Here is a 72,089-nt window from a genome sequence, read left to right as displayed (position 1 = left end):
TTACTCTTGCTTTAAGTTGGTAAAATACATCGTTTTTTTTTTAAATTGTTTTCTTTTTTTTTCAAATTCCCAAAGCTAAAAACTTTCAAATCGATTTTTCTAGAAAATGGTGTGTCCTACCGACTTAAAGTAAGAGTGCCTTTTAGTACTAGAATACCTCACAATTTAATAATCTAGTATCAAAAATGCTTAAAAGTTGAAGACAAAAAAGTTATGCGATAAAATAACCGTTGCCCTACCCAAAACGGACGCCTATTACCGGTATTAGAAATTCGCAATAGATGGAATCGGTTCATTTATGGAAAGTAAATATGTATACAAATTTTCGTTTTTCTAAATAGAAGCGTTCTGGAGGCATTTAAGAAAAACTAATTACAGGGCGCCATCTTCAAAGAGCTCTAGCTCCCTTAGGACGATTTTCGGACTAGGTGAATTGGGTTAAATTGTCTTAAAATTATCTGAGGAATCTCCTGTCTTCGTTTGTCGGTAGAGTTTCTGGACACCCTGTATAGTAGAATAACAAGGAAAATTGCCCAAAATTGCTGTGAGTGGCAAACTTTGAAAAATCATATTTCGAAAACTGTAAATCCTAATGACCTCTACCAAACATCATTTTAAAGACAAAATATGTAAGTTTTTTTGCTGTGAAGCAATATCTATACCTATATCCCCGTGGACAAAAGTTATAGGACAAAAAACAAAATTTCTTCCTTTTGGGTTTCTTTGTGCTTTTTCTTTTGAATATATTTTTGTAAAAAAAAGTATCTTTGCCTTTAAAAAGTTATATTTAGATAGTAAATTTAACCAGGAACAATTTTTATGTAGACGTGTTTGTACCAAAAGTGCATACTCAGTCTAATGTAACCTGTGCCCAGGGACTAATTCACCCATTTCTCAAAAACGCACCCCTTTAAATGGTAGCACTCCGCGGTTTTTTCATATATAGAGATTCATTGACCATATGAAATAATAAAACCCCGTTAACGTTGTAGTTCCTTTCTATAGTACATAATCAATAGCCTATAAATATATATGTAAATTAAAACTGAATAAACATATTCGATTTCGTTGCAACCCGAAACTGCAGTTGTATTATATTTCTAGTTCAATCAGAGGGTACAGCAAGAATCTCTAGCGGTTTCGGGCCTTCTTAGCCCCTCATCAGGAGATACATTTGCTCTTCTCTCTGAATGAACCGGGATAATACTCCGCGTGCCGTCATGGATCGCAACGAACGAAATGACAGGGAAACTGTTTTCTAGTATATGTCGCTAGGACTTCCCTGCCATTTCGTTAGTTGCAATCCGTGACGGCCCGCGGAGTATTATCCCGGTTCATTCAGAGAGAAGAACATATGCTCCTGATGAGGGGCTAAAAAGCCCCGAAACCGGTAGAGATTGTTGCTGTACTCTCTGATTGAACTAGAAATATAACGCGACTGCAGTTTAAGGTTGTAACGAAATTGAAAAGGTAAAAATTCATTTTTAGTAAATAAAAAATTTCATAGACAAGTGAGGTTATGTAATATTTATTTATAATTTCTTGTGTGCTAGTAAGTAACCATTCAAAAGAAAGAAGACCTATTCCAGGGCCTACAGTGTATAATTATTATTTTTTTAATAGCTATATATCATCCAACACAACCAGTGCGACTAAAAAATTTACACGATAAAATTTTATAAAGAAATGAATTGATAAATTTATAAAATAATGTATATTAAAAATAGTTGGTAAAATAATTTCCAGTGGTTATCTCAATTTGTCAGCAAGAGCTATTTTCGAAATTGAATTATACAAGTTTAACACTTCACAAAAGTGTTTTAAACTCCATAAACACGCCATTCAAATGTAAATGTAAAATGGAGTTCATCCGTGACAGATGCATAATTAATTCACCATTTTTATTATTAATGTTTTGCATGGCGATGAGGTGTTTAAAAATGCATATGCAGGACCGGCGCAGCCGGACCAACTCCTATTGGATCGAACATGGGTAGGTTACAACAGTTAATTTATTAAACAAGTTAAATCTAATGTTGTCACTTCCCTTCGAAGTTTTCCTGTTAATAGTATACTATTTTTTTTATTGGAAAAAAAGTCGCATCCACCAAAAGTTTATTAGCGACGGAACAAAATACATATAAATCACAAAAGTAAATAACGACAGATTATACAAAATGTTTATGGAATCCATGGATCTTAGATAATAAGTAACTACACTGCGCTCCAAAATTAACGCATAATTTTAAAATCATAATTTAAGTTGTAAAAATTTTTGTTTGTTCTTTTCTGCTTCCATCATCATTATTTTTGCCTTATCGGGCTATAGGTCGGCTTCCCTAATTGCATTTCTCCACACAATTCTATCTTGGGTCATATCAATGTCAATCCCCTTTACCAACATGTCCTGCCTTATTGTCTCCCTCCAGGTCTTCTTTGGTCTTCCTCTCCTACTCCTTCCAGGAATCTGCACTTCAGCTATTCTTCGTATTGGGTAATTAACGTCTCGACGTTGAACATGACCAAACCATCTTAACCTATGTTCTCTCATTTTGGCATCAATTGGTTGGTGCCACACCTAGACTTCCCCTAATATACTCATTTCTAATTTTATCCTTCTTTGTCACTCCACTCATCCAACTAAACACTCTCATTTCCACTAAATGCATTCGTTGTTCCATTTTCTTCTTCACTGCCCAACATTCAGTTCCGTACATCATAGCCGGTCTTATGGATGTTTTATAGAATTTTCCCTTCAGCTTCATTGGAATTTTTCTGTCACACAACACACCACTCGTTTCTTTCCATTTCATCCATCCAGCCCTAATTCTACTGCATGCATCTCCATCTATTTCTCCATTACTCTGTAATACCGACCCCAGGTACTTAAAACTATTGCTTTTTACAATCAGTTCACCATCCAAAGATACCATTTTATTTGTAGTAACTCTATCTTTAAATGAACATTCCAAATACTCTGTTTTTGTCCTACTAAATTTTAAATCTTTTTCCTCCAGAGCTTGCCTCCACTGTTCCAGTTTTTGTTCTAAGTCTCTTTCACTATTTCCTACTAACACGACATCATCAGCATACATTAAGCACCATGGAATGTTACCCTGTAGTTTCGCTGTTATCTGGTCCAAAACTAATGAGAATAAATACGGACTAAGCACAGAGCCTTGGTTCAATCCTACTTTCACATGAAATTTACCAGTCTCTCCCACACCTGTCCTAACACTAGTCGTTACTCCCTCATACATATCCCTTACAATCTTTACATATTCACCAGGGACGACTCCTTTCTTATTGAGTGCCCACCACAGAATCTCTCGAGGAACTCTATCATATGCTTTCTCAAGATCAATGAATACCATATGAGCGTTTGTTTCTTTCTTTACTCCTGTATTTTTACATTAACTGCTTTATAATAAAAATTGCATCTGTTGTTGATCTGCCCAGCATAAAGCCAAATTGATTTTCGGATATTTCGGTCTCTTCACGTATCCGTCTATCAATTACTCTTTCCCATATTTTCATGGTGTGGCAAAGCAGTTTTATAGCCCTGTAGTTTGTACATTGTTGTATATATCCCTTGTTTTTGTAAGCAGGTACCAGTATACTGTTTCTCCATTCGTCTGACATTTGTCCAACTTCCATAATTCTATTAAATAGACCTGCTAGCCACCTTGTTCCTCTCTCTCCCAATGCTCTCCATACTTCCCCAGGAATATCATCTGGTCCTACCGCTTTTCCTTTCTTTATTTTTTGAAACGCTTGAGCCACTTCCTCGTTTGTTATTTTGATGACCATTGCTGCTACTGTCTTCGTTGACTTTACAGGCTGTCTGTCAAATTCTTCATTTAATACGCTGTCAAAGTACTTTCTCCATCTCTTTTTGACATCCCTTTCGTGAACTAGTATTTTATTATTTTCATCTTGGATACATCTAATCTGATTAAAATCTTTTGTTTTCTTTGCTCTCTGTTTGGCTATTTTATATATCTTCGTTTCGCCTTCCCTGGTATCAAGTTGATCGTATAGGTTAGAATACGCTTCTGCTTTGGATTTGGCTACTGCTACTTTCGCTTCCTTTTTCGCCACCATATAGTTTTGAAGATCTGTGTCGGATCTTGTTTCTTGCCACTTTTTATATAATTTTCCCTTCTCTTTTATTTTTCCTTGTACTTCGATTGACCACCACCAAGTCTCTTTATCCTCAAACTTTTTTCCTGACGTTTTCCCAAGTATTTCAATAGCAGTCTCTCTAATACGACTGGCCATTTTTCTCCAAATTGCATTAGGGCTTCCTTTCATGTTCCAACATAATGGAGTCATTATTCCAAACAACATGTTCACGAGCAAAATGCAATATATGCCTTCTATGGTCTCTGGTCAATTATAATGGGCCAGTGGGTGCCCTTCCAGGGCGTAGGTCGTTTTAGGCAAGTCTTTTTCTAATCGTATTTTGGCTGATTCTAAAGTTATAACGATCCAAAAATTCATTTTGTAGAGAAGTACTGGTAACAAACCTTTGTCTCAGTGTACGAAGTGTCAAAAACCGGTCTTGATTAAGAGTTGTAACCCTTCTACAGCCTTGACTGGGTCTTCTCGAGTTACTTCCAGTAACAGAAAAACGTGCTACTCTTGAAATGGTTGACTGAGTGACGTTAAAACGTTCAGCGAGTTCTACTTGAGTGTATCCTTCTTCGCGAAGAGTAACGATTCTAATACAGTCACTTTCTAACAAATTTCGATTTTCTTGCTGCTGGTGATTCATTTCAAATGAAAAACACTTAATAAACTTGAAAAACCTCTTTAAACCTTCAACGTTCAGCACAACGTATTCCAACCCAACTAAATTCAAATTACAATGAAGCACACTTATTTAGCATGTTTTAATATTTTGCAAAAAATGATAAAAACATCGGCGTTCTAATATATAATATATTTTTACCGTTCTTTCGATAAATTTTACAATATACCGGAGGTAACAATAATATATTATCACAAAAATCGAAACATTAAAATTATTTGATTTACCAGGGTTCGCCACAATTTCGCCAGGGTACCAAAATTCGCGCACATATTCGCCCACAAATGTTTATCATATGGCGAGGCAAGCATAAAACCAAATAAATTGTTAAACGCATCCGTGAAGTTACTTAAACAGACATTTTGCGTATGAAAAGTGATTTGTTTGGTAAAATCTATTTCGCCAAGACCTTTTGTCACATCTGTGGATTCTTAAAAAAGTAAGTGTAATTTTAAATTTAGATTTTAGGACCACACTGTAACTAAAATATACAAAGCTGATCATATTCCACAGTCAAAACATTTTCTAATCTCAAAAATGTGATGTGTAGATTGTTAGTAACGTATTTTTCGTCACGTACGTGGACGTCACGTCTGTGGATTCTTGTTTTCCATGGACGTAACAGAATATCCACGGACGTAATTTATTTTACAAGTAACATTATATTTGATTAAATCAAAATAAAAAAGAAAAGGTTTAACTTAGTTTATTGCTAACTTATTATAAAATTAAATAAAGGACATTGTTTTTTATGTACCCTACGTACATAGACATCAGAAATAAAAATACTTTGTCAAGTCCGTGGTCACATCATGTCCATGCACGCTACAAGTTATTTTTTTGAATTTACGGGAAAAATGTGGCTATATCTCAATCCAGTTACGAAAAAAAAAAACATTTAATGAATCTTAATTATTTTAAAACTTAGTGGTAAAATCTGCCAATTTATTAAGAATGACCCTTGTATGTAAAGCTTTTTATAACCAATAAAAAATAACGGATAAATAATTAAATAGCGGTTTTGTGTATCATTTTACTCCTATAATTACGTGACAATCGGTTATGAGAACAATAGATAGATAGGCTATTTCAATATCCATTTTGCACAATGTTAGATTTCTGATGAGAATAATAGCATATAAATAATAAAAAACCGGTATGGTAATTATACATTCTAATTGTTATTTTCTAATTGATAGGCAACAGCTATTATTATAAGAAAATTGTTCTTTCATTAAACTTCTTGGTATTTCATAAAATATTAAAAACATAATTCTAAGAAAAATCCATCAGTTTTAGCAGTTTTATTTTTATTCAAGGAACTTCTTCTTCTTGTTCTTGTGCCTCTCCTATCGGAGATTGGAACTCATCAAGGCTACCCTGACCTTGTTTACAGTCTAAAGAGTTAATCAGTTGTGCAGCCAAACCACTCTCTCAAATTCCGCAACCATGACATTCTTCTACGGCCTGGATTCCGTTTTCCTTCTATTATTAATTTCATTACATTTTGAAGTAATGCGCAATTATGTTCTCTATCAGGTGACCCAAATATTCGAGTTTTCTTCATTTTATCGTTAACAAAATTTCTGGGTCTTTTCCTATCCTTCGTATTACTTCAAGGTTTGTGATTCTTTCAACCCAACTTATCTTCAGCATTCGACGGTAGCACCACATCTCGAAATTTTCAATATTTTTTACGTTCTTTTGTTTGAGAGTCCAGGCTTCTACACCGTATAATAGCGTGTTAAATACGTAGCCTCTTAGCATTCTTAATCGTACAGGGATGCTTATATCTCTGTTGCAGAAAAAATTTCTCATCTTTATGAAGGTGGCCCTGGCAATTTCGATACGTCTTTTTATTTCATTGTTTTGGTCTCCAGTTTCGTTTATTAAAATCCCAAAGTATTTATAATTTGATACTTTTTCAATTTTAATGCCTTTTATACTAATATGTGCTGGTTGTATTGTTTTTACTGAAGACCATAATATACTTGGTTTTTTTTTATATTGATGTTTATGCCATAAATGTTGCAAGCAATATTTATGTTTGTAAGTAATCGTTTTAATTCTTCTACTTTTCTTGCAACTAGTACAGTGTCGTCCGCGTATCGAATATTATTTACAACCTCTCCATTGATTACGATTCCTTCGCGTGCTTGCAAAAGGACTTACTGGCAGATGCTTTCACTGTATACATTAAATAGCAGTGGTTACAAAATGCATCCCTATCGTACTCCTTTACGTATTTCTATTGCTTGTGATGTCTCATTTTCTATTTTGATGTTAGCTTTCTGATTCCAATATAAATTGAGAATTATTCGGAGATCTTTATTATCTATGTCTTTTCTTTCAAAAATGTCTCTTAGCTTATCGTGGCGTACTCTGTCAAACGTTTTTCAAAATCGATTAAACATGTATGTACTTCTTGATTAACGTATAGGCATCGTTGTGTAAGAACTTTCAAACCGAAAATATACTGTCTTAACTCGATAAACGACGCTTTATATTAGATGGACAAATGCTTTGCACAAGTCGATATGTGACACTGTTGGTGTTCGGTGGGTCGTTGATTTTGGATAATCGTATAAGGACACTAGTGTCATTTAACGATAAATACTTGACCCATAGATGTGACACTTTGTGAGATAGGAGTTTATAGTTTTATAAAACTGTTGGTGCAATAAAACAGATTTTAAATTTTTTTGAGTTATGACACTCTTTGAGCGGAGGTCCGATATGGATATATAAAAAATGCCGATGATAATGTCGATTTTATTGTCATAAACCAAACCTAGGGTAAAGCAGTTATGTGATTTGTACATGCTATACTTCAATAATCTATCCATCAGTCAATTACAACGACACATTATTACATTAACGTTAATAATCGCGGGGTTCAAAAATAGCAACTTATCAAGTTTTCACGATAATTTGATTACACATCTGAACACACAAATCGCAATTCCCGTTGTGTAAAGTCGGAATATGTTAATGGCAAAATCACACAATTACACACAAACCAAACAACACTTAATACCAGAAATTTACACTAGAAACACTGGGTAATTGCCGTAATATCTAGGCTGTCCTAACGCCGAATGCGACAAATGCAGATCGAGAGAACTCATCGGCGTCTAATGATATAGATATAACGGGCTAACCTTCCCTCATTATTTTACTGAATACACACAACCAAATTCATATGGAATCACCATCTATTTCAAAGCAATATTTATTTCTTTTGAAAAAACTTGTTATTGTTGCGAAGAATAAAAGGTTTTTATTGAAAATAAACAAATCGATAAGACAATCAGATGCTATAGCTCGGTAGAGTATAGGATATTTGCTTGAGTTGCAAATTAAACGAAAATAAATAAACTAACTTTTGCGTCCAAAAACGAAAATATATACCTCATGTGGGGTTATAGAACTTACAACGGGGAAAGATATTAGTCTTGTGATGAAGGTAATGTTCTCAGAGGGACATAGCTGTAGAGCTATGCGTAACACAGGGCGTTCTGTCCAAAACCTATGCTAGGTAATAGGAACTAGGAAAGCTTAAAAATAAAGCAAGGGAAAGTCGTCAAGAAGTAATAACGGCTGGCCACGATCGTTTAATTTTCCAATCAGCTGGAAAACTCCCAACCATTTCTCACCTGCAGCTCCGGAGGCAGCTTTTGGAAGTTACAGGTGTAACTTTTTCAGTTGAAACGATAAGAAGAAGAGTTCATGCCAAGAAGTATACAGCAGGAGACAGTTATGAGTTCCTGAGTTATCCAGACAGCACAAAATTGATCGCCTAAATTGGTGTCTTCACCACCAAAACTGGAAGATTGGGAATTGACAAAATGTGCTATTTTCAGAAAAAGTCAGGATTGGTGTAAAATCAGATGACCCACGTAATCGTGTACTTAGAGGTCAAAGAAGACAAGCAAGAACGAAAACTGTCAGATCTGTTCACAAATATACAAGGAAAAGTATAATGGTCTGGAGAAAAATAATTGTGATCCGTAAAAAAACTCCTTTAATTTTCATCCAATCAGCTTTAACTGCTCACAGGTATTTTGATAACCTGTAGTTACACTCTGGAGATATGCAACAGAAGAAAATTTAATTTTCATGTATGATAATGGACCTCCACATACCATTAGAGTGACTAGAGACATCATTGAAGCAGAAGGTATCCTTTGTTTGGAGTGGACTGCTTGCTCACCCGAGCTTAACCCTATAGAGTATTTGTGGGATATACGGATAGTATAAGCTGCTCTTGAAGAACGGAGTAAACTACAAAACAGCATGTTGGAATTTGATTAGGAGCTTGTCCACGAAAACTGAAGATTGCGTAGGACTAGAGGTAATAACACTGACTACCGAAAAAAAAATATAAAAAAAAAATAAAAACAATTTAAACATTATTAGTTTTACATTGAAATTTTTAATTCTATTGACTTTAAAACAACTAGTTTCAATTTGTTTCTTATAGTTATTTAAGAAACAGTTCGTGAAGTATGCTTTTTGCGAACGCACGCGATGTTTAGAGCACGAACGACAGCGGAGCGAGTGCTATACTTCGCGTAAGTTCGCAAAAAGTACTTCACGCACAGTTTCATACAATATTTTACCTACGATAAACAAATAAAAAAACTGTAACTCTTCGTCACTGGAATTCATTTCTATTCTACAATTTTTAGAACACATTTAAAAATTCTAACTTCTTTCAAACCACAAAACTGTCAAAACTTTTGTTGTACTTTATTTCTCACATGTCATCACCATGACAACGCGAGAGTTAAGGATATTTGATTATATGAAAGTGCGCCAAAAAACAGTGCGAAAAAGTAAATCCCATTTAAAATACATTGTTACTTCACGCACACTTTAAATCCTTCAAACACTGATATCTATAATAATGACAGTTTTCACAAACTAAAAACTTATACATAATTATGAGATAGAGTAGATAAAATACTATATTGTTTTATTTAATTGTTTCGTATTTGTTATTAAATTGCTTTAATAGTATATTATGCAACTAGCATTTAATGATGGTCATTATGAAGCGAGTATGAGGGATACGAAACGAGCCGCCCAGCGGCGAGTTTCGTATAGAGTACAAGCTTCATTTACAACAAAAAATATATTCGAATTTATTAATTTTGTAATGCAAACAAATTAAGTAGTTTGTCAGTTTGACCGTTTATTTACATCTTGAGAACTGCCAAAGCGTATGTATTTGACTCACCATTGGTCACTGCGCGTGCGCCACCTTTAGCGCGAATGCCTTATCGCGATTCTATTGGTTAAAAATCTGTATCGTAATGAAAATCAGGAGTGAGAGCACGCCAAAGAGAATTCTATTTTGCTGACGTCACAAAATAAAATTTCATAATGGGAGAATCGACGGTTGCTTGGCAACGTGACGTCACTAAAATAGAATTCTATTTGGCGTGCTCCCGCACCTGGTGCGGGAGCACGCCAAATAGAATTCTATTTTAGTGACGTCACGTTGCCTAGCAACCGTCGATTCTCCCATTATGAAATTCTATTTTGTGACGTCAGCAAAATAGAATTCTATTTGGCGTGCTCCCGCACCTGGGGCTAGATTCCGTGCACTGTAGATATCTACAGTCGCTTTCTGTCGATGTCAATTGTCGTGTAAATATTTGAATTTTTAGCTTTAATTGAATTATTTTCTAGTTTTGCTAGGCTATACTCTAATTGATGCTGAAGTGACATTTAGTAAAACAAGAAAATATTTGAATTAAAACTAAAAATTCAAATATTTTCACGACAATTGCCATCGATAGAAAGCGAATGTAGATATCTACAGTGCACGGAATCTAGGCCCTGTATCATAATGAAGTCGATTATGATACAGGTAGTGAAATCATAATTGATATATTATTAGTATAGTATAGTTGATCCAAAAGATGGCATAACCAAGACATCCAAAGTGAAAGTTATCCTTCAACATTAAATTGTTCTATATAGTCCACACAATGTCCAGAAAAAAGTCACACCATTTTGAGCGTCGGGTTTGGGGGGGGAGAGGGGGGAGAAATCGGTAAATTCGTAGTTTTTTAAGTTTTTCGCCAATATTTCTAAAACTATGCCGTTTAGCATGAACAACCTTCTATACAAAATTGTTCTACATTAAATTTGAAATAAAAAAGGCTCTATGCATAATCTTTCTAAAATGAATGGTTCCAAAGTTACGGAGGTAGTATAGTATGACTGGTCCAAAAAAAGGCCTAACCCAAACATCCAAAGTAAACGTTTTCCTCCAACACCAAAATGTTCTATATGGTCCACATATTGTTCAGTAAAAAGTTACACCATTTTGAGCGTCCGGTTTGGGAGGGAGATGAGAAAGAAGCCGGTAAATTAGTAGTTTTTTTTAAGTTTTTCGTCAATATTTCTAAAACTGTGCTTTAGCGTAAACAATGTTATATATAAAAATGTTCTATATGAAATTTAAAACAAAAAATATCCTATGCATAATTGTTATAAAATCAACGGTTCCAGAGTTACGGAGGGTGAAAAGTCGATGTTTTCGATACTTTTTATATTTTTTGGGCAATATTTATGATATAACTATACCAAAAACCCAGACCTCCAAAGTAAAAGTTATCCTCCAACACCAAATTGTTCTATATAGTCCACATAATGTTCAGAAAAAAGTCACACCATTTTGAGCGTCGGGTTTGGGGGGGAGAGGGGGGAGAAATCGGTAAATGTAAAAAGTACCGTAAACCTCCACTTTTCACCCTCCGTAACTCTGGAACCGTTGATTTTATAACAATTATGTAAAGAACCTTTTTTGTTTTAAATTTTATGTAGAACATTTTTCTATAGAACATTCCTTACGTTAAAGCATAATTTTAGAAATTTTGACGAAAAACTTAAAAAAACTACTAATTTACCGACTTCTCCCCCATCTCCCCCCCCCCAAACCGGACGCTCAAAATGGTGTAACTTTTTAAATGAAGTAACCTTTTTAAAGAGCGAAACCGGTCGTCGGAAGTTATAATAAAGATTGAGAGTAAGTCTGACTTTTACTTCATTTAAAATGAACTCTCACATGCAACCCATTCAAGATGTGTAACTTTTTATTGAACAATATGTGGACCATATAGAACAATTTGGTGTTGAAGTAAAACTTTTACTTTGGATGTCTGGGTTAGGCCTTTTTTTGGACCAATTATACTATACTACCTCCGTAACTTTGGAATCGTTCATTTTAGAAGGGTTATGCATAGGGCCTTTTTTATTTCAAATTTAATGTAGAACAATTTTGTGTAGAGGATTGTTCATGATAAACCGCTTAGTTTTAGAAATATTGACGAAAAACCTAAAAAACTACGAATTTGCAGATTTCTCCCCCCCTCTCCCCCCAAACCCGACGCTCAAAATAGTGTGACTTTTTTCTGAACATTATGTGGACCATACAGAACAATTTGGTGTTGGAGGATAACTTTCACTTTGGATGTCTGGGTTTGGGTCTAACTATACCATACTATATATAGTATGAGTAGTGTGACCAACTAGCCCGAAAAATCCGGGACATGGCCCGAATTACGAAGTCGTGTCCCGGAGTTCCGGACAAGGCTTCCGGGCCATCCGAATTTTCAACGTTTTGGTAAAATTCTATTTTGAAATTTTGAATACGTTATTCTTCTAACAATTCACATCAAATTGAATTGGTCAAACGAAAAAAAATGGACAATTTCTAGAGTGTAATACTAATATCACATCCAAAACGCATGCAGTTTATATCGTGGTATTATAGTTCTATGAAAACTGAAACGGTGGACTTTTTTATTTCTGTATTTTGATTATCATTTTCTGAAAAAAAAAAATGGCCCGATTTTCATTGAAAAGTCCCGGATTTCAGGTATTTTTTTCAGCCTTGTCCCGGATTCGACTGAATTGGAGTTGGTCACACTAAGTATGAGAATAGAAAAAATAAATTATGTATTATGTTTGATTTCGTGTGTTCGTTTTTTTAAATTCGCACGAAATAGTAAGAAATATCAGATGATTCCATATAAGTTTGGTTGTATGTATGCTGGTATTGTTAAATGGATAAAATCAGATTGATATCATTTATTAATACAAAGAAGTCAGTAGGATATTTACACGATTATTTGATTCATAGACATTTCGACCAAGAGAAACATACAAAAATAAAAATTTCAGCGATTATTTCATTCCTCCTCCTCCTCATTTCAGGTATTATTTCATTATAATTATTTCATTATGTCAAGTATTACGTCAGATGCCCTTCGTTGCTACTCAAAAATACATCCAGTGGCAAGAAATAGGTTGAGCAAATATTCAGGCGAAGATATCAATAAACTATTAATTAAAATATTAATTAAAATGATTTCAAAAGACAGTTTTATTCATGAAATAATCTTACCGAATTACTCTCGAGCTCTTAAAAATTATCGATTTGTTTTGCCCTCGTGACACTTTGACACAATTTCACTCCCCTTCGGGTCGTGAAAATATAACACTCGGGATACAAATCGATAATTCTAGAGCTCGCGCGTAATTACTACTAATACTTTTTTTGATAATTGCCCGTCGACAACTGTTCTTCGCGACAAACGTTCTTCGGTGTTACGCAAATTTAAAATTAAATAAAAAATAGTCTAAGAGCAGGGGAGCCAGGATACTTAAAATTTGCTAATCATTTTAGGCACCATAAGAGTCTATAACTTAAATAGTAGAACCAAAAAAAATGTATGAGCACTATGCTGCATTCATTTTGGTGTTAACAGATCTCATTTTCTCCCTTGTTTATATAATTTTATTAACCAATATCCCTCTGTCTTTCAACTTCAAAGCCAAACTTCAGTAGTAGTAAAGACAGCCCGAATCCTCACCTGAGATTTTGTGACCCTCTGGCCATTTTTTGTTCCTCCGAGCTAAGTCATTCTTTATTAGTATATTCAATAACTTCTCTATCAGTTCTTCTTCGATTGTAAATTCTTACCCTTTCTAAATTCCCAATACTCCCAGAGTATTGTGTTTTAAAGTATGTAACAAACATTCAAACTTATGCAAAACAGTACCAATTACCAGAAACATCTTGAGTCTAACATAGAGTCAATAGAGCAATTAAAAGAAATAGACATAGATTATTTGGAAGAAACGATAAGAACAAGTATAATAAATGCGATCAAAAAAACTTATACGACGCCGAAACCGAAGAATAATAAATTAAAGACAGAAACACAACAGATGATTAAGGACAGAAGCTGCATGGATAGAAATTCACCCGAATATGAGGAACTTAATAAGGCAATAAGAACGAAAATAATTACACTTTTATAAAAAAGAACTTTTTTTATAATACTTAAAACCTTTTTATTATTTATAGGTAAGAATATAAAATAATTTAACGATAAACGATTTAACGATAACATGCTTAAAATTCCAAAAATTACACTCTAATAAAAAAGTACTTTTTATAATATCACGGTTTTGTTATTGTACATATAGGACACAACACGTTTGGAAAGAATAATTAACTTATAAAATATGATTTTTTAGTAGGTGTATTAACTGTTATTTATAATTATGATTCCAAAAATTACACTAGTATAAAATAGTATTTTTTATAATACCACGGTTGTTTAAAATGGTATATATAATTTTAAATAAATATAAACTTTTATTTATTTATTAAAAAAATTAAAAAAAGATACGCCACAGCCGGGTTCCAACTGGGGACCTCTCGATCTGCAATCTAATGCCACTGAGGCAATATCAATTTGTAGATATCGATTTATTAACGTACTTTAAAATATCATTGTATTAGTCACATTTTTAAAATAGTTTGAAATAAAAAAAAATCGATTTATCCATACAGTTTGATTGGTCAGTGGGGCAAAGCTTTGTAAATCTGTTATAAGTAATAGATAGTAATAAAAGTTAATAACAAAAATTGTAGCCAACTTTGATTACATATTGATAATCAGCAATCGTAAATTGTAAGTTTTAGACAATTATTCAGTTATGGCTTACTTAAAATTTGGAAAGATTTAGACCCCTAATTATTAATAATTTTGCTCTGAAAAATGATATTATCTCGAAAACTAATAAATTTACGCATAGGGGATGTTATACAAAAATTATAGTATGGTAATGGTACTTTTCGATAATGATATAAAATACAGGGTGTTCTATTTAAACTTACTGAGAAAATAATTTACTTGCGTTCTGACTCACCCTGTATTCAATATAAAGAAAATTAGCAAAACAACGATTTTCGAAAATTTTGACAATAAATAAAAAATATGACGTCAATAAACCATTGACCTTGTGCTTGGTTTTATTTATACAGGCAGTTAAACTTGTTACGATTTTAATATAAAATTGGTTATAACTTTGTAAATACCCCATATAACATAACAAACCTTTATATTTTTGTAACCGAAAAGTTACGAAGATTTCGAATATAAAATAAAATACAGGGTGTTCTATTTAAAAAAACATAAGTTTGGTCTGCCACTATGTTATCGAACACCTTGTAACATTCTAACTAATTTTGTAATGTGAAGCTCAAAGTTCGCTACAATTTTTGTTATTAAGTTTTATCGCTATACATTACTATAACGGATTTACGGAGCTTCACCCCACTAATTATTAATCACCCTGTATAATAGCAGTAAACTATTGTATTGTTAGCTAGTTCTAAGCTATCCTGAAAATTTCAAGTATTTAGGTAGCCTAGAACTATTTTTAAAATGGATTATAAAATTTGCGGAGTCCGTGACACCAACCAAGCCAAGTATATAGTAATAAGACAAGACATCAGGGACAAGAATACCGAAAAAATTAGAAAATATATAGAAAAACAAGAGTATGAAATTGTTAAAGACTCTAAATAGCAAAGGCCGACAAGTACATAAGATAAAAGATTAAAGATGAAAATGGAAAATGGAAAAAATAAATCGCAAAAACCAAATAGTAAGCATTGTTGAAGATTACTATACAGAATTACACTCGTCCAGTGTAGCAAAAGCTGAAACCTATGATATGGGGCAATGAATACTAAATTTAGGATCTGAAACACTACCAGAAATTACTAACGAGGAAGTTATAGTTTAGCTCTCCAGGCCTAGAAGGCCCATGGCTAACAAGGAAGTTATAACTGCCTTAAAACAAATGAAAAATGGAAAAACTCCTAGAGACGACGGAATAACAAAGAAGATGATTACAGCTGGAGGTCAAACAATTTTGGAGGCAATTAAAATCTTAATGAACAAATGTCTCTTTGGGGGTGCTATTCCAACCTCTTGGCAAAATGCGCAGCTACTTTTACTACACAAAAAAGGAGACAAACACAAACACGAAAATTACAGACCAATAAGCCTGTTGCCACATCCGTACAAACTGCTTACCAAAATAATTACTAACAGACTATCAAATAAATTTGATAGTTACCAGTCTGTGGAACAAGCGGGATTCCCCAAAGGTTATAGTACCATAGAACACCTACAGACAATAAGGACCCTTATCGAAAAGTGTAACGAATACAATGAACCTCTTCATTTGGCATTTGTGGATTACAATAAGGCATTCGATTCCGTAGAACTCTGGGCCGTGTTAGAAGGAAAGAATGCAAGGATTGATTCTAGATATAGAATACTCCTCAAATATACATACGACAATGCAACTATGCAAATAAATGTGTCAGAAGGTCTAACAACAAGCAAAATAAGAACAGAGAGAGGAGTTAGACAGAGAGACACTATTTATCCAAAATTATTTACTCTTGCATTAGAAGACGTGTTCAAGAAGTTAAATTGGGAAGAACGTGGAATTAAGATCGATGGCAGATTTTTAAGTCATCTAAGATTTGCCGATAACATAGTCCTCATAAGCAACAATACCGAAGAACTAATATTTATACATGCTAAAGGAGCTTAAACAAGAATCTGAAAGAGTCGGTTTAAAAATGAACTTATCACAATCGACTGGAAATGAGATCGAAAGTGTCGAAGAGTATATATACCTAGGTCATACGATCAAACTAGATAAAACAGAACCAAACGGCAGAAATAACTAGAAGAATCCGAATGGCAGCAGTAGAAAGACTCACTGATGTGTTGAAAAACAAAAAGATACCAATAAATCTAAAGGAAAAGATATTCAACAGTTGTATTCTACCAGTTATGACCTATGGAATGGAGAGGATGATACTAATAGAGGTATCAGCCAATAGATTGAGAACGACACAGAGCAGGACGAAGGTGGAAGATGTAATTGGAAGAATTGAGCAAATAAAATGGAACTGGGTAGGACACGCGGCCCGACAAAACATCGAAAGGTGGACGAGAAACATAGTACATTGGAGACCACGCGAGCACATTCTTAGTAGAGGAAGCCACAAAAACGATAGCTAGACGACATCAAAACAAAAATGGGGAGAAACTGCCACCAAATAGCACAAAACTGAGAAGAATGGAGAACTCATGGGGAGGCCTTTGTCCAGGAGTGGATGCCAACAGGCTGAAGAAGAAGAAGAACAAAAATTCGGTACGAAATTATTTTAGACATTCTAATTAGTATATTCAATTCAGATCCATTTGCACTTACGTACCTAACATCTAAATTTTATTACAGCCATGAAACGACACTGCAAATCGCTTGAAACAAAAATAAGTTAGTTAACGAGGTTAAAATGCTTTCCTTACATCAAACGAGGAGCTTTTGAATTGTTGATATTATATTACGTATTCCCTTCATTACTCATATAGCACCAGACTTGGTTTACATCAAAGAGCGGCGTATGATGACCGGACTAAGAGTTAATAAGACTGCTTGGAGATTCAGACGCTGCAGCTGCAGCTGTAGTATGTTAAATTATGAAAATTGTAGTGGACATAACTCCTAGTCTCTGCAACTCACTCGAAGATAAAATACTGTTTATTTCATGCATTTCTGGATTAGATTCCGAGGAGTATATAATATTGTAGTCACGAAAGGGTCACTTTATTACGTAAAAATCATAGACATCAATTATGCACAAATATGTAAAAAAAAGAATGTGTGTGTACTTTGTACGCACGTAAGAAGTTATACTTCTATTATATGATTCCAACGAAATTAATATATGTACTTTAAACAGTTTATTTATATTTTATTTAAATATTAAACTGATTTTAATACTTACTACTTTCCAAACATTTTTATTAAAACAATAGATACCAAAAATTAAAAAAAAAAGAATAAAACACACACAAACACATTGAAAAATGCACCAAAAAATGATTTCTGAACAATAATTGTTGGCAAAAATTTTAATTAAATACGCATTTTCTGAAAAAAATTATATAACAAATATATTCACAATCATAAAATGTATAAAAAAATAAAAAAATAAAAACTTGTATTGGGATTCGAACCCGCGTGGTTAGAGTTGAAATTCACTTACACACACCCGTCACCCGACTTGACCACTTACACGTACTTGTCATGTGGGAAGGTAGGCTAACTGAACGTTTTACTGTTTGACAGTTCTGAATTTAATCAAATTAGTTTGATTTTTGTGTGTGTGTCTTCACAAAGGGAATTAAAATATTAAAATACAACAAAACATAGAGTAAGAAAACAATAGGTATATTATATGAAGAGTGGTAGAAATTTTGTTGATAATCAAATTATGTAAATCAAAACATTACCTACTAGTAGGTACATACATTTTCCAAATAGGTAAGTACCTATGTAATTTTTTATTACAATACTGAAACATTTACAATTAAGTACGTACCTGATGTTTTTAAAAACTATTTAAGAAGTTACTACAATTATAAACTTGCTTTTGTCTGTGTCCTCACAACAATAAAAACTAATATACAATATTTGTTTATCATAACCTCCATATTGAACAATTATTATTGTCATGTCATTTGAACACCCAATCAGAGCAAAGGTATAATGCGTCTGCGCCGGGGAACAAGGTTTTGATGAATTCGCGCATATTAAATTTCACTCCCATCGCGCCTAAAGAAGTATAACTTCAAAATTAACCATACGAATATCACACGACAGTAAGAATAAATAAGAAAATAATGCTATTGGATATAAATTAAGTCAATACTCACAATCTTTGAGTTTGCATTTAATTGATGTTCAAAAATGTGGGGCAGCCGGTTTCGAGGCTTACATTATTTGCCTCATCATCAGGCCTTCTCTCATATACCTTCTATTGAATCTGAAAGCGCTTCTTAAAATACCGCTTCACTGTAGACATTGAAAAGTAGTGAAGACAGCACCCCTGACGGACTCCTCTCTGCATTTTGATATTTTGGGTGTTGTGGTTGTCAACTCTAACCTTGGAAGTTTCGTTCCAATATAGACTAGATATAATTTTCAATATCACGACTGTCAATATTTTTGCTTTTTAATATATCTACAAGTTTGTTATGTTGAACCTTATCAAATGCCTTTTCAAAGTCTACAAAACATAAGTACATATCCTGATTCATTTCCATGCATCACTGGGCTAGCACATTCCAGCCGAACAAAGCATCTTTTGTGCTCATGCCATTTCTAAAGCCAAATTGTGTGTCACTAATTTCATATTCAAGAGTTTTAACAATTCTGCTGTGTATTATTTTGAAAAATGTTTTAAGTGTGTGACTCATTAAAGCTATTGTTCTGTGATCTGAGCAGGTTGTTGCATTTGTCTTTTGGGAATTGCTACAAAGGTCGATTGCAGCCATTGTCTGGGTATTGTAGCAGTCTGATATAATATTAGATTAAAGAGGTCAACCATTACATCAATAACATCTTCATCAACGAGTTTTAATAATTCGATGGACACATCATCTGGTCCAGTAGCTTTACCTTCTTTTGTGTTTTTAATGGCATAGATTATTTATTAATTTCCCAGTCCTGTTGGACAGGGAATTGGGCAGGGAAGTGGGCAGCGTGAATTTATAAATAGATCACTCGCACTGCCGCTGCTCATGCTACTGCCATTTTGGGACGGAAGTCAAAGGAGAGGCAGCGGGAGTGCGAGTGAGTATTAGTCATGGGGACATTGCCGACATTGGTGAGGACTGGTGTGAACACTTCACTCGCGTCGACTTCTTTTTCATCATTAAATAGTTGTTGGATGTAATTGGTACAGTGTCACAATCTCTCCTTCACATCAGTAATAATATCCCCTTTGTATAAATGAACTTAATTGAGTAGAATCAACGCCAATATCTTTTAAATTTGGGCACCAGCAACGAGTCTGTGCATTCTAACTTTTAGATTAAAAAATTAATAAATAATCATTATTCTCGACATATATAGATTGAATTTTTTAATTCTTTAACTATTATAAATTGTACTTTAAAAAATTCTTAATTTTATTGGATATTGACATCTGTATTGCTTTGATAGTCAAGTAAAATAGATTGAGTATTATGTTTATACGGGATTGAGCCACAATTACTGGTGTAATGAAAATTACATTTTTATTTCACTAATGGAGCAAAGTATGCTAAATGTGCAGTCTCTCGAGCGTAATGGGGACCTATTGGGTTGTGAAGATTGGGTCCTAAAACCAAAAAAAGTTAAGTAAGGTTTTACATTTTATTGGGGATTTTCCATTTTTAATTAATTTTCGATTTCCAACAATCGTTTTTTTTTTAGATTATAGCGCCATCTATCTATAATTCGAAAAAATGTCTCGAATAAAAGTTATTTATTTTTACGTAATGAATCCAAATCTGCAATAACAATGTGGGCTCCCATTTAAGATTTTAAAGTAACCCCCCACCTCACCTCTAAGGGGGGTCGTGTTTGGTGCCTTTCAATAGATTTTTCAAAAATATTGAATAAGTGTATTTTCCAGTTTTTCGATCTGATGTTCATTTCGCGAATAATCGCGGGATTCGTATTTAAAATATTAAATTTACCCCCCACCCCTCTCCGTGGAAAGTCGTGTTTGATATCATTCGATAGATTTTTGAAAAATATTGAGCACGTATTTTTAGTTTTTCGATCTGTCTTTCATTTCGCGAAATATTCGCTTTTTTCTTGTGAACTTGCCCATTTCTTTACGCCCCGCTCAAATCGTCAGATTTTTTAAATATACACTGTTTTGCATGTACTTAACTTACTTTATCTTAATCTGACAATTTCGAGCTTTTCTAAGGATATATTTTTTTCGGCCCCCCCTTAACGAACTCCCCTGCACTAAGAGTCAATATATGCTAGAGGTACATTTTCCGGGTACAAGGTTTCTCCCCATGTAATAATCTGAAGCGCTCGAGTAACTGCAAAAATCCCCGCTTGGGCTTCCCTACTATAATGTTGGACGTTTGGAACAAATCAATATTCTGTTGATTAAGTTCAAGTGTCTGAATTGCAGCATCATATCTTACTGCATCTTCTTGATCTAACTTTCCTGAGGTAGATTTTATATTACTTCCTAAGCCATTGATGACCTCTTTTATTTCTGGTTGCTGGATAGACTGAATCGAGTTTCTCTTGGGCTGATTTGAGAAGATATTGGAATGTTTTGTCAAAGTTCTGTAGACTGTCGAAGTACCGTTGACTGAGTCCTTTTTGTATAGCTGTGGTTGTAGTTGATATTGAGATTCCAATGTTTCGATTTCTTATGCTATTGGTTCCAATTGGAAATCGTGAATGAAATCATGGCTGCTAGTTTGGATTCTGGCTCCTCCGATCTTAACAGGAAGGATTCCTGGATTGTCTCGAAGGTCCTGGATTTTCACTTTTGATAAGTTGTTCACTGGACTGTTACTGAGATGCACCTGTAAAGTATTTTTGGGGTTAGTTTTTATTGGTGGTTGATGTTTAATGTTTTTCTTGTGCACCGTAGTATCTTGGGTATTAATAGTAACAGGATTGTTGTTTTTGACTATTTTGGATGAAAGTCTGGGGAGCAATTTGTTTCATTTTACTGTTTTTCTAGTATAGATTTTCGTGCTTGGTTTATATGGTAGGGGAGCCCAAGCGGGGATTTTTGCAGTTACTCGAGCGCGTCAAAAATCACATGGGGAGAAACCTTGTACCCTGTAAATGTACCCCTACCATATATTGGATCTTAATACATTGGAGTTCTTTAAGGGGACTCCGAAAAAAAATCTATCCTTACTCGAAATCGTCAGATTAAGATAAGGTAAATTAAGTACATGCAGAACAGTGTATATTTTATAAATCTGACGGTTTGAACGAAGTGTAAGGAAATGGGGGAGTCACAAAGTTTCACATCAAAAAGCGAATATTTAAAAAAATAAACGTTAGATAAAAAAACTAAAAAATACGTGTTCGATATTTTTCAAAAATCTATCGAATAATGCCAAACATAATCCCCCACGAAGGTGGCGTTACTTTAAAATCTTAAATAGGAGCCCCAATTTTTATCGCAGATTTGGATTCCTTACTTAAAAATACGAAACTTTTATTCGAGACATTTTTTCGTATTATGGATAGATGGCGCTCTAATTGGAAAAAAGATTGTTGAAAATGGGAAATTAAATTAAAAAATGGAAAATCCCCACTTAAATGGAAAACTTTTTTTGGTTTTAGAGCCTAATATTCACAACCTAATAGGTCCCCATAACGCTCGAGTAACTGCAAATTTGGCATACTTTCCTCCCCTACTATATTATTTATGTTATAGGCGAGTGTCCTTTTTCGTTCTGACTACACAAAATATAGGAAATTATAGTTATTTATGTACCAAGTCAGTGACAATAAGTGATTCTTTATCGAACGAGTCTTGATATTACGAGAAGAGCGAGCGTAGCGAGCGAGGCGAGTAACAGACGAGTTCGATAAAGAGTCTTTACTGACGTGGTACATACAAAATTTTATCGCCAACATAATTTGATTGGAAATCAAATTGAAATTTGAATTCCGATGATTCGCACCTTAGAGTTGACTACGTAAAAGTTTGGGCTCTGTAATTATTTAAAAATAATATATAAGTTATGAAATAAATTGAATAAAAATCTGCCGTTTATTTAACTTCTTTAAAATCTCATTATAACACTACACATTTTTTTTAATTTGATAATCTTCATTATTTCTTAAAACTAATCATCTTTTAATTTTAATAATCCCTGGATGAAAAACTGGAAAATGAAATAATGAAAGCTTAACAGCTTGGATAATGCCAAAATATATTTTATCTACAATTTCACTTTTTAAAATAATTTGATATTGGTTTTAACACTTACTTGCAATTTACAATTTAAGAACTTTTTAAATTTTAGACGTCATAATAATTTCATGATAGTGCTGACAGATAACTTTTGAAAGATGGTTGCTTTCGATTTTTAATCGATAGTTATCAATATTGAATAATTACTAAATCGGTAAATTTTTAATTTATTTTATATGAATACATTTACAAAATATTATAGAGTTTCACTTTTTGACATAAATTTAATTGAAGTAAATAAATTTTAAGTTCACTCAAATTCTCGCCATTCGATTACTGCCATCGACCACTTACATTCAATCTGCTATAATTTGATTAATAATCGCGACAGGTAAAGTAAAATTCTTCTTTCAGTACAATAAAGTGTTACTTTACTGCCGCAAATGTGGGCAAATGAGTACAATAATGAATTACTTTAGTGACGGTTGGAGATAAAATAATTTACTTTTCAAGTGATTGGAATTAAATTTTAAAGCTACTGTTTGAGTCCCACTGATCATCGCTTAATTAAATATCAGTCTCTAAATTGGTTTTGACTATAGCTAAAACGCTTATTTGCGAGCTATTCGGTGGACAATTATTTTTATCTAATTCTAAAATACACCTATATTGACCGTACCATAACAGAGTAATTTAAATCCACGTTCAAGGTCATCAAAATGTGATGCTTGATGCTTCTCCTCCTTGTGATCAATAAATAAAGATTGTAAACATCTGTCATTATGTAAATGATTTTAATTTGTATGGAAAGCACGCGCCGCAGCTACTGTGCTCCCGGCTTATGATCTACGCCGATCTAATTTATGTCTTTATAGTAGAACAGTTTGTGGAATCGGTGTGTTTGCTGCTACTACTACTACCTACTTTGCGAGATTCTCTAACGAGATATTATTTCTTGTGTGCACACTAAAACGTTACAGTTTAAACTAAGTCTTATAGAGTGTGCTATTTTCGGGGCGTGCCTGCTAAAACACATAGATGGATAGTTTTCTCTTGTTAACCTTAGATATTTTTAAAAGGGCATATTTAATAATGTGTTATGTCACCGACATTGTTCATCAGTGCCGGATTTAGGGTACTTACGGCCCTAGGCCAAATTACCCCGAGCGGCCCCCGATAACTTCAAGATTATGTAATTAAAGCATAAAACACATTTCATATTAATACATAACGTTTGTTTTAATTTTACTTTTTAAAATTGGTAGGTACAACGTACAGAGCATAACATAAATGCATAGAAATCCCACTAATGTTCTATTTGAATACGGTACATAAATAGGTTGAAATGTTGTATTCGCTAATTAAATAATCTTGGTTTACAAATTTGGTTAAAACCCCAAAACAGCTCTACTAACAATTTCTATATTTATAAAAAATATATAATTCAAAAGTTTGAAAAATTATTAATATTGCTAAAATTATTATATTATAAATTAGTATTGCAGTTAATTATTAAAATTAAATATCATTTGTTTCATTCGGGTGAAAAGTACAGGTGACAACAAAAGACTAAAAAAAGCCGAGTTGAAAAGACATTATAAGTAAAAGAACAAGCAAAATAATATGAACTGTAATAGTAATAGGATACGGTACTGAAAAATAAAAATATTAAGAATACAACAAATAAACCTCTAGATCGGTCAATTCAAACATTATTCTCTTATACTGAAAAATGTCAGTCAATGTCATGTTCTTAATTTGGATAAAGTTGGATTAGTGATTAACATTGACACTCACTCCACTCCATACTCATAATAAATCTCATATCTAAACTCTAAACACTCTAGCTTTTTTGGCTGCAAAATTTTTAATCAAATCGTTCAAGTCTAAGGCTTAAAAAAGCTCAGCATTTGAAACAAAACTAGCCAAACTGGACAATCTAGAATCTTCGTCAGATAGTCCTGTCGCCAGGGGGGGTACAACGGCCTCCTGTATTCAGATGGACTTACCCAAGTTTTTCTTATATATTTTGATTCGTAGAACATGAATTTTTTGGGTAACAGTTGATCCGGATGTCGATAAGGTTGTTATAAACAAAGAACTTGAGGAATTACTTACCAGCCATTTTTCGCAAAACAAAACATTTTTTTGTATTTTTTGGGCCATTCTAACCAAAAAATGTTCCTACAAATTTTTTCGTAGGATGCATAGTTTTCGAGATAAACGAGGTTGAACTTTCAAAAAATCGAAAAATTGCATATTTTGAACCCGAATAACTTTTGATTAAAAAACAAAATAGCAATTCTGTTTACCGCATTTGAAAGTTCAAGTCAAATTATATCGGTTTTAGTTATTTGCATTGCTAAAAATTTATTATTTTATTGCTAAACCAAGCTACAAACACCTAGTGTTTGAGTGATGTTGTCAATGATTTCTCATTTAAAATCGAACGAGTAGGTAGAGTAGGTAAAAGTGCAGGCGAGGCGATTTCTACGTAGCATGCGTTAAAACGCATGTATTAGGCACGGAAAACACTATGTGTTTATAGCTTTTTTAACAATAAACAAATACATTTTTAGCAATGGATATATTCAAAACCGATAGAAGAAGCAGAATTGCTATTTTATTTTTTAATCAAAAGTTATTCGTGTTCAAAAATTGCAATTTTTCGATTTTTTGAAAGTTTAACCGCGTTTATCTTGAAAACTATGCATCCTACGAAAAAACTTGTAGGAACATTTTTTGATAAGAATGGCCCAAAAAATACAAAAACATGTTTTGTTTTGAGAGAAATCGCTGTTATGTAATTCTTCAACTTCTTTGTTTATAACAATCTTATCGACATCCGGATCAACTGTTACCCAAAAAATTCGTATTCTACGGGCCAAAATACATAAAAAAATCTTGGGTAAGTCCGTCTGAATACAGGAGGCCGTTGTACCCCCCCTGGCGACAGGACTAAGAAGTCGAGTTCCTCAAGTAGTTTTTGATTATTTTCAACACGCTGAATGATCTTTCTCCAGATGCATTAGATGTCATCATGCATAGTAGAATGCGCAAAGCCGTGTCCATATTCGAAAATAATGTTGTTAACTGTTTTTCACTAATGAGTTTCAGGTACTCCAAAAGTGTATTCCTCGGAGCATTGGTAAATTGGTAATCTTGTTATCATGAGGTTCTCTTTCTTCATCAAATATACTTTCAACAAAACCTTTGAACTGTACCTACACACTCTTCTACTTCTCCAAAGTCACCGTCTATGTCGATTCGATACATTTTAGCCAAAATAGAAGCTTTTCCACTGATTTATTCATTGAAAATTGACGATAAGTTGTTTAAAAATCCAAATTCTTCATTAAGGCTGAAATAAACTTCGGATCTTTCTTTCAATTCTGAATAAAGCCTGTCAATTACAACATTGGACATTGAATGTATTAATCTTTAAGTCTACTTTGCCATTAAAGTGGGGTTCAGTATATTCATCTTCTTTGTCTTCGCCAGGGGGAGCTTTTCTTTTAGAGCGTCTTTTTTTTAAGAATATAGGTTTCATTTTTAGACAACTCTTTTTCTCTTTTTTTTATAGAAATCAAAGTTGTCTCTCAGACTCAAATCCTTTAGGGTAGCGGTTCTCAATCTTTTTGAGTCATGTACCACCATATACTTTTTATTATTTTTGGTACCACCTAACTGAAATAACAATATAGCTAGGTGATCTAATTAACTACAACAGTGGTGCTGATTTTGGCTGTTTTGCGTTTTGTGTACCACCTCAAATAATGATAATAACCACAATGGTGGTATAATATTATACCACCTATAATAATATGTACCATAGATTGAGAACCGTTGCTTTAGGGATTTGTATATGTTGCAAGTCACACTCAAGTCTGTAGCAGTCTTTTGCAATATTTTGGTACCTACTCTTGTCAAAACTTTGTAAAATATCGTACCACATGTATAGTAGAACAGCATTCTCTAATTTTAAAAATTGTTTACTGATTCTATTAGCTTCAGCTCGGCTCACATTTGTTTCCCCTGTATCGGCTGATATTTTTTTAATTGCATCGTAGTAGCTCCAGTAGCTAGGTAAAATAGCTTTTACAGCATGCCATTTGGCAGCTCATCTTGTAACGTTTATTTTTTTTGGAAGGAGTTTCTTATCGTTATTGCTATTTTTGACAATGTTGTGACAATTTTTTTACCAAAAAAGTTTTTTTAACAAAACGCTGCGGCCCCTTTTTGCTTGCGGCCCTAGGCCTCGGCCTAGTCGGCCTAGTGGTAAATCCGGCACTGTGTTCAATGTTTGCACCGAACCCATTTTTGACGAAGCGTTAAATAATCGTCGCAAAGGTGTTAAAATCGGTGGTGAAATCATTAATAACATCAGATCCGCAGATGACACCGCCATAATGGCAGAGAGTCTGGAAGACCTTCAAACCCTGTTGAACGCTGTAAACAACAAATATATTGCAAAGGGCTTAACAATCAACGTAAAGAAAACAAAATGGATGGTGGTCGGAAAGATCAATATCCAAGACTCAGTACTATAACTGGATAACAAAATCCTGGAAAGGGTGGAACACTTTAGATATCTGAGTAGCTGGATTGACTGCAGGGTGGAATGCGTCATGCCACAGCTGATTTGATCATCGTCAAAACAGGTGATTTTAGTTTGGCGCACAAACTTTGACTTACAGAAAAATTTTTAGAAGATATTTCTACCAAAGTAAATTTATATTTTAACTCAATATGTTGCCTCCATTTAATATTAAAATGTTGTCTGTACAAAACGTACAGGTGTTTCTTTGTGCCAGAGTTAGAATTCCATATAAATATCGCAGAAAAATTTACGTGTCATAAAGAAACCCCCACCCATGGGGCGACTTTGTGACAATTTTTTTGACATTGTCTTGATTTCTATAACATATAGTGCATTATAGTTTTCACTGAACATAGAGGAAATATTGTGCTTTCTGGTGGTATTTTTAAAATTATAATAAACCGAAAATGCATATACTATATCATCACAAAACCTAAAAAAGTGTCACAAAGTAGCCTCATATTACGGTATATAAATATAGTGTCGCATGTAGGGTTGTACGCCACTGGCGAGAACTGCCGTTCTCTGGGATACATAATTACTGAAAGAAGATGTGTAGGTTATTTTATTTTAATTCAAATTACAACAGTAAATACTTCTGACAAAAGATCAACTAAATTGTATAAAATTAGGGACAAACATTTACCTATGAAGTTGCTCCTTTTTAGCCCTTTGCACCTTTGATTGTGTACCGAGAGTATTCCAATTAAAACTTATAATTTCAGCAAAAATAATCCCCTATCCCCGTAAAAATCTGTCTCTGTTACCGACGAACTCAAACAAAGTCGAGATCAACAAATATTATTCTAAACTGTTTTCAAAGGTGTGGAAAACTTTTATTGTTTGAACTGTTGTATGAAACTTCAGCGAAATGGAATATTCAAAGTTAAATTTGATTTATAATCTGGATAATAGTAAAGCGTGAGATTTGCACATGTTTTCATTCGTTCTGTTACTAACAAAGGTTTACTGGTGTCTCTCCTAGCTACCTGGCGTAAATTAAAAGCTGATTTATTACGCTATATGTTTCTTCGGAGGTCAACAGCAGAAAACGTAAGATTTATTGGTATTATGACACCAAGGAAGATTTAAATCAATGATCGTTATACTTCTATACTTCGTATGTCCTCTTTGTTTTTCGGGTAAGATGTTTACTGCAGTTCGTTACAGGCGCGGATCTAGAAATGCAATAGGGGGTACTAGACTTGTCGAAAATATTATTGTTATCCAAATTTAGCCGTACGGCTCTCACTACCTCTAAGGTGAAAATTCACTGATCCATATACCTACCATATCAAAAGGATAGAGCTCTGGTGGGACTCTTTCCGTGTAATGTTGGATTCCCACTATACCTTCCGTTTACTTTCCATATCCGTAACATTCCGTTTCCATTATACATTATTAAATGCAAATCATATAGTATATGCCCCCTTTCCGTTCCGTTTACTTACCTACCATTCCCGAAGCCTTGCGTTTAATATCGGCCACGTATTTTTCGGCGACGTCTTGGGTACACTATGGATAGTGTGAATATTGCTATTACCTCGCTGTTAAGTCACGTATTTTTTCTGCGACAAGCTGTGACCTGTCGGGCATGGTATGGATTTGATTTTTATTTTCTCCAATTGTTTTGATGAAAGCTTTACAATTGTCCTTTACACATCTCCACTTTGTTTCACCTGAAGCTAATTTTCGTTTTTGTTCTTTAAATTTATAACGGTCACACACTAATAACAATTTTCCTCTTTGACTAAACATTTCACTTATATTGGGCTTTAAAGATGTCATTATACTCTATTTTGTCTGGATACTGAACTAGTAGTTAACTGAAAGATAAATTGATTCCACTACGAGGTGTCGAGCGAGTAACGTCGTTCTGTATTTTGTCGTGCTTTGTAAAGTATAGTGCAAAAACAGTGACATAAGTTACATTCAACTAGAAATAATTGTTTTTGACTACATGAGCAGTGGCGTAGCAGATACCCAAACAGTCAATATGTCTCAAACATCTAACCAAGCTTTATCCTATGTATCAGTAGCGAAATCAATTCCACGGCCAACATTTCCAACCAAGAGAAACTGTTTCTTAAATTCGCAAAGAACCCAAAATTTCTGTACAATATTGAAAGAAGGGGTACTGAGGGTAGGATGTTTTTCTAAGTTAATAAGAAATTTTCCCTAATCTATAATTCCAAGATAAAATTATTATTATACCTTCTTAAGGGGTACTAATACCTACCTGTTTATCTTCGAGCCGACCTGGGGGGTTTTTAAAATGTACCTGGGGTATCATAAAAGACTAAAGGATTATAGTGATCCGAGATAGTAGTACCTCGTATGGATAGAGGGAATATTGTTACATAGCGTTTTATTCGAAGTTGTTGAGAAAAATATGAACGACAAAAAATGTATTATTGTGTTTCAATTTATCAATCAAAGATAGAATAAAAATTTTTATTTTTTTTAATATAACGCGGGCACATAAATTTTATACACCCTGTATATTGATTTGTAAATATTTATTAGAAGTTAGCTGTCACGCAAGGTGGTTTTTTCTTAATGAATTTTTCCATGAAGAATATTAAAAACATTTGCAAATAAAAGTGAAGTGAAAGTTATTTAGGATTATTATTTAAACCGATTGTTTATTACGGGAAAGTTAGAAGCCATATGTAATTAGTTCTTAGAAAACTAAGGTAAAGAAAGTTTGGAATTTTAATCTCTGTTTGTTTAACCCCGAGTAAATTTTGTAGAATTTCCCGAAAGTAATTATTATGATATGAATATTTTTGAAAGTATGAGTGGGTGTTTTGAATGAAAAAAAGAATGTGGAAGAAGAAATGTCTCTGATTTGGTTTGGCAATTTGGAATGGGAAGGAAAGAAGGTTGAATTTTCAGATAGTTTTGGAAAGAGGGATTATTGTGTTACCGGCATCCGAAAGGAGCAGTCAAAAGTTTTCGTGAGTAGTTCAGAAGCAAGTACTAGTGTTTTGTTTTGATAGTGAGAGTAGCTGAAAAGTGGAACGAGAGACAAATCAAATCGAGAAGAAATACCTCATTGATTCTGTAAAGTCCAAGAGAGTAAGTTACAAGAATTATCATTATTAAAATTATTTGTGACACCAAGTAAAAAAGATACTTGGGTCTCAGGAGATTATTGTTGAGAGAAAGAGGGGAGAGAGTTTTGAAGTTTATTGAACGAGTACTGGCAAAAAAGAGGCCTGGCTTGTGTTTTTGGAGAAATAGTTGCTGGTATCCTGCTGCATTGTTTGCTGAGAACGGAGAGGGCTTTGATTGGTAGCCTAACATAATCAACAAGGAGGAGCTGTTTGGGTCAAGAGGAGACATCATTGTGTGTGAATCAAAAAGGTCAGTCAATAACCTATGTGATAGATTTTTTTTATAATTAGAAGTTAATTTTTTTACGTAAAAGCATATGAATTTAAGATTCCAACATCTCAAAAATTTAATAGGAAGTATAAGTAATTTTGCGAATACCAAATTTGTTTGTTTATCTGGTTTTATTAATGGTATCAAGAACAAAGCGATAAATATTTGTTTGAATTAGATTAATTTATATGGTAAAAGTTTCTTTTGGACAGTTATGCCCACAGAATTTAATTGATAAATTTACAGAACATTGCTTTTGATAATAAACGTAATTGTATGTGCTTATTTATGATTTTTGTATTTATTTCCTTTTCCTATTTTATCCCGATAAGGATCAACTAAGAGATACTGAAGCCACGAGAAAGGATAAGTATAACCTAAGAGAATTTAGTTAAATTTTTTATGACAAAAGGCACCCTGAGATTTTTTTCTTAATTTTTTATGTATGATTTGCGTTAATTAAATAATTAATCAAATAAATACTAATTAATATAAAAGTAATAGAAAGCAGATCATAACAGTATATACCTTCTTGGCATGCCTTGATAATTTTGAAAATGAAAATAGAGTGATCTTACTTTTAAAGACAATATTACTCTGGCCGGCTTAAAATATTAAAATAATGACCTAAGCAAAACTAGTTTATTGTGAAATCGGGTTTGGCCGGTAACATATACATATATTATATGCTTTCCGTTGTTTTCCGGGTTTGACTCCGCGATGAATAATTTTGGTTTTGATAAAATCCATTATTTTGACTACGTTTTGGCGAAATCACACTTGCCATTGTCAAGTCAGGTAGTTACGCTTCTCGCTGCTGCTTGAAGTAGACTTCAAGCTGCAGTGAGAAATAAATATATTACCGGATTTATACTCAGCCCTGTTCGACAGGGAATTGGACAGGGAAGTGGGCAGCGTGAATGTGTAAATAGCTCACTTGCTCTGTTACTCGTCATACTACTGCCATTGCACCTACATACCCAAAGAATAGGTTCTAGTGGCAGAAGTCAAAGGAGAGAAGTCAAAGGCGGGTTTGCCGCCGGCAAAGCGGCAAGTGAGTAAGGGAGCAAGACGATGTTGTTGTCACATTCCTTTCTTGTGAGTCGTTCGGTAATGAGTTGTGGGGACATTGGCGAGGAACTGATGTGAACACCTCACTCGCGTTGATATCGTATTTCAGGCAATATTTCCGTCAATGGCAGCAGCAGTGGCAATAGCTGAGTATAAATGCGGCATATACTTTACACCATATAATATATCGTTATGATCTGCTTTCTATTACTTTTATTTTAATTAGTATTTATTTAATTAATTATTGCATTGACGCAAATCATACAAAAAAAAATTAAGAAAAAATCTCAGGGTGCCTTTTTGTCAAAGAAAAATTAACTAAATTATCTTAGGTTATACTTATCCTTTCTCGTGGCTTCAGTATCTCTTAGTTGATCCTTATCGGGATAAAATAGGAAAAGGAAATAAATTGAAAAATCATAAATAAGCACATACAAATACCTTTATTATCAAAAGCAATGCTCTGAAAATCTATCAATTAAATCCTGTGGGCATAATTGTCCAAATGAAACTTTTACCATATAATTAATCTAATTCAAACAAATATTTATCGCTTTGTTCCTAATACCATTAATAAAATAAGCTAAACAAACAAATTCAGGTATTTGCAAAACTACTTATACTTCCTATTAAATTTTTGAAATGTTGGAATCCTAATTCATATGCTTTTACGCAAAATTTTTAACTTAAGATTATAAAGAACATCTATCATATAAGTTATTGACTGACCTTTTTGATTCACACACAATGATGTCTCCTCTTGACCCAAACAGCTCTTCCTTGTTGATTATGTTAGGCTACCAATCAAAGCCCTCTCCGTTCTTAGCATCAATCCAGCAGCATACCAGCAACTATTTCTCCAAAACACAAGTAGGCCGCTTTTGACCAGTACTCGTTCAATAAACTCCAAAACGCTCTCCTCTCTTTCTCTCAATAATAATCTCCTGAGACCCAAGTATCTTTTTTACTTGGTGTCACAAATAGTTTTAATAACGATAATTCTTGTAACTTACTCTCTTGGACTTTACAGAATCAAAGAGGTATTTCTTCTCGATTTGATTTGTCTCTCGTTCCACTTTTCAGCTACTCTCCACTAACAAACAACCACTAGTACTTGCTTATGAACTATCCGCGAAAACTTTTCGACTGCCCTTCTCGGATGCCGGCAACACAATGATCTTTCTTTTCCAAACTGTCTCAACATTCAAACTTTCCCCATTCCAAATTGCCAAGCCAATCAGAAACATTTCTCTTTGCAAATTCCTCTTTTTCATTCGAAAAAACCAGGCATTCTTTCAAACGATACTTCTACTCATCCTAATCACTTTCCGGAAATTATACAAATATTCTTGTGCTTAAACAAACAGTCTTAAAATTCCAAATCTCTCTACCTTTATTTTCCTAAAAACTAATAATTACAACTACCTGTGGATCTTACCTTTCCCGTAACAAACAATCTTTTTAAATTATAATCCGAAATAAATTGTATTTTCACTTCACTTTGTTTACAAATGTCTTTAAGTCTTCAGGGAAAAACTCATTAAGGATAGAACCACTGCGTAAAAGCTACCTTCTACTAAATAGTTACAAATCAATATACAGGGTGTATCAAATTTATGTGCCCGCGTTATAATTAAAAAATTAAAATTTTTACTCTATCTTTGATTGATAAAGTGATACATAAAAATATATTTATATTATATAATATTATATATCACATAAATACATATTCTTAATGGGTTTCCTTTATTTTTTGTTTCTGGTTAACTGTTACAAATTTTCTACAACTAATGTCTTTCTCAGGTCATTACCTCTAGGAAGCACAATCATTTTTTATCTCTCCGCTTAACACACGAAACCATGAAGATCCACATTAAACACGGCAAGGGGAATTGTCGTTTTTTTTTAAATTACGCTACAATTTAAATAAATGCCTTCTTTGAACTGTCGTGGGAAAGATGACATTGTTGACTGTATTTAAAACGAAAAAAGAAACTATACTTCAGGGACAGATTTAATATATAAGGAGAGTTCAAGCCATGTTTATTTTAATATTTCAGTGAGCCTGAAGCGGAGCGTTATTTTTCAACGACGAGGAATGTTATTTTATTCTTTGCGAATGAAGAATTCAGAAAACTTGCATGTTTCGTCATATTAAATAATTTGCCATAAAACCATTTCATTTTTCGGGTTTTTGTATTTCTCATACTCTAAACAAAATCTATGTAGGTATTATGTCCCTCTTTAACAAACAAGATGTTATGGACAAGTAGTGCTATAAAATTTATATTAATTTAATAAAAAATGATGATTTTATATTCTGATTATTAGGTTACGTAACATAAAGAAGAATGTTTGTGTACTTTGTACGCACGTAAGGAGTTATACTCCTATTATATGATTTCTTAAAAATAAATATACTTTAAACAGTTTTATAACGCGCAAGACGGGTTAGCACGTAGATAAATACTAAAACAAACCCCACAGCACTAATGCTACTCACCTTGCAGTTATATGTAGGCCGTTGTCGTTCTTCAACGGTACTGGTCCGAACTAACTCACCGGTGGCGGGGTGGATTCAATTAGAACGAATAAATATACTTGGGCGCCAGCTTCCTTTTTGCCAGCCAGTACAAACAGATAACTATAACTTATTCCCCAAATGAAGCAAAGGAATAATAATAAGACACGAGTAACCCATATACAACTTTTATTGCCCTATGATGTAAAACAAACTAAACAAGTGATTAGGTGACATTAACTATCTGAAATATTCAAAGAGTGACTACAAGTATTTTTTTTGTGACAAATTTATCTAAATAATGTAAAAAAATAAAAGTGACAAAATTATCTTACCGCAATATAACTAATAAAATTTAAAATCCACTATTTTAAATATATATTTCCCCCGTACATTAAATTCAATTAAAAAAATAACAACAAAGCTGGTAACAAAGACTGGAAGATGTTCCTTCTCAACACGAACGAACTTCGGGTAACGCGGCGGTTAGCAATGGGCCCATAGCGTATGCAAGCGCAGAATGAAACACACCGTAGGTAATATTTGAAAAGTTTTAAACTATAGATTCCAATAAAATCCCTGCCTTTGCCCCATTACAATTTAAACTGTGATGTAGGTATTTTAAAAACTTTAGATATTGTTTACTTTAAATAAATGGTAGCAGTAAAAAAAAAGAAAAAATAATAACTGGCTATTACACCCTAAAGTTATATGTTTCTGTTCATGAAAAATAAGTTACTAACATCGGCAAAAAAAAATCAATAGGTACTCCTAATGATCCTAGATGATCTATCCTCTTAATGAAGTTTAAATTAAAAATGTACAAATAGTAAAGTTCATCCTCTCAATACTATCCAAAAAAAAAAAAAAATTAAGTCCAAACAAAGCATGAATATAACTTAATTAATATAATGAAGTGTAAAAAAAACCTTAATTCTGAATCTTCTCCACAGATTACCATATCTACAACGGATTATGTAGGGGCTTATGATTCTACCATCGGGTCCATCAGTCCATTCCCTGACATGCCATGACGCTCAAATGGCCTCTCTGTTGAAAGCGTGTGACTTCAAAAAAACGTCCCGTACTAAAACGTCCCGTACTAAAACCCTTAAATAAAAATAGTCCCATTAAGTACCCGAATTATGTACTTTAATTTACAAGATTTAAATATCCCCAAAATAACAAGTAGCTGGTTCGATAAAGTGTTTTATTTCTCTACTCAAAATTTAAATAAAACTACTTTGAAGAGCACTTCAATAAATAGATGCCTTCATAAAACTACATCTGTATAGTTGATTACATTTAAATCCTCTATGGCAATATAGCCTAACTTTTCCTAAGTTATCCCACCCCATGTAATGAAACAAAAAGAATATATTCAAATGCTGCTTAACCCATCCCAGAATATATATTACATTACCAAAATCTGCCGCTTAAATTTAAAATACGTTTTAAAGTTATTCCTTTAAATGTAGCTACTTTTTTATCCAATCAACTTTTTTACACCCACAGTAAAACAGTTGACAAGCAAAACGAATTTGACTCTATTTATTACTAACCTACAGCTATTAAAAAAAACAAAAGAACAACGACATACCTGTTTTCTTTCAAACACAGGGTTAAAATTAATTTCTCCACTCAGTTTTATTTCTCCTTCAATGCAATCCTTTTTTAATTAGTCCGGTTTGGAGCAAATTTATCCGAAAATAATTCGGCTTTTCCTATTCACTATTAACAAAAGATTCTCAGCACTTCCTTAAGAATCTTACCACAGCCATCACCAATTGGTAGGAAAAATTTCACCAAAAATATGGTCGTATTCAAAACATATATTATTGATCGCCTTCATAGGCAATTTTACACCATACACTTTTTGTAACAGCTCCAATGACTAGTCTCAACAAAGAACCACACCCAACAACGACTCGTTTGTCCAAAAATCAAGCACCATCGTCTTAGAGAGAAATGGAAAATCAAAACGAAACACATGCGCCATCAAAAAGGCCGTGTTTCGAATATGTCAAGTACGTACACATCATTCAACAATATTATTTAATTGTTGGCTTTATCATTGACGTATAGAAGGTAGAACTGGTTGTCTACACTCGAGGAGAATGTCTTAAGTTTCTTAGCAAAATATTATACCGTTACAGTTTGTTTTAATTTTTTTTTAAACACCAAACTAATTTTGTGCTTACCGCTTTCAAAAAAAATTAAAAAAAGTATAGGATTGCTCCGGATTCGAACTCAAGACCTCTCGATCTCTGGCCGAATGCTATACCCAGTACGCTACGAGGATTCTGTCTCTATCGGTTCTGACGTACCTAATGACAATTCACGGTAACAAACAGACACGGTGAAGTGTAATAAATATACAATAAAATGTTTTAATAATACTCATCTTACTCCTGAGGAAGACAAATCCAAAGACACAAAAATTATAATAAATATATTTACTAAAAACACTAATATATTCTTTTCACACCTTTTCTTGCACTGATATATTTATATACTTCGTCTAATTTACTAACCGTTGCACGCCATCCGCGTCATAACCTGTGACGTCGCATGATACCAACACGAAATATTTGGCGGTAGGTGTATTCTTTTTTAGAATTATCTTGCCCAGTACACTGGAATTACAGCCACTAGACATATTTTATTATATACGCGTAGAAATAATATTTGAAGATTTCTATTCATGTTAACCTAAAGAAATACACAATAATATGTTTCATTTAATTTGTATAAATGGATTATAAAGCGTTTTTATGGAGCACATTTGTTCGGAACACACTGTAACTGTAATCGAACGAAGGTGACATTTTAGAATAAATTGGTAATATTTATTTGACAGTTGCGGTGATGACACTTCATATTTACTATAAGTAATCACATTTACTATAAGTATCTGTTCTATTATATTTACTGTTTTTATTATTTACTTTACTATAAAAAGATCCTCCATTATAAAAATATAAATTTCACCTAATTTTATTACTTGGAATAATAGAGGTATCTGACAACTTTTTTAGTTGTTATTGTAGACATATAGAAAGAAACCTATCGGCTTCTCCCAAGAGATCGGAGCCTTTTTTTAATAATTATTAAGAATGCAGTGCAAAAACGCTTGCATTGCAAATATTAAATGATTATAACTGAATTCTTGTTCTCTATTTCTTAAGTTTTTATTTATTTACATTGAATATTAATTTGTTTTGTTGTATAATCCACGTTTACAATAATTATGTGATCTATTTAATTTAAAATGGATTCAGGATTTTTTATACTTTGGCAACTATGTCAACTTAGATCTCTGGCGTAGATAATGACGTGCAACGGTAAGTAAATTAGACGGACTGTACATAACTTGAAAGATTTAGCAACTAAACGCCATACTGTCTGTGTGCGCATGCGCGCAGAATTATGAAATTTTACTCTCAATCGCGCCTAAAGAAGTATAACTTCAAAAATACGATTTTTTAATGAAGTTGTCACTTGCATCCCAAGTAGCACAATCAAAATATTTTAGTTTTATTTAAGGTTTATAAAGGTTTTATTGTGGTAAATAAGAAGGTAATGGTTTTAAAGTTACCTTGTAGATATACTGCCAGAACTTTAAAACTGTTAAACATTTGTCACTAGTTTTAAAGTATCTAATAAGAGTATCAAATATAAGACTAATTAATCTTAATGGATAGTTTGTCTTATTGTAGTTTTAAATTGGTTTATTTTCAGTTCACTTTAAAACTAAGCAGTTTTATGAAGAACTTCCGGTGTGTTTGGTTTTATGAGACTCTAGTTTGTGACCTTTTAGTTTTATTGTAGTTTTAAAGATTCTCCTAATATAACTAATAAAACCTATTATGAAAACTCCTTGATCTCAAGACTATTATATCACATAATAGTCTATATCAGTAAATCATATGCATTAAAGCTATTTTTTTAGTTTTCTTTAAAGTTGCTTTCTTAAAAGCAATAAGTAAGCTATACACATATATAACCGCCATTTTGAATGCCCGCCATTTTTGTAAATGGAAAAATCTGAGATAGCCTCATATCTACATTTAAACGTTTATATGTGTAGCATATATGGTCCAAATTGTGTGCTTGTATCTGTATCACTAAACGCTCAATTGTTTCACATATCGGCCGCACTAATATGCAAATACCAGTCAAGGAATACATAATTTTCTAAGTTCAATGAATAATAATCACAGAGATACGTTTTCTTTTGTCACTTCCAGCTGTAATGCGTTAGAGAGAATTCGATAATCTGTGACGCACAGAAAAAAGGGTTTGGGATGATCTGTATTACCTAATACAGAGAGAGTCTGTAAAGTGGAATAAATTCAATATCTCAAATACTAATTGTTTTTTTGGAAAATGCTCAGACCCGTCGATTAGTATTTCAAATTGTCCTTTTTGACATTCAATAAAAATGTATACAGGGTGTCCCAATTTAGAGATATGACGTCATCGTCGATTTTCTTAAATGGCAACACTGTCATTTTGATAGCTAATTTGATAGGGTTTGTAAAGTTATACATAACTACAAAATATCAAATTTTTATTCTCTACCATTTACAAGATAATAGAAAATAACAAAGTTATATCTGTAATTTGGAATATATTCAATCATTAAAATACTAACTGTTTTTTTGAAAAATGCTCAGACCCGTCGATTAGTATATCAAATTTTCATTTTTGACATATAATAATAATGTATACAGGGTGTCCCAATTTAGAGATATGACGTCATCGTTGATTTTCTTAAATGGCAACACTATCATTTTGATAGCTATTTTGATAGCGTGTGTAAAGTTATACACATCTGAAAAATTTCAAAATTTTATTCCCTACCATTTACAAGATAATAAAAAATAACAAAGTTATGAAGAACAAGAAGTAATCAAATAATAATTGAATTTATTTATTTCAATTAAGCAAATGCTCATAACGTTACCCATTGACAATTTGACAATAATTGAGGGCAACATTATGAGTTTTTGCTTAATTTATTGAAATAATTAAATTCAATTATTAGTTGATTACTTCTTTTTCATAACTTTGTTATTTTTTATTACCATCTAAATGGTAGCGAATACAAATTTGAAATTTTGCAGTTGTGTATAACTTTACACACCCTATCAAAATAGCTATCAAAATGACAGTGTTGCCATTTAAGAAAATCAACGATGACGTCATATCTCTAAATTGGGACACCCTGTATACATTATTATTATATGTCAAAAAGGACAATTTGATATACTAATCGACGGGTCTGAGCATTTTTCAAAAAAACAGTTAGTATTTTAATTATTGAATATATTCCAAATTACAGATATAACTTTGTTATTTTCTATTACAGTAGAACCTCGATTATCCGTCAGGGCACCGGACCAAGGGTATGACGGATAATCGAAAAGACGGTTAACAGAACATTAAAAAAAAATTAAAAATTCGTATTACAACTCTCAAATTTCATTTGAATGGTTTGTTTGACAATATAAGAGGGATTTGTATTCGTACAATCGAATAAATTTAAAATATTCTGAAATCTTTGTTTGTTTTACTTCACATTTTGCGACGGCTGAATTTCTTAATCGGCATAAGATCATGCAATCCACTGTATTGGCTTCGTCTTGTTGAGAATACCACTCGATGAAATATTGCATATGCGATGCAGCTTCTCTAGATTAGTTACACAAATCTTTGTCAGTTACACTAGGTTCATCAACATAGCTACAGTCAAATTCCAAGTCTGCGTCAGCTTCTGAATCTGTTTGGTCCAGCTTTGTTGCCATTTCAATGATTTCTTTATCTGTCAGCAATGGCTAGCCGTTTGTGTCCTCATCACAAATCAAATTAACTTTTTTTTTATTTTTTTACATTAAAATTTTTGCTTATGTAGTCAATACAACTTCTGTATGTACCCTGACGGTAAACAGAGGTGACGGTTAATGGAGAGACGGATAATCGAGGTTCCACTGTATCTTGTAAATGGTAGAGAATAAAAATTTGATATTTTGCAGTTATGTATAACTTTACAAACCCTATCAAATTAGCTATCAAAATGACAGTGTTGCCATTTAAGAAAATCGACGATGACGTCATATCTCAATTGGGACACCCTGTATACATTATTATTGAATGTCAAAAAGGACAATTTGAAATACTAATCGACGGGTCTGAGCATTTTCCAAAAAAAAACAATTAGTATTTGAGATATTGAATTTATTCCACTTTACAGACTCTCTCTGTATAATTATGTGATATTATTATAAAACAGACCAATATCGTTCACAGTTTTTATTACTTTAATTAAAAAATAAGAAAATATAAATTTCAGGTGTTTATGGACAATTTCTCTGGCACTTATGATTTCGACTGCCAGGAATGTTAAATACTCTTTTCGTGCATGCATTAGATTATAAAATGAGCATTAAATTTAATTTAAACTTGGTACATCGCCAATAATTGGCTTTAAACAAGGAAATTTTAAAGTGATAAACATATTGAAGTAAAGCAAAGCAGACAGCTAGAAATATCCCAAAGGAGTTCACCAGTTATTAGTCCTGTGACTGTGGAGCACTCCCAAATCATGATTTACAATGTATATACATTGTACATCCCAAAACATGATTTATAAAGTTTATACATTGTAAATAATGATTCGGTAGTGCTCCTTGTAACGTTCAACGTGTTTTGCTTTGTTTATTTTTAGTGCACCTTTATTATGATTTTAGTATAGAGACTTACAACATGCATCCAAAAGTGCATAAATATACACATGTCAAAATCAGTATATTAAGGGCCAGGTTTTGTTACTCGGGAGTTTTGGGGGTCGCTTAACAAGAATATACGCCATCAGAATCGACCACCGTAGCACCTGGTGCCCAGATTCACTGCTAAGGTACGTCATCTGGAGTTTCGAGGGTTTCGACAAAATAATGATGCAAACAACTTACTCGTTGGTTTTTGGGGTTGCTGAACAAGAATACGCCATCAGAACCGACCCCCGGTGCACTTGGTGCCAAAACTCACGAAGATAACATGCCTTACAGTGACCTTGGGTACCAGGTGGTCCAGGGGTCAGTTATGATGGCGTATTCGTATTCGGCGACACCAAAAACCCCGGTGTAAGTGGTTTGCATCAATTTAGTGCCAAAATTACTCGACACTCCAGAGGATGACGTGACTCTAAACACCGGGGTGTCGTACTGATGGCATATTTGTTTTCAGCAACTCCAAAAAGTCTCCGAGAGATCTGTTTGCATCAATTTAGTGTCAAAATTACTCGACACTCCAGAAGATGACGTGACTCTAGACACCAGAGTGTCGTACTGATGGCATATTTGTTTTCAGCAACCCCAAAAAGACTCCGAGAGATCTGTTTGCATCAATTTAATGCCGAAAACCCTCGAAACTCCAGAAGATGACGTACCTTAGCAGTGACACTTGGCACCAGGTGCTCGGTTCTGATGGCGTAGTCGGATTCAGCGACCCCAAAAACCTGAGAGTAACAAAATCTAGCTCTTAGTATGCTTATTTTGATATGTTTGTGCATTTCGGATGCATTTTATGCACTTTAAAATGCAATTATGCATTTCCACCCATTCTTCTATAGTCGACTTTTTTCCTGACATCATCCTGAACTTAATGCAAAAAGTTGCTAGTCTCTAGTTGCTTTATTTAAAAATCGATTTATTCTGGTGTTTACCCTGGTCCAGGCGCGGATCTAGAAATTCATAGTAGGGGGGCCAGACTTACCTCAAATACAGTGATGTCACAGCTACCGATTTTTCGGTAAATCTACCGAATACCTGTTAAATATACCGATCTAACTAATTCTCCTTTTTTTCTACCGAAACATCAAAATTTTTAATTTTCAAATTAATCTGCCGATTTTTTTTTCTACCGAAAAATCAAAATTATTAGAAATTTTTTTTTAGCAAATAGATTTGGCAACATAGTTTAGTCAATTTTCAAGAATTCTTGAATCGCTTTTACTAGCTTGTGACACAATGTGCGAACCAGCAGATACGGATTTACCGATATCAATTTTATGACCAGGGCCTAATAGATTCCGTGCACTGTAGATATATACACGTCGCTTTCTATCGATGTCAATTTTCGTAAAAATATTTGAATTTTTAGCTTTAATTGAATTATTTTCTAGTTTTGCTAGGTTATACTCTAATTGATGCTGAAGTGACACTTAGTAAAACAAGAAAATGTTTGAATTGAAACTAAAAATTAAAATATATTGATATCGCGCCAATCGCTTTCTATCAATGTCAATATATTTGAATTTTTAGTTTTAATTCAAATATTTTCTTGTTTTACTAAGTGTCACTTCAGCATCAATTAGAGTATAACCTAGCAAAACTAGAAAATAATTCAATTAAAGCTAAAAATTCAAATATTTTTACGAAAATTGACATCGATAGAAAGCGACGTGTAGATATCTACAGTGCACGGAATCTAGGCCCAGTCCTTTGTCCTTTTATATTATGATTTTGGGAGTAAAATAGAATAGAATAGAATAGAAATATGCTTTATTGTCATGAAAAATTTAACAATTTTATAGACAAAGCTTACAAGAATTATAAATAAGAACAATAACAAATAACAAATACAATTTACTAAAATGATATAAATCGTCTATATAAATAAAAATAATGAAGAGAAACAAAAAAAACAGTAACAATCTATTGCAAAATTTAAAAAAAAATTTGCAAATTGCAGATTCTACCTTAAGAAATTTAATAAGTTAAGTTAAGCTGCTGCATATGACACTCAAATATAGATTAAGATTATATTTACAAATAAGAATACTGTACTTTCTTAGTTATTGGTTAAGAAACTCTGCTGTTGAATAATATGGTCTTTCAGATAAATAGGCTTTAGTCATTTTACGGAACTTGGGGAAAGATGTTGCAGATTTAAGTTGTAGAGGGAGATGGTTGTAAAGTTTTTTTGCAGAATATTTTGCAGACGGGATCGGTAAATAGATGTCAAAGGTAGAATTTCTGGTGGAATAGTCATGTCTAGGTCTTGCTGGAAAGACATGTAGAAAGAAGACATGTAAAGAAGGTAGTGTTAGAATCCTGTGATCTTTGAAGTAGCTTTTGCAATGTGTTGTTCTTCTGAGGCCAAACAGATATCTTATTGCTCTTTTTTGTAATTTAAAAATAACATCAGATTGGGCAGCCGTACCAGAACCCCAAAAAGGGAGACCATATCGAATATGTGACTCGAACAAAGAAAAATATGTTATTTTGGAAGAGGCTAAATTCATTTCCTTCGAAACAGATCTTATTGCAAAGCAAGCTGAGGATAGTTTCTTGCTTAACACATCAATATGAAGGGACCATTTCAGATTGCTATCTAAAAAAATACCAAGAAACTTTACAGAATCAACGATACTGATCTGGCTGTTATGAAGAGGTAAGGGTTGAAGAGCTCCTTTATAGGACAATGCTACTGTTTTATCTACGTTAAAAGAGAGTAAAAGAAGTTAAAAGAAAGAGATTAAATATATCTACCTGAATCTAAATAGTGAATGCTGAAGGATTGTGGCTTATTTTGATATAGAAGATAATTCCAACCTAAAAATAGTATTTATATAAAAATCTTAAAACAGGAGAAATTTATTTTGCACCTTTTTAACTTACAGTATTTCGACATAACTAAAGAACATTAAAAATTTTTCTCGTTCTCAATTGCTTCAATATCCGACATTGTTTTGTGTTTAAACGATTATAAAGTGCAAAAAACATGTTTTTGCCTATAAAACATTCCTTGTAGAATTTAGAGAAAAATGTTTCAAATAAATATTCTAGACCTTAATAGATTCTTATTTGAAATACATAAACAATTTCAGATAATTGCAAAAATCCCTTATTTTTGCAGTAATTTATAAAATAACCTCTAACTATTATTTATTATAACAAAAATTTTTAACTTGTTTAAACAATTATACAGCTTTCAAATAAAAAAAGTTATATTTTGAACGTTAATAGGTAACCTACACGTGTGGTAAGTTTTTTTAAAAAGTCTACAACAGGAAAAAATATGCTGTTTTATTTTATTATAAATAAATTAATTTCTTATAACAAAACTAAAGCATCCTTGATATTTAGTCTTGTGTTAGTTACTACTCTACTCGAGTTATTTTGGATGAAAAAAAAATTAAGAAAATTGCTCTATAATATCTAGAAAGCCGAGAAAATACATTTTTTTAAGGTACACATTATACCGATTTTGAACTTTGAATGATTTTTTTATGATGAATGGTGATTATTGATCATTATATTATGATGATGAATGTAGTTTATTTTTTAATACTCGTACCTAAAGTATCTTTTTTTGCAATATGATAGCAAAAGAAGCAAAAAATGAAATCTACCGAGATTTGACGATTTCTACTGAAAAAATTTTGTCCAAGACCTGTGGCAACACTGCTCAAATATTATATTTTCCAGATTTAGCCATACGACTCACACTTACTCTAAGGGATAAACTTACAGATACCTACGGTATCAAACGGATTGCTAGACAATTCACGACTATTAATCTCACTGGTCATTCTTTACCATAAAGATTAACCTTTCTACTATCAATGGGTAGGTACGCATGGATTATCTAGTAAAATACAAATTTTTATATCTTTATAAATACAATAGGGGGCCATGGACCCGTTGACCCCCCTGTATCCGCGCCTGCCCTGGTCTAAGGTTAATACCTGTATCAGTGGTACGTTGCAATGCTCGAAAATAACCAAAGATGCTGCTTCCAACGTTTGAAGTCGCCCATAGCAGATAGACACTGAGTTCGACATCCAATAGAGACCGTATCCATTATTTATTGCATAAAGCATACATACGCAACCTAATGCGTGACAGTCTAGGCAGCGTATGCCGTTTATTGGTGACCTCCTGTGCAGCCATGTACAGCAGTTTGATGCTACGTTCGGAGTACGATAACAGACCCCAACTATTGTTTATTCTATTAAGCATACAGATGCGACCTACGGCGTGACTCTGTTAGTGATGTAACGAATATTTGTATTCGCATTCGCGAATATTCGCATATTTTTGCATAATCGCATTCGATAAATTTGTGCGAATGTTTTGCGAATATAAATATCAGAAAAAAAAATAATTTGAAGATAATATTAGGTTGACAAAATCAAAATCTGTTAATTTCTTATCTTCTTTATATTAAGAAATGGTAACTGTACCTTGTTTAATCACATTATCAGCCTTCACTTTATTTTATTATTTGGTAGGTATTATGTAGTAAAGCTTAAAATTCAGATTGATTTACTTCTTCTTCTTCGGGTGCTATGTCCGTTTATTGAACGTTAGCGATCATGTTGGCTATCATTACTTTATTCGCAGCAGATCTGAAGAGCGATTCCGAAGTGTGACCAAACCATTGCCTCAAATTTCTTAACCAAGATGTTCTTCTTCTTCCTCGATTTCTTCTGCCTAATATTTTACCCTGCATAATTAGATGTAGAATGCTATATTTTTCCGGATGTCTCCAAACATGCCCAAAATACTCGAGTTTTCTAGACTTTATCATTTTTACCAGTTCTCTGCCTTTCTTCATCCTGCTCAGAATAATATCATTACGCACCCTCTCCATACAGCTTACTCTCAGCATTCTTCGATAGCACCATAATTCAAAGGATTCAACCATCTTAAGCATTCTTCCAGTTAAGGTCCATGACTCAACTCCGTAGAGAAGAACGGAAAACACGTAACACTTTAAAATTCTTGTCCTAAGACTCAAATTTATGTCATGACCGCATAGAATTTTCTTGTAACGGAAAAATGCTGATTTGGCTTGGAACGTATTTCGGTGGATGGATCCCAATTATCAGTGATTCTGCTTCCCAAGTATATTATAGCTTCAACTCTCTTAAGTTGTACATCATTAACGTGAATTCCAGCATCGATGACATTATCCTTACTGACGACCATATATTTTGTTTTTTTGATGTTAAGGTGGAGACCATAATTACTGCACTGTGCTACCACAGAATCCAATAGATATTATGTAATTCGGTATCACTACGGGCAATCAGTACAGTGTCGTCTGCATATCGGAGATTATTTATCAGTTTCCCGTTTATCACAACTCCACCTTGTGTATTACTGAGTGCCTCTTCAAACATCTTTTCTGAATACATGTTAAAAATTAATGGTGAAAGAATACATCCCTGTCTTACTCCACGTTGAATTTGAATCTCTTCTGTGTGCTCACCGTCTACTCTAACTGTGGCTTTTAGATTCCAGTACAAGTTAGCAATGATTTTTAGATCTTTATCGTCAATATTAGTTGTTGACCTTAGAACATCTAACATCTTAGTATGTGATACTTTGTCAAATGCTTTTTCGAAATCAAGAAAAAATAGGTACACATCAGCATTAACATCTCTACTCCTTTGTACTAATACCTGCAACCCAAACAGGGCCTCTCGTGTACCTAGTCCATTTCTTAAGCCAAATTGAGTTTCGCCCAAATGTTCTTCGATTCTTTTATATATTCTCGCATGGATCACACGCAGAAAGACCTTAAGTACGTGGCTCATTAGGCTAATGGTTCGATGATCATGACATTCTTTTACCTTCGCTTTCTTGGGAATTGGTATAAAAGTAGATTTCAGCCAATCATGTGGTAAGTAACCATGATTATATATAGCATTAAACAAGTCAACCAATAATTTACTTCCGCAATCTCCTAGTAGTTTTAGAACCTCTGTGGGTATTTCATCAGGTCCCATGACCTTCTTTGATTTTGACAAGCGTATAGCATCTTCCACTTCGCTTTTAGTTATAGGTGGTCCACTATTCGCGTCCGTTATGTTATGTTGTATTGGTCGATCATCCTGAAAAAGATCCTCAATGTATTTCCTCCATCGGTGCAGTTTTTGTTTGGTGTCAAACAATAGATTTCCATTTGAATCAGCTATCGCACGACAACTTATATTTCCACACTTTGCTAATTCTTTTACCTTCTTATGCATGTTGAAAGAATCATATTTTCTTTCATACTCCTTGATTGATTTACACTAAATATCAATTAACTTTTCATTATAAATTTAGAAAATATGTCAAAAATAGACACAAATTAAAAAAACAGAATATTCGCATTCGCATCCGCATTCGCGAATGTCGGTAGCAGATATTCGCATTCGTATTCGCGAATGTTCAAAAAATGACATTCGTTACATCACTAGACTCTGTACGCAACCTACGGCATTTATTGGATACCACAACCTGAGCAATGTTACTGCATAATTGAATATTTTCAAGCACCCCCTGTAGAACAAAACTCATTTTTAATTCTTGGGCGCTTATCGTTCTCTATTAGTCCCTGTTTGTAGCATAAAAACTATTTTTTAAAAAGTTCAAAAGAATAAATGAGCTGTATACGCGATAAAATATTTCTACATTGTTCGGCAACAGTCGTGATCGTGCCGCTGACGTTGGTATATTTGCGTTATGTGACGCTCCTACCGATAAAAGCTTTTGTCAACGATCACGTGGCAGTCTCGTTGCGTCACAGTGTTTTGAACTCGCCAATTTTTTTATGGTAGTTTAGTACACCTGCCGGATGTGGATTTTCTCGAAAAATAATATAATTATTATTTTTAAAATTATTTTTTAATTATAGTGGCTTCTGTGTAGTTTTCGTTTAGAAAAATTGTTTTATGTACATACATTTACTTAATCCTAGAACCATAAGGTGGAATTGATGGAACGATTTTCACAAGATGGGGGCGACCCGAAAATATTGTTCAAAATAAACGACATTTAAATGAGTTTTTTTTCTAACTTATTTGTCAAAAAATTTACTAATCGATTCGATATCTAATCAGGAAAGATGTATTTTTATATAACAATAAGCAAAACTACTAATATACATGGTCAATCAATGTACACAGTCACTTAAGCTAAATACACACACATCGATTTTTAACGGGCGATTTTTATCGCCCGTCCAAATTCCGATAGTGAACTACATGCGAGAACGGGACATTTCACACACGCCGACTGCTATCGGCGACGATAAATATCGTTCAGCAGCCGTCCACTGCCACGGTATTCGCCGGCACTGATTGTTTCAACGGTAAATATCGATTTGTCTGCAAGCACCTGTTATACCAGTCAAATATCGGGCTATAAAAATCGACCGTCCAAAATCGATGTGTGTGTATTTAGCGTTACATTATACATGTACTTTTAGGATGTCAGAAGTACATTAAAAAAACAGTTTTGAGTTTAGTGAAATGAATTTCGACTCGATCAAAGTTCTCTGTTTAACCCTATTATGACAATACCAAAAGGCACCGTTAGGAAAATATTCCAATTTACGGTTCAAAGAACATGTATGAAACGAGTCTGTGTACTCTAATACAGAGTATGGCTTTAGTAAAATAAGAAAATCTACGGTTTTGTTTTGATTCAAATCTGCCTCCCTCCATCCTTCGATAGTACTATTTCTAGGTCTACCTGTTGTCAAGGAGGCCTTGAGGAAGACAAATTTACACCAACACGACCGTAGGTTCTCGATATAAATTAAAACAATTTATATCGCAGTATGGTTAGAACGCCCTCTAACGGGGAATAAGTGAAATGAATTTCGACTCGATTAAAGTTCTCTGTTTAACCCAGGTATGACAATACCAAAAGGCGCCGTTAGGAAAATATTCCAATTTACGGTTCAGAGAACATGTATGAAACAAGTCTGTGTACTCTAATACAGCCATACAGCCATCATAATAAAGCCATACTCCGTCTTAAGCAAGAAACCCATTATGAACGCCCGGCACGGCACAGCCCGGCACGGCACAGCACAGGCCGACACGTCCAAAAACCCATTTGTAACGGCCGGCACGGCACGGCACGGCACCGGAAAAATGATCATATATTTTAAAAACTATCGTAAAATAAATGTTTTTAAAAGACATAAACTACACAATTTTAAAGAATATGCATCATGTTAAAAAAACGAATTCGTGGTTAAAAGATAATGTACGTACCTGTCCATTGATCAAAATTTTCGGATATTTGTACCCATGTATTGTCCTTTTTCTTACTGTCATGATAACTTGAGTCCGATGCATCATACAAAAATGGGTATTCTCTGACACTCTCAATGAAAAGTTCGTCCATATTATTTTATTTCAAAAGAAACAACGCGTTTTCAATTAAAAAATCAACAATATATCTGCTTATTACCAACAATTATGACGCACTGGCGCCGACTGTCCGTTCAGGCCGTTCGACTTCAACGGATTTTATTCTCCTCGGATAATTTTGGCCGTTCCGTTTGCGTGCTGGCCTGTGCCGGGCCGAGCCGGCCGCTCATAATGGGTTACGTTGCATTTAAAACTATACAAATGAATTTGGACTGCCCTGTGCCGGGCTGTGTCGTGCCGGCCGTTCATAATGGGTTTCTTGCTTTAGAGTACACAGACTCGTTTCATACATGTTCTCTGAACCGTAAATTGGAATATTTTCCTAACGGTGCCATTTGGAATTGTCATACCTAGGCTAAACAGGGAACTTGAATCGAGTCGAAATTCATTTCACTTATTCCCCGTTAGAGGGCGTTCTAACCATACTGCGATATAAATTGTTTTAATTTATATCGAGAACCTACGGTCGTCTTGGTGTAAATTTGTATTCCTTAGAGCCTCCTTGACAACAGGTAGACCTAGAAATAGTACTATCGGAAAATGGAGGGAGACAGATTTGAATCAAAACGAAACCGTAGATTTTCTTAGTTTTGAGTTTGTACTTAAAAAAATTATACTGAAAACGAAATTATAACATTAGTAGAAGAACAGCAAGGTTTTAAGTCGGGAAGGTCATGCACTGACGCTATATTTATAATGAGGCAAGTTCAATAGAAATCGTTGGAATACAACAAACAGACCTTATGTTTCGTGTACCTTAAGAAAGCATTTGACAGGGTTAAATTAAAGGACGTTAACCATTTGTTATACTCAAGAGGTACTTTTAGGAATAATTAAAACGATCGAAAACATCTACCAGAACAACACAGTAAAAGTAAAAGTGGAAGATGAACTAACTGATCCAATTGAAGCCAGCAATGGAATAAGAAAGAGGGATTCCTTGAGTCCTTTTATTGTTCAACCAGATCATGGATGAAGTAATAAAAAAAAGTAAGTACTAAAAAAGGATATCGAATGGGAGAAAAACAACTTGAAATAATCTGCTATGCAGACGATGCAATACTAATCTCTCAAAGTGAAGATGATTTACAACGTATGCTGCACCAATTTAACATAACCGTCAGAAAATTTAACATGTTAATTTCCCCAAAAAAGACAAGATGCATGCATGGTTATAACATCAAAACCAATACGATTAAATTGGAGCTGGAAGGTGAGATAACAGAACAAGTGTTGGAGTTTAAATATCTAGGCATCACACTATCTAGCTACGGAAGGCTCGAAACAAAAGTGGAGGATCAAGTGAATAGAGCAAACAGAGACGCAGGTTGCCTGAATGACACAATATGGAGAAATAAAAATATCGGAAAAGAAATGAAAGGCAGAATTTACAAAACAGTCATCAGACCAATAATGACATATGCGGCAGAAACAGGACCCGATACAAGGAGGTCAAAAATATTGCTCGAAACAGCGGAGATGAAAACCCTTCAAAAAATCGATGGTAAGACTTTATGGGACAGAGCTAGAAGTACAGATATACGACGGAGGTGCAAGTTGAATAACATTAATAACTGGGTAAGAAACAGAAGAATAGAATGGAATGACCACATAAGCCGAATGAAAATAAATAGAATATTAAGGACAGCGAGAGACAGTTCCCCAATAGGAAGACGATTAGTGGGAAGACCACGAAAACGATGGAACGACGACTTACTAGAGGCACATTGAAAAAACAGACGAGTCATGTCTATACAAAAAGAAGAGAAAGAAGAAGACAAATACTAAATTGGTGACTATCTGTAAGCCTCTTCTTCTTCTTCGGGTGCTATGTGCGTTTATCGAACGTTAGCGATCATGTTGGCTATCATAACTTTATTAGCAGCAGATCTGAAGAGCGATTCCGAGGTGTGACCAAACCATTGCCTCAAATTTCTTAACCAAGATGTTCTTCTTCTTCCTCGAATTCTTCTGCCTAATATTTTACCCTGCATAATTAGATGTAGAATGCTATATTTTCCCGGATGTCTACAAACATGCGCAAAATACTCGAGTTTTCTAGACTTTATCATTTTTACCAGTTCTCTGCCTTTCTTCATCCTGCTCAGAATAATATCATTACGCACCCTGTCCATCCAGCTTACTCTCAGCATTCTTCGATAGCACCATAATTCAAAGGATTCAACCATCTTAAGCATTCTTCCTGTTAAGGTCCATGACTCAACTCCGTAGAGAAGAACGGAAAACACGTAACACTTTAAAATTCTTGTCCTAAGACTCAAATTTATGTCATGACCGCATAGAATTTTCTTGTAACGGAAAAATGCTGATTTGGTTTGAGCAATTCTGCAACGTATTTCGGTGGATGGATCCCAATTATCAGTGATTCTGCTTCCCAAGTATGTTATAGCTTCAACTCTCTTAAGTTGTACATCATTAACGTGAATTCCAGCATCGATGACATTATCCTTACTGACTACCATACATTTTGTTTTTTTGATGTTAAGGTGGAGACCATAATTACTGCACTCTGCTAACACAGAGTCCAATAGATATTGTAATTCGGTATCACTACTGGCAATCAGTACAGTGTCGTCTGCATATCGGAGATTATTTATCAGTTTCCCGTTTATCACAACTCCACCTTGTGTAGTACTGAGTGCCTCTTCAAATATCTTTTCTGAATAAATGTTAAAAATTAATGGTGAAAGAGTACATCCCTGTCTTACTCCACGTTGAATTTGAATCTCTTCTGTGTGATCACCGTCTACTCTAACTGTGCTTTTTGATTCCAGTACAAGTTAGCAATGATTTTTAGATCTTTATCGTCAATATTAGTTGACCTTAGAACATCTAACATCTTAGTATGTGATACTTTTTCAAATGCTTTTTCGAAATCAAGAAAACATAGGTACACATCAGTATTTACATCTCTACTCATTTGTACTAATACCTGCAACCCAAACAGGGCCTCTCGTGTACCTAGTCCATTTCTAAAACCAAATTGAGTTTCGCCCAAATGTTCTTCGATTCTTTTATATATTCTCGCATGGATCACACGCAGAAAAACCTTAAGTACGTGGCTCATTAGGCTAATGGTTCGATGATCATGACATTCTTTTGCCTTCGCTTTCTTGGGAATTGGTATCAAAGTAGATTTCAGCCAATCATATGGTAAGTGACCATGATTTTATATAGCATTAAATAAGTCAACCAATACTTTACTGCCGCAATCTCCTAGTAGTTTTAGAACCTCTGTGGGTATTTCATCAGGTCCCATGGCCTTCTTTGATTTTGATAAGCGTATAGCATCTTCCACTTCGCTTTTAGTTATAGGTGGTCCACTATTCGCGTTCGTTATGTTATGTTGTATTGGTCGATGATCCTGAAAAAGATCCTCAATGTATTTCCTCCATCGGTGCAGTGTTTGTTTGATGTCAAACAATAGATTTATTTCCATTTGAATCAGCTATCGCACGACTACTTATATTTCCACACTTTGCTAATTCTTTTACCTTCTTATGCATGTTGAAAGAATCATATTTTCTTTCATACTCCTCGATTTCGCTACATTCTTGGGAGAACCATTGCGCTTTAGCACTCTTTATTTTCCTTCTTATTTCAATGTACAATAATTTATATTGGTCTTCATTGCGATTTCTGTAAGCCTACAGAACATAATACTTTATTTTGAGATAACAATTGATACTCGTTCTAAACGGGTCGCCCCCAAAATCGCAACACGCCTAAGTTCAAGCGATATTTTGATACGAGACTTATGAAAAAAATATGCATTAAAATCAAGATCCCGTAATTTTTAAGGCATTATAAAGTGAGTACAAAGACATACATAATTTTTTTTCAACGAAAACTTTTCGTTTATAAATTTGCAAAAGTCTGTGTGTTATTGCGTCGCCGCTCCTGCAATACTTAGAGCAGGTGTATCGATGGATTCTTATGTAGTTTTGCCTTCTGAATCCAAATCTGAAAACGGCATTTCGATATCTCTAACGGTCTTCGAGATAATCGACCTCAAACTCTAAAATGTGACGTCACAATCCGGTTATCTCCTACCGACGCACTAAATGTCAGCTGAAATGGTTGATTAGGAAGTAGGCTACTTTTTTTTTAATTCTCAATTTGCCAAGCATAGGTTATTTACATTTGAGTTTGACACTTCGTGAATGTCAAACTAAATTTTAAATTAAGTATTAATAAAACATCAATGACATTTGATAGTGAATTTAATTATTATATAAAATAAATAATATATTCAAAAATACAATTTGAGTATAAATATTTTAAAAGAATTAATTTATTAATAGTTTTAAAAAGGTTTATACCAGTATAAATACGGCCTCCCCTTTATGATAAATGGACTGTTCCATTTCTAGTCGTTCGCTAAACTTGACACAACTGGCTAGTGATTGTAGAAATTGGCAAAATTACTAATTATTTAGTAATAATTATTAACTATTTAGAAATTATTTTTTTGTCGAATTGGCAAAATTATTGACTAAAATCACTAGTCAGTATTGTGTCTGTCCATCCTTCTAATGAAAAAAAAAATATTTGAAGATTTTTTTCAAACTATGGATACCAAGAACATTTTCATTTATAACTCTTTTATTTTTAATTTGACAAATAAAAGTTATTCTTCATAAAAATCTCTTCATGTTCTAAGATTTATGATGCAACCATTATATATGTATAAAATTTTATTAATTTTATACGAGGTATATAAAAAATATGAATTTCGATCAAGAGTAAACTACCTTTATAGTTCATAACATTTAAATTAGAATGATATAATGGCACATTAAAACATAATTATTAATTCTAAACTACTTTTCATAATAGAAATTTTCCATATTATGAATTAAAATACGTAAATATACAAAGTTTTCGTTATGACAATGCTCGCATTTTCAGCTTGTTTGTAATTAAACCTTCAATTTCTTGTAGACTATTACCGATAAGGCAAAGTTGTCGACATTTTGGGCCTCGCCCGGTATAAACCAATTTGAATATAGGAAGCGAAACTAAATTCGATAGCGCAGTGGTTCTCAACCTATTTGAGTCATGTACCACCAAATTCTTTTAATTATTTTTGATACCACCCAACTGAAATACCTATCAAGTTAGGTAATTTAATTAACTACAAATATGCTGGATTTTGGCTGTGTTTTGTGTACCACCGCAAATAATGATATATGTATGATACCACCATAACGAAATATTGTGTATTGTATATATGTACATAATGCCATCAGTGGTACATGTACCACATATTGAGAACCCCTCCGATAGAGTATTATAAAGGCTTTGGATACGTCTATGTTTTTACGTCACTCATATCAATTATCAATAGCTGGATTTTGGCTGTTTTGTGTAACACCGCAAATAATGATATGTACCACCAGTGGTACATGTACCACCAGTAGCGGTTCTAGCCTGGGGCAGGGGGCAGCCGCCTCCCCAGTTTTTCAGGAATTTTGTACTATAATCTTCGTTAAAAAGGCACGTTATCTTGTTTATTCACCGGTTGTGTTCCCTTGCCCCCCCCCCAGTTTGGTTGGTCTAGAACCGCCACTGTCTACCACAGATTGAGAACCCCTCCGCTAGAGTATTATAAAGGTCTTTGCATACGTCTATGATTTTACGTCACTGCTATCAATCCAATAATTCGCAGAGGATTAGATTAAGACCGTAAAACAATGATCCTAGTCGGCAGTGGCATAGCCTAATACAGGGGAGAGGCATATACATTGTTGCTATAAATACTAATGTCGGATTTTTGTTATTAAAGTCGGTAATTGCGACTCATTGTCGTTTTCATTATGCAATTTAAACGTAATTTGCGATTAACGTCCAATGTTTCTGCCAGAGTCGGCGTGCTTTTACCGTGATATATTTGTGTAATTCAATTTATTTCATGTATGTACAGGATTTTTCCAATAATTGAGCGGCAATAAAGATACATTTAAACAGTTTTATGATTGACGCATCATGAGGGGAAATTTGGCCACACAATACTTCATAAAAAAGGTGATGCTACCGACCTAATTAAAGACCCATAGGTCTACTTTCCTATATTTATAAACTATTTACAAAAATAATTACGAAACGACTAGAAAATAAAAGTCAAAGTTTTCATCCTAATATAAATATTTAAAAATATTTTTAAATGATATTTAATTGAAAATTTATTGGACCATTTTCTTGGTAACACCTCCATGGCTTCTAAAATTTGCAAGCCAGATGGATGCTGAAGCGAAAAAAACCAGAGTGAATTCTAAACTTTGCAATTCACGACCCCGTCTGTTCAGCGTGGTAAATTCCAACGAAAAATGAACCTATTTTACTCAAAGGAGTAATACTAATATTTGTATATTAAAATATATATATGAATTAAAACGCCATAATACATGGCATTGGAGCACAAATTCGTCAAAACTTCCGTGATTTAACTGGTACCAATAGACTGATATATCGATATTTCAAGGTCTCCCTCTCATCAGTCAGTCGAGCTGGTACTACAAATTAAATCACGGAAGTTTCTCTGAACGTCTCCAAAAATTTCGCCACTCTAGTGGCAGCTTACAGAGGCGCCATCTCTTTTGATGGCAGGGAACGAAGACGATTTAATAATACCGTCTCCTATCCTCTGAGCTATCGGAATGTGCAAAAAGAATAAAGCTTCTAGCAAAGCTTGCTATTGCTTTTATGAATTAAAACGCCATAATACATGGCATTGGAGCACAAATTCGTCAAAACTTCCGTGATTTAACTGGTACCAATAGACTGATATATCGATATTTCAAGGTCTCCCTCTCATCAGTCAGTCGAGCTGGTTAAATCACGGAAGTTTTGACGAATTTGTGCTCCAATGCCATGTATTATGGCGTTTTAATTCATAAAAGCAATAGCAAGCTTTGCTAGAAGCTTTATTCTTTTTGCACATTCCGATAGCTCAGAGGATAGGAGACGGTATTATTAAATCGTCTTCGTTCCCTGCCATCAAAAGAGATGGCGCCTCTGTAAGCTGCCACTAGAGTGGCGAAATTTTTGGAGACGTTCAGAGAAACTTCCGTGATTTAATTTGTAGTACCAGCTCGACTGACTGATGAGAGGGAGACCTTGAAATAGCGATATATCAGTCTATTGGTACCAGTTAAATCACGGAAGTTTTGACGAATTTGTGCTCCAATGCCATGTATTATGGCGTTTTAATTCATAAAAGCAATAGCAAGCTTTGCTAGAAGCTTTATTCTTTTTGCACATTCCGATAGCTCAGAGGATAGGAGACGGTATTATTAAATCGTCTTCGTTCCCTGCCATCAAAAGAGATGGCGCCTCTGTAAGCTGCCACTAGAGTGGCGAAATTTTTGGAGACGTTCAGAGAAACTTCCGTGATTTAATTTGTAGTACCAGCTCGACTGACTGATGAGAGGGAGACCTTGAAATATCGATATATCAGTCTATTGGTACCAGTTAAATCACGGAAGTTTTGACGAATTTGTGCTCCAATGCCATGTATTATGGCGTTTTAATTCATAAAAGCAATAGCAAGCTTTGCTAGAAGCTTTATTCTTTTTGCACATTCCGATAGCTCAGAGGATAGGAGACGGTATTATTAAATCGTCTTCGTTCCCTGCCATCAAAAGAGATGGCGCCTCTGTAAGCTGCCACTAGAGTGGCGAAATTTTTGGAGACGTTCAGAGAAACTGCCGTGATTTAATTTGTAGTACCAGCTCGACTGACTGATGAGAGGGAGACCTTGAAATATCGATATATCAGTCTATTGGTACCAGTTAAATCACGGAAGTTTTGACGAATTTGTGCTCCAATGCCATGTATTATGGCGTTTTAATTCATAAAAGCAATAGCAAGCTTTGCTAGAAGCTTTATTCTTTTTGCACATTCCGATAGCTCAGAGGATAGGAGACGGTATTATTAAATCGTCTTCGTTCCCTGCCATCAAAAGAGATGGCGCCTCTGTAGAGCGCGCATCGGAGAATCAGAATAGAATAATATTAAAGTGAAATAAAAAAAATGAGTTTAAAATTGAAAATATTTCTGAATTTATTAAATAAAAATATACATTGGGGTTAAAATTTACCCCCTTGGTCATCCGAAGGTTAATACAACAACTATTGTAATTTATATCAATAATTAACATCGAAAAATGTTTAATTAACGGTAATAATGGGTCAGTCTATTTTTTACATTCATACCTTTTTTACTATGAATTTTGACGTTTATCATATACATATAGTATTTTGTCGTTTTTATTGGAATTTGGAATTTATAACTATATAACACCTATATTGTGTTTATTTTATAAAGTTATATTGTGTTAAATAAAATATATTATAACAATATAATATAGCATATTAGGTATAAAAGATATATGTAATTAAATATGTAAATGTACATTATAACTTTATAAAATACGTCCACCGATAATAGCCATTTCCTATTCATTACCTTGACAGTAATAGAACAAAAAATAATTATTATTATAATTAACTATTTAAAAAATGCCTTTTTATAAGCCAAAATTCCAAATTATATACACTTACATTTCAAATTTTGTGTCATATAAACTTACTTTTACAAAAACTATTTTAATTTATTTTATTTTGGTTTGAATTTAAACCAATACTCAAAAGTAATCAATACCCCACAAAATAATGTGAGTATTCGATATATGAATGCGAGTTTTAGATCTATTCCTTCGTTATAATGACTTGGAAGTTTTCTTTCCGGATTGCTTGAGTGATTGAACAGCTTTTTAGAAACTTTATCTTTCTTATCTGGTCGGCCATTTTCGAGCAGACCACCAGACCCGGATTTAGAGGGAATTAATTAAAGTTCTGAAAGTTTATTGGAGAGTTCAAAAGTTTTAAGTTTTTTATTGATTTAAATCGGTTTCTTCGAAATAGTTGTATCTAAAGGATTTCCTTGTTTTGTTACCTTATTTGTGTTCGTCAGGTATCGTAGTCATGAAATTAAGAACAATCATTTTTAAACATATAGTAATGTCATTTAGACCAGGGCGCATCTGTAAAAATATTATTACATTTGGACGTTGAGAGGTAACTCATATATTTTTGCAAAAATCGCTTGGAAATAACTCATATAATAATATTTGAGCTATCCTCCCACTCAAAACGTTCCGGAACATTGTTTAAATAATCAAAATGTCAAAAAATAAAGAAAAAATCGATTTTTTTCTTCATTTTTTGATTATATCCAACTTTAAAAGTTTTCATTTTCGAGAAAAGTTGTACTGACAAAAAAGTTGCGTAATTAAATTTCCTACAATAAAGGGGTGGTTAAAAATTTTAAAAATTGTCACCCTTGTTGCAAAATAGCAATAATTGCGAGAAAACCATGAAAAAACAAGTATTCGCATTTTACGTTTTTCAATTATTTATGCTAAACTTGGGACCTTCATATTTTACACAGAAAAGCTTTATGATGTATTAAAGCAATACTGGGAATTTCATTAATATCGGTTTAATAGATTTTGCAAAATAAATTTTGCAATCCAGCTTTCGCAAAAAAATTCATTTTTTCAAAATATTGCAGGACTGAAAAGAACGCAGGAAGCAAGTTGAATTTTTTTTGCGTATAGAAGAATACTGTACGTTCCACTTGCAATTTTAAAAGTTAAAATCGGTTAACTACCACGGCGTCAACAATTTTTTTAAATAAACATTAATTTTTGGTGCTACGCGCAGGACAACGGATACGTTTGCTCTGATTGGGCATTCCAATGACCTTTGATAATGATTGATAAATTTTTATTTTTAGTATATTTCGATATAAATAAATAAATTTGTTTATTGTAAAATTTTTTTTTTTTTTGAAACGTTTATTCAGCAATCTTTTAGTTATAAAAATTCTAACAATAAGCGTCTTTGGGGTTTGAAATAAAAAAGAATTGACGTTAGAGAGGTCAGTCCAATGACTGGACCTCTAGTATGGAACAAACATGACATTCCGATAATATGCTACATACAAACATACATTTTACATTTACAAACAATACATATATCTAAAATATAAACACAATTACGGTGAGGTATAAAACTTATTTATAAATAAGGTCCAGTGGATTTTTACGTTTTAGTCTGTGAGTTTGTTGACTATTATCAAGCAAGTTTATTGCCAGGGCATTTGGATGGCTTTCTAGGCGTTTTATGTACCGAACACTGCACTGAACTATCACTTCACTGATCGTAGGTACTTCTAGATCACAATAAATGTCTTTGTTTGACAAGAACCATGGGGCGTCTGTTATAGAGCGTAACACTTTGGATTGCAATCTTTCCATTATGGATATGTTGGATTTTGCTGCTGTACCCCATAGCTGGATCCCATAGGTCCAGACCGGTTTGAGTATTGTATTGTATACCAACAGTTTGTTACGTATAGACAACTTCGATGTTCTGCCCAGTATCCAATAATGTTTACGAAATTTTAAATTTAACTGTTGGCGCTTTTTCCATATATGTGTTCTCCATGTCAAAGTTTTTTCCAGGTGCATACCAAGGTATTTAACGCTTTCGGCTTGTGGAATTGCTTTGTTAATTATTTCTATATTAGGCGATATTTTACGACATTTTGTAAATATGATATGTTGTGATTTTGATTCATTGATCTTTACTCGCCATTTCTTTGTCCACTTTTCAATGTTCCTAATATGCCTTTAAAGAGATTCGGTAGCTGTTGCGGGATTTTCATCTGTGACTAACATAGCTGTGTCATCTGCGAATGTTGTAGTCGTTACATTTTCGTTTGTTGGTATGTCGTGTGTAAATATTAAATATAATATAGGACCCAGAACACTACCTTGAGGGACTCCAGATCGTATAGGGTAGATTTTCGATGTATCTGCTTCATGCTTGACACGGTAGTATCTTTCTTCTAAATATGATTTTAGTATAGTAAACATTGAATCAGAAACGTTCATTTTTATTTTGAAGAGCAACCCTTCATGCCAGACTTTATCAAAAGCCTGACTGACGTCAAGAAAAAGTGCAGAACAGTACTTTTTTTCTTCAAAAGTTTTATTTACTATATCAACGACTCTATGAACTTGTTCTAATGTCGAATGCTTCTCTCTGAAACCAAACTGGTGATCCGGAAAAAGATTATTATCATAGGTCTGGATCCCGCGTATGAAAAAAAAGTTGATTAATAGCAAGCTGAAAATTTGTTAATAGCTTAAGGGTGTCTAGTCGGACAAACTTTGATATATGGAAACACTGGAACAGGGGCAGTTTTAATTGTGGAACAAGTTAAAAATTTGGAACGGTCAGACCACGAAAACGGCACATGTATTTTGTCCGACAGAACAGACTTAAACTCTTCGAACAGAGATTAAACTCTCATGCAAAAATCAGACTGCTATTTATCACCAAATGGTCGTTTTAATGAGTGGAACATGTAGAATATGTCAAATGACAGGAATTATGACAGGTTATAAATAGCAGTCTGATTTTTTCATGAGAGTTTAATCTCTGTTCGGAGAGTTTAAGTCTGTTCTGTCGGACAAAATAAATGTGCCGTTTTCGTGGTCTGACCGTTCCAAATTTTTAACCTGTTTCACAATTAAAACTGCCCCTGTTCCAGTGTTCCCACATATCAAAGTTTATCCGACTAGACAACCTTAAGCTATTAACAAATTTTCAGCTTGCTATTAATCAACTTTTTTTTCATACGCGGGATCCAGACCTATCAGTTATTATCTTCATTAGCCTGGTCGCTAATAGCTTCTCAAATAGTTTAGCTAGTACCGGTAAGAGACTAATAGGACGATAAGAGGTATGTTCGTGAGGTGGTTTACCATGTTTATGGATCATTATTATATCAGCAATTTTCCATTGCGTTGGTACAATTTTCAGCCTTACTGCGGCGTTGAATAGTTGTGTTATCATAATTACACCTTTATCTGGTAACTCTTTTAAGATAGTTCCTGTTATAAGGTCATAGCCAGGAGCTTTTTTGGTTTTTAATCTATATTGAATAGTATTTTTTACATCTCTTTTTGTTACTGGTTTCATTTGCTCACTTGGCTGTTGGATTGTTGCTAGACTTTCATAGATAGCCTCATCTTCTTCAGCACTGACAGAGGGCAGAGGTTGAAAAACTTCTTCAAGATATTTTCCAAATGCCTCTGCTTTTTCTTGATCTGTTCTCGACCATGAGCCATCTGGATTTCTTAATGCTGGTATGTGTTTACTGGGTTGTTTTAATTTCCTGGTTGCCTTTCAAAGTGAATAATCGGTATCTGATGTTGGTGTTAAATTTTGAAGATAATTTTCGATGTAGGAGTTTTTGTGCTGTAATATTGTATTTTTCAGCTGTCTTGCGGCTCTATTGTAGTTCATTTTGTCTTGATGCTGCCTTGTGTTTTGCCATATCTTTCTTAGTCTCCTCTTCTCTTTAATTTGATTTCTTATATTAATAGGATTGTTTCTTTTATTCTGTGTATCTTTACATTTTGGAGTGGCATTCCAAGCAGCTTCTTGGAGAAGTGTAGTAAATTCATATACTGCCAATTCAAGTTCATCTTTTGTTTTGAGAGAAATATTAAGGTTTATTTTTTGATGTATTTCTTCCCTGAACTCATTCCAGTCAGTTTTATGATTGTGCAGTTTTGCTGGACGTTCCTTCTCAACAAATCTTGAATTTAGCGTCGCTATTACAGGGGTATGGTCTGAAGCAATTTCATAATTTGGTACAATATTTAGATAGCCTTCTCCAAAACCTTTGCTTACAAAGAAGTCAAGACAGTCCGGAAGTCTACTAGGGTCAGTAGGCCAGTAAGTAGGTGTGTAACTAGATAAGTGTTTGAGATGTAGTTCCTGCATCACTTGAAAGAGGATTCTACCTCTACCTAGTGGAGAAAGTCGAGAGCCCCAACTCACATTTTTTGCATTATAGTCAGCACCGGCAAGAAATCTATTACCTAGTGAATTAAAATAATTAGTAAATGATTCTTTATTCGGTGGATAGTTTGGTGGAAGATATGCTGCAGATATTGCTACTTGTCCAAGCCAATCTTCTATGATAATACTTGCTGCCTGAAGGTGTGGCTCTTTTATGTTACCTAGGTGATAGTGTTTAATCCCTTTTCGAATAATAACGGCTGCACCTGCTCTAGCATGCCTTTCAGCATCAGGGTGTGGTGCATTATAAATTATATATCCATAAAATTTAAGGTTGTGGTTGCTTGTTAAATGTGTCTCTGATATTAGCATTATGTCGATATTGTTTTCTAACAGGAAATATTGCAATTCGTTTTTATGATTTGCTAGTCCATTTGCATTCCAGAGTCCTACCTTAAGTAACTCACCCATTTGTTTTCAGAGAGAGTGCATGTTTGAGTTCTTCTCTTAGTTATCTGATTTCTTGTGTAAGTTCATTTATGGTTTTTTGCTGTTTTTCCAAAGTTTGTTGAAGAAATAAATTTTGTTGTTGCAGGTACATGTTTTGTTGATTTAGATATGAATAGATATCATTTGTAGCTATATTTTTTGATGTAGCTTGTGCATATGTTAATCCAGTTTTTGGTTGGTTCGGGCTTGACGTAGGTCTAGGGCCAATATATTGCTGCGATGTAGATGGATAAATTGATTCGGTTTTTTGGAATTCATTTTTATTATTATTGTTGTTCGTGTTCTTTGGAAATCTCTTATTTAATAATTCAACGTAGACTTGACAGCCTTTATAATTCGCAGGATGAGCGCCCCCACATAGAATACATTTTGCTGGTTTTCCGTCTTCTTTCTTCTTTGCACATTTACGGTAGTCGTGTTGTCCAGCACACTTGACACATCTGTATTGTAGTGTACATTGATTTCGTGTATGACCATAATTTTGGCATCTTTTACATTGGACTATAGTTTGTTTCTTCCTTGGGGCTTCAAATCGAATTACTGCATTTAACAGAGTTCCTATTTTATATATATCATTGTTGTTTTGCTTTTTTTCTAAATCTATGGAGAAGAGATCACGTGGTTCATTTGTTGCCCGATTTTTTACATCCATTAGGTGTTTAACGTTATGTCCTTGTTTTTTTAAGACATCTATTATATCACCTTGCGGAGTACTATGATGAAGATTCCTTAGCACAACTCTGTATAGTTTTTCCTCCGGTAATTTGTAGGTATGCCGTACTATTTTGTTAGCATCCAGGGTTTCTTTAATTAATTTATAACTCTCAACTGTGTTTGGTTGAATTTTCATATTATTGTTCGTTAGTAATTTGTAAGTAAAATATTGTAAAATAAAAACACATACTCTGTCCTTTGAAATAACACTTTGTGTAGCAAAAACTTTCTTTGTTCATATATTTTAACTTAGAGAATAAAACTTTATCATTTTTAAACATATGCAATTGTTTAAACAATATTTCACAAACAATAATCAAATTAGTTTGCTTTTTGTGGAATTAAAATATTAAAATACAACAAAATATGGAGTAAGAAAATAATATATTAGATAAAGATTGGAAGACATTTTGGTGGAAATCAACTTGTTTGAATCGAACACCGCTGTCCTGCGCGTAGCACTAAAAATTAATGTTTATTAAAAAAAATCCTGACGCCGCACGGTGGTTCCAAATGCTGAAAACGTGGTCATGGGCTAAAATAAAACGTCCCTATTTAGGGATTTTCATGTTTACAGTTGTTTTCTCATACTATCGTAGAGTCGTAATACGCAGCTATAAGGATCAGGCTGGATGTATTCTGGTTCATAGCTTGGGAACAAGTGAACCATGTCCAAGATTATTTTGGCCGGCAGAGAAAGTGAAAAAGAACGTGTATATTGAGAACGCTGTAAAACGTTTTTAGTTTATCAATATTATTGCCGTAAAGCAGATTCTTCTTTTTTAAGTATGTAGTAATGTAAGATGTAAGTTAACTTAAGATTTAGTAACAATAAATGACTTAAATTTGTGAATGCATACATAGTGAAAATATACCTGAAATAATCAAAATTTTGTAAAGATACATTCAAAAAGTACAAAATTCTGCATAATTCTGCGACTAACGTTTATTAATCTTAAAATATATAGTACTAAGATACAGAATCACTTTGCTTTAGCTGCCTATAATTGCCTATGCACTGCTGGCAGTTGTTTGAATACAAAAGTGGGAAATGACGCATATTACATGATTCCATGATTCTGGCGATTGTTAAGTATGTATGGGTGGTTGTACATAAGTAATAGGTTTTGAATATTGTAATTCATAAAGAAAATGTATTGGTAATCAGCAATTTCAAAAGTTCTTTATAATATAAAATGTTAAACAAATATGCGTTTAACATAAAATTTTCGAATTTATTTTTGCCATATTGAATCCGCCATTTTGTTTTAAAAAGAAAAATGTTAGATTTGCAATATTAGCGACATTAAACTACACAATTTATCAAAAAAAATTGCGCTGTGATTGACATTTTCAATTTCTTTCCGCCATGTTGGATCCGCAATTTTGTTTTTTAGAAAAAATAATTTCAGATTCGTAATCAGCGATGCCAAAAACCCTTGAGTACGAAAGTAATTCCAAAGTGTATAAACAATATACGCATTTAAAGGTCCATGACCACGTTTTCGGCATTTGGAACCACTGTGCGCCGTAATAGTTAATCGATTTTAATTTTGCAAATTGATTATGAAAGGTACAGTATTCTTCTATATGCAAAAAATGTCAACTTGCTATCTGCTCTATTTTCAGTCCTGTCACATTTTGAAAAAATGAATATTTTTTGCGAAAGATGGATTGCAAAATTTATTTTGCAAAATCTATGAAACCGATTTTAATTAAATTAACTGTAGGGTTTTATTGTATCATATAGTTTTTCTGGGTAAAATATGATGGTCCTCAGTGTAGCATGAGTGGTTGAAAAACGTAAAATGCGGATACTTGTTTCTTATGTTTTTTTTTTTCGCAATTATTGTTATTTTGCAACAAGGGTGTCAATTCAGGGGCGGCTTTACCTATTGTGCAGGGTGTGCGGTGCACACGGGCGCCGGGATGTTGGGGGCGCCGAGCGCCAAAGAGAGGATCATTTACTTTGTTTTTCAACAAAAATATGCTTTAAAACGATTAATGAAAAAGTACATTGAATTCTACTACACCTTTGGATATTTTAAATTACTTGAATATAAATAAATTACTTTCATTGTTTCCAAATTTGTTCACTGCTCTTAGAATTTACCTCACATTGCCATTGACAGTAGTGCACAGTGAAAAATCATTTTCTAAATTACATAAAAAGAATTAAAAATTATCTAACGTCACATTGTCTCAAAGTCGATTGAAATTACTGGTAAGTATTGAACATGAAATTAAAATTGAAGTAAGTGATATTATTCAAGATTTTGCTAATGCCAATGCACGAAAAGTGATAATTTGTTAATAAATTATTATTTTTTTAAATAATCACAACGTTCTTCTTTTTTATTCATCTAACCAATTCCTTCCTAAAAGTACTATTTACTCGTATACTCAAACCTGTCAAATTTCCTCAACCAATTTTTAACCTTACCTTGTAGATAAAAAAGTTCATTTTTAATTAAATTTTTTTTAACAGATTTGGGTAGGTTATTCTGATGCCGTGAATAACTATTGGCTCCCGGCATCATTTAATATTGCTATATTTGCATCTGGATTTTTGTTTACATTATATAGACAAGGCGAAAACGGCGGGTTCGTTGGAAAAAATATTTCCATGAGATTTTTTGCATAATAACATTCGTGAGACATCCCAGAATAAGGTTCAAGAAGCCCACGTGAAAAGTGGTCAAAATTTTTTTTAACAATTTTTTTTAATCAAATTGCAAAAATCAATATTTTTGGTCCAGTCAACTTTTTTAGGTTTTTTGGACCATTCTGGACAAAAAGGTCTCTTGTAATTTTTCTCTAAAGTTGATCGTTTTCGAGTTATAAGCAATTTAAAATTTGAAAAACGCGAATACAGTACAACCTGCCATATCCGGACCTGTCATATCCGGACCTCCCCATATCCGGACGGTTCTGCGCCGTCCAGATCTACCGAAATCTACCGAGAAAGGCAGTCCTGCTGTTGGACAACGCATTAAAAGAAGAACTAAAAGATGGCGAAATAATGTATTATACGCTGTGAGCTCGTACGTAGAGGGGATATTTACAAATTCACGAGCGCCAGTAGTGGCAAGTCTGTAAACGTTTACCGGAAATTTGACATAAATGTCAAAGTGATTAATTTAAAATTAAAAGTAAAAACATTAATTATAAAAAATATTAGTTGGTCAAAGCTGTGGTATATAATTTTACCTTAAATATACTTACGTTTTAAATACTGAATTTAAGTTTTTTTAATGTTCCGTAATATGTAATTATAAATTAATCTTAGCGCCATCTACACGATAATTGTGAAAGTATCCGAAGTAAGAAATTCATATTTTATCAATAGAACGTCAAAATGATTAGCAAAATCTTAAAAAAATCGATTACAATTTAATTAATTTTTTGCGTTGTAAATATTAAGCGATAACAATTAAATAATAATTTTAAAAATTACCGGTGAAAGTTGAATTAGTAATCCGCCAGGAGCGCCACCAGCGAAGCTCAGGGCGTATAGAATCTATAAAACGTGTCTATCGACGAAAGTTATTGACGGCGTTGATTACTGGAATGTATGAGGGAGAAAACTTTTCAGATACTGTAAAAGAAGTAGTGGTCTTGATATCCGGATTTTTTCATATCCGGATCGGTCTGTCGCCACATTGATCCGGATATGGCAGGTTTGACTGTATTGCCATTTTTAAGACGTAATAATTCAGTTAAAAATTATTATTATGAAAGTTAGAAAGTGAATAAATCAAAGTTTAAAGCTACCCCTACGTGATCCTAGAGAAATTTGTGTCATTAATTGATTACTAAGCTGTTATTTTTAATTATTAATAATGAGCGGTAACATCGTATTGACGCGGCTGTAAATGTGAGTGCGAGTAAGATGGCACCATTGACTGCCGGAATGGCATCTCTCTCGCACTCACCTTTGACGGCCACCTAATACGTGCATGCCGCTCATTATTATTACTTACAAATAACAGCTTAGTAATAAAATAATGACAAAAATTTCTTCAGGATATTGTAGGGGGGACTTTAAACTGTGATTTAGTCACTTTCTAACTTTCATATTAATAACTTTTAACCGAGTTATTAAGGTTTGAAAATCGCCATTTTTCGTTGTTTTCAATTTTAAATTGCGTATAACTCGAAAACGATCAACTCTAGATAAAAATTATAAGAGACCTTTTTTGTCCAGAATGGTACAAAAAACCTTAAAAAAATTTGTTCGCGCCAAAAATATTGATTTTTGAAATTAGATTAAAAAAAATTGTTAAAAAAGATTTGGACCACTTTTCACGTGGGCGACTTCTTGAACCTTATTCTGGGATGTCTCACGAATGTGATTATGCAAAAAATCTCATGGGAATATTTTTTCCAACGAACCCGCCGCTTTCGCCTTGTCTAATAAGCGTACCTAATACCCCATGTACTAGTACTAGGTAGGTACTTATTCGACTATTCTTGTTTGACTGCGCGTCCACCAAAGGGCGCCAGGGCATCGACTGCACACGGGCGCTACATGGGCTAGAGCCGCCTCTGTGTCAATTTTAAAAATTTTCAACCAATCTTATATTGTAGGCAATTTAATTAGGTACGCAACTTTTATGTCAGTTCAACTTTTCTCGGAAGTGAATAGTTTTAAAGTTATAATAAAAAAAACGAAGAAAAAATTGAATTTTTCCTTCATTTTTTGACATTTTGATTATTTAAACAATGTTCCGGACCTTTTTAAGTGGGAGCATAACTCAATTATTATAATATGAGTTAATTCCAAGCAATTTCTGCAAAAAAATATGAGTCACCTCTCAACGTCCATCTCAAAACAGATGTGCCCTGGACTAATTGTATTTGTTGAACTTCAGCTTTCATCGTGTAGCAAACAAGGCGCCATTTTGTAGCATTTAAATTATATTTATATAGTTATACTGCTGGATAATAAGGAATAAAAAAAGGAAAACAAAAGGGGGTGTGTTAGGCTCCATATTTTAGATAACGAAGCCAGTAGCTCAATTCCGAAGAGATGTGGAGTAGGTCTTTAATATCTGTTTATTAGCACATGCATGACTGGCCTTTTGGCTTTGCCAGTGCCGTTAATTTAGAAAAAAATATTAGCACTTACATTAAATTAAAGGCGATAATAAATTAAAAAAGTTGCTATAGGATTAGCTTAGAGATTAACTAGAAAATGAGAAAATGGAAGAACTGAACAAAGATGTGGGCGCCCTTTTTCCTCTAGAAAATAGGGCGAAAGAAATATGCTTAAATAAAATAAATAATATTGAAACTTTAGTAAGCCTTAGTTAATATAGTTACTGTACTTATCATTGCTAACTATATAATGTTTTTTTATTATTCTAACAGGGAAACATGATTTTATTTAAAATAAAATAAAATTTAAAACAATAGGCAATAAACCCAACATTTCAACAGCATTCAAAACAACAAACACATTGAGATCTATTTTATCTAAAACTAAACCTAACAATGAACAAGAAAGAACAAACAATTGTATTTATAAAATACCTTATAATTGCGAACAATTTTAGGGGAAGCATCAAGACCATTAATCGTTAGAATAAGTGAACATCAGTCTTATATTAAAAATGGACAATTTGGTAGATCTCAAATATGTCAACACGCATGGGACAATGAACATACAGTTCAGTGGAAAGATTCAAGTATAGTCCTGAAATAAACAGATAGTAAAAAGAGAAAACTCAAAGAAGCGGCTATAATCATGCTAAATGAAACCAATATTGTGTCGCAAATTCCTCGGTAGAATGCATAGGATGTGGTTACCCATGCTAAAAGAGGAAGTCAATAGAAAGAAAATACCACGATTAGTAAGTCATAGTCATAGTAATAACATATCGAGGATATTACATAATTTATATTTTAGTAATCAACTATTTTTAATGGGAATAAGCCACAATTTTACCAAAAAATAGTATATTATTCAACGAGCATGTAATGAAGGCTATTACTCACGATGATGAAGTTTGCGACACGAGCCGTAGGCGAGTGTCGTAGTTCATCAGAGTGAGTAATAGCCATTACATGCGAGTAGAATACTATACTTTTTCTACGACCTTTTTTTATTTTAATTAGTAAAAAATTTAATTATCAACTACTCGAGATTTAAATTATAATAATTTACAAGAATACCTAAATGCTATTTACCCCTAGTACGTGGCTGAATAATTGGTTGCCTACTATTACCAAATTATTATTAATTGTAAAAATACAACTAGAAATAGTCAATATAAGTTCTATTCGTTTCCGAAAAATTATAAGCTCAAATTTGTACCTACTGTCAGTGAATCTAATAAACAGGAAATGGCTGTTTTCGGTGGACGTATTTCAATAGTTATAATGTATATTTATACATTTAACTATATATAATATAATAATATAACTATACATAATATGGTATAACATATTTAACACAATATAACTTGAAATATAAACACAATACAGTGGAACCTCGATTATCCGTCTCTCTATTAACCGTCACCTCTGTTAACCGTCAGGGTCCATACATAAGTTTTATTGACCACATAAGTAAAAATTTAGTCATCAATTCATTTTGTTTGAGCATTTTTTTATGTAAATCAGGGCTCTGGATTAAATCTCAATTTAAGTAGTTAATGATAAATGATACCGTGCTTTTAGAGTTCTATTTTTAGAATCGCAAGCCGAAAATAAAATTAGTAATTACAGACAGTACCTGCGTGTCACCATAATTCAGTTAATGTTCTGTTAACCGTCTTTTCGATTATCCGTCATACCCTTGGTCCGGTGCCCTGACGGATAATGGAGGTTCCACTGTATTAGTTATAAATTCCAATTAACGTAAATAAAATGAGCTAATGTCACTGTCACTAAAATAAATGATAAACGTCAACATTTTTAGTAAACAAGATATAAATGTAAAAAATATACTGACATTGTTACAATTAAAATTCCTTTAAAAATTTTTAGAAGTTAATTATTGATATAAATTACAATAATTATTGTATTAAATAAACATCTTTAAGTAATTTTATTTCCAGTTTATATACGATTAATATTAAAAGTGGCATGCGTCACTTGAATCTAACTTCAGCCCGTGAGTAATGACTCGTGAGTAACTTCAGCCCGTGAGTAATGAATTATTACTCACGGGTACAGTAATGGGTGCTATTATCTATGAAAAAATAGCGAATAATGAGCATGTTATCAAACGGTCGTAGAAAAATGATTTTATTAACGTTTCGAAGCCCAATTGGGTTTCGTTGTCAAAATACAAAATGAACAAAAATGTTGTTGCTAAGTAAAAAAATTCTTCTAATAATTTATTTAATCTGACTCTATGTATTATATATCTATGTATTATTAATAATACTAATATTAATATTATCTATAATTTAAAATACCGTACATATAAAATCAGAATTTGGTGTTAGTTTTGAGAGTCGACTGAATGTAAGACCAAATACTTACAATGTCGGGATAGTATCACGAGGTTTTTTCCTGGTTTTTCCTTGTGATTTACTATGGAATCACTAACACGAGAATTTTACTGTCACCATTGCATGTGGTTGTCTTTTAAAAGGCAAACCACATGCTATGATTTTTTTTGTGACGGATATTCTTGAGTTAAAGTTGATTTCATGTAATCGAATGAACTCTTTTTGCATAAAGCCGTCCCAGGAACACAACAAATAAATATTGGCAATATCATGTTAAAGTCTTCCACTTTAAAATGTATAAATATATGTTTGAATTGCCGATATGAATGAGTCAGATTAAATTAAATTATTAGAAAAGTTTTTTTACTAAGCAACAATATTTTTGTTTAATTTAGTAATATTTTCTATTATGATAACGACGTCCGAGAAAGTCGAAACGTCAATAAAATCATTTTTTAAGTTAAATTGTGGCTTATTTCCCAGTTAGAATAATAAATTACATAAATGCCACAAAGAAATAATTTCCAAATAATATCTAAAATGTTTTGACTATAGTAAGGAGGAAAAGATTGAGTTAATATTAAAAATGAAAATTATATAAACTTTTTGTGCAATATCAAAGTCTAAGTTCATTTTTCCAAAAGTTAAAGCAAATTTTTTTTTTTCAAAATTTTAGTCTTTTTTGTAATTTCCGAAGCAACAAATGATCGGACCAACATTCAAAAACTGCCGTT

The sequence above is a fragment of the Diabrotica virgifera genome, chromosome 4 (genome assembly GCF_917563875.1).
Source record: "Diabrotica virgifera virgifera chromosome 4, PGI_DIABVI_V3a".
Classification (NCBI taxonomy): Eukaryota; Metazoa; Arthropoda; class Insecta; order Coleoptera; family Chrysomelidae; genus Diabrotica; species Diabrotica virgifera.
The sequence above is the reverse complement of the archived record's forward strand: the minus strand, read 5'-3'. Positions refer to the sequence as shown.